Here is a 72,089-nt window from a genome sequence, read left to right as displayed (position 1 = left end):
TCATGAATGTTAAGATAAGTTAAGACTAATGACTATTCTATGGGGTTTATGCTTAACACCGAATGGACAAGTGGCGATTACCCATGTCACGACACCAGACTACCCCCTAGACGTGACACGCCGTACAAGACTCCGAAAAGTCTCATACAAGCCCTTAGCATATCTTTACATAAGAACATAGGGAAAAATGCGAAAAATTTAAAACTTTTCTTTACAATCGAAGTTCTTTATAAAAATAAAAGAGTATATGAAACTATGTCTCAAACCATCTATAACATTAGAATAAAAACTCTTTGAATACAATCTTAGGGACATGACCTTTACATAAATCTAAAACATAAAAGAAAGACATAAAGGACATGTAGTCAAGCCCTCGAATACTATGAGGACTCACCAATCTTCTTCTTCTTGATCAACTAGAGTCCTAGCCACGAGGATAACATCCGATATCTCCAAAGCCTACACTTATAGAAAATGTAGAAATATAGGTTAGCACAAAATGTACCAAGTATGGAAGCCATGCAAGAAAATCCTTAACACATGCATAAAAAAAGGACATTTTGTTTGAAACCATGCTTCATACCACTTTTGAACATCATCTTTGAAATAGTTGGAGAATATAGCTCATAAGACAAACCATGCACAATTCATTATAACATAAATGATATCATCATAATTACAAGCATAGTTTCCAACACCACATAATGCATACTCCAATCTTCACAAGACATTGTTTACATGCATAAGTACATACCAAGATCATATCAACATAATAAAACTATCACAAGAGCAACCCTAAGCTATACTTGTGCAATGCATAGATAGGATCCCATAATCCTATCTACATTAAGTCTCACTTTTAGGCCACCATGATCATGCATAACATAAGTTCATACCAACATATATGCAACCCAAAGTCATACTAGTGCAATGCAAAGGTAAGATCCCATAACCCTACAAAATGCTAGGTATCACATTTAGATCACCAACAACATACATATCTTACCTTTGATTCACCCATAATCAACATGCATAAGTAAGGAGACCTTCATGATCATAACTTGTAACAAGTAAAGTCAACCTTAATATTTATGCATATCATACATACATAATTCATAAGTCTTCATAACATAAGAGAACCTAACCATAACCCCTCTTAAAGTCCATCTGTGCAATGTATAAGTGAAGTCACATACCCCCACTCATACTAAGCAGTACTTCTTAAGAAATCATAATTAAAGTCCATGTTCTTATCATAACTTGTATTCGTATTATATAGGGATAATAGCCTTAACCAACATAGACCATGTGAGCTACATGAAACCCATTGTCTTACTTCCACACCGAAAAGAGACGTCCTACTTGCCTAAGGTAGAACTTACATAATAGCTTTTAGGTGGATCCACTAGCTAAGACCTACGGGGGAAGTAGTTTTGGGATAGGGAGATTGCTTCTAGAAACCCAAACTTGCTAACGTAAAAGGTTTCCATCTCATGATATCACATACATTGGGAAAGCTAGACTTTCTAACATAAAAGCTCCCATCTCATTTCCATATCCTCTCGTTGCTAAGCATAATTCCCTTTAAAAGTCACTTTAAGTCTTTACTTAAGTTTAGCTTCATAAAAGAATGCACTAAGCACTCAAACCATCATACATCATAATAGCTCAAGATTAATTATGGTGAGAATGTCCTTTCAACCTTAGAATCATCAACATGTGAGTAAACCTTTCTCATCATATTCGTAGTGTGCTCATGAGAATGACCTTTCATTCAACACAACAAGACTATCATAGTCATAACATATCGAACATAGTCATATCATATCTTATATAGTCATATCATACATAGTCATGTATAGGGGTATAGGAAAGAATGCCACAATATACACAATAATTAAACACCTCTACCTTTCAAGTGGATCAACATGATCATGAGCATTTCATGCATAAAAGTATGTAAAGGTGCATATGAGAACTAGCATTTCAATTGACACCACAAAAATATTATCATCATAGAAACTTCCTTCTCAAAGTGTTCATAAGCATGTACATAATACCACAATCACACATAATTCACATATATTGCACTCAAGGGTCACATTGAGTCAACACATCTAGCATTCAACATATATAACATAGATACAACCATGACTCAAGTAATCCATTCATTTCATGCATAAACTCTTATGACCATATTATAGGTCATGTGGGTGAAGTCTTTGCACAATAATTCCATATACAACTTCAACCTACATAGTAGCTTCCTTCATTAAGACTAAGCATTCTTAACTTATTCATATTAGTTTTTACCATTTAAGACTTAGGATTCATCTTCATATTATGAGAATTACCCTCAAGCAACACCTCACATGGTAATCATGTAAATCTAACTTTCAAGGTAAACTTAACTATTTGCTTCATTCTTACTCAATTATAGACATATAGCATCAAGTAAACTAAATCTCAATACTACTTCAACCATGATCCATCACATAAGACCTAATCAAGTTAGTTCATGTCTACAAGATTCATTCATATTCAATTCATGTCCAGGTGATCTAATCTAAGGCAATTCACCAAGAAATTAATCAATCTTAGAGGTCCACATCTAAACCCTCAATTTCCCCTTCAAGGCTAAGAATCAAGATCAACCCTAACTTCTATAACTACAATACTAGATAGGGGAATTTCATGATTCAACAACTTAATAAAAATAAACATAATCAATTGACAAGCTTACATGATCAATCAAGTCATACCCTAGTTCACAATTTAGGAAGAATGGTAAATCATGGGTCCAAGGGAGATTTTCATCAAAATCCATCAATACTCCATTAATACAATCATAAATCATCATAATCAATCATAATAAACCTTAATTAAACAATTGAATTCATTTTGGAAGGAGACCCATGATTAGATTGAAAAACCCTAGAATTGGGGGATTTGGAAACATACTTTGAAGGGGATTCTTGGTGATAGCTAACCAAGAATGAAAAGCATCCATAACTTAGGTTGAAATCCACACGAAATTGGAGGAGAAAGGTTGGTTCTTGAACCCTTAGCTTGACCTTGACCTTGTTCTTTAATAGAGGTCTTCTTCTTAGAGAGATAAATATTTGAAAGAAAGGAAGTTGGGATTTGATTTGGGTATTTGGAGATAATGGAGTAAATAGGCATTTTAAGACATAAAACTATTTATATATATGATATAAACCATTTAAAATCAACCCCATTTAATAATAAGTTAAAACGAAATTACTTAAAAATCCCTAACTTGGAAAGCCCCGTCAGGGACCACGCCTACTTGTATGGGTCGTGAGGGGAACCACAGCTCCTGGTGGTGCCCGTGGTCCCTTGAAAAGGGTTCCTCTCCACCTTGATAACCCCCTATATGCTAAGGCATCTTCACGATCACTTCTACGAACCGTGGTCAAAACCACTGGTCGTGAAGTGGCTCGTGGACTTGGGGCAGTAGCTTGGCCTCAAGGCTTTGCCTCCCACTAATCTAAGTCTTCTTCAGGGAAAATTCTACGAACCGTGGTCAAGACCACTGGCCATGAAGTGGCTCGTGGACTTGGGGCAGTGCTTGGCCAAGGTAGGGCAGCCTTGGCTTTTGTCTTAGGCCTTACCCCCTTGACTTGGCACTTGCCCTTGCAACCCTTAACCAAACCTTAGAAGGTCTTCTAAACTACGGGGTCTAACACGTGCCTTGACATTCAACCAATAGACTCCTCAACCTAAGCTCGGGAAACTATTTTTACAACATAAAACCCAATTCAAACTCTAAAACAAACTCGTTAGGCTCTAGTTTCACCTACTAGTTTCCATTAGGCTCTAGCTTGGTCTTACTAGTTTTTTGGGTTGTTACAACCCATGTCCCATAAAATATTTGCTACCATAGGTTTGCCTAGATAGACATTAGATAGTGGATCAACGTAAGCTAGAAGTTCATGATTTTTCCCTTGCCAAGTGAGAACACCTTTTTTTAGTTTGGGGTAGACACCGAATTCCATGTTATATCTCATATGATCTCTATGTTGGTTAAAGGTAAATCTCCCACAATAATGAACTAAGGTTACTTCTACAAGTATCTCACAAGTGTTTTAAATATGTTTATCTTACATTGGCCATGTTCATGATTTATGTTTTCTAACCCTTTTATCTTATGGTTTAACTTCGTCATTGTATGTCATGAAAAAGTCTTTTTAACATTATTTCATAACCTTTATGCATTGCTATCATACTTGGTACATTCCATGTACTAACGTATAGTTTTGCCTATATTGTTTCACTAATGTATCGATGCTTCCATTTCGCATCTCCGTGGTTAGTGATCACTTTAGTAGAGATTGAAGATTAGCGAGCCCTCATGTTCCAAGGACCAAACCCTTTGTTGCTTATTGTTTTTACTTTTCCATATTGTATGTGATGTATGGATTATGTCCCAATTACTCTTGATGTACTAGATGGCTTTGAGACTATGTTAAGATTTTCTGTTACATTTTCTTGCCGAACAATTATGATATAAATTGTCTTTCAAACTCTCTTGATTTTCTATTATCTTGTATGATGTATGGTAAGTGGCTTGTGTAGGGCCTCTCGGGCTCCTATAAGCCATGTCACGTTTAAGGTGTAATTTTGGTCGTGACTGACATATTGCTCAAACTTAACAATCATTTTTGGGGTTCGAGATGGTGTCACTACGCAAAGTTCCCTTTTGCCTGGGATTTAAATGAGTGACAATTTGACCCAGTTGGGTCTCCAGCTGCTTGAGAGAATCTAAGTGTGAAGTCACCATCTGAGATAAAGTGGAGAAGTCATTTTTCAAATCCTTCAACACCTTATCGGAACCTTCAGCCTTGTTGTAGATCCTTACAAGCATGTCTTCTGCCCCGCTTCCTTCTAGCCCAGCTGATTCTTTTGGGCTTGGATGATCATGGGTAGGCACGTATCTATCTTTGTCCATCTCCCTATCTCTCAAATTTCCATCCCGGTAGTCTTTCCAACCATTATCTCTATTCTTGTTCCAACCTTGGTTCCCACCTTGTCGTTGATAATTATTGTGAGAACCCCACCCCCACTTGATTTTCCATGTATTGCACTTCCACATTGTATAATGCCTCAAATTTGGTATCATCCGGGCAGTGACCAGTGTTGGTTCCAACTGCATTCACTGACTTGGTTCTACCTCCCATGACATGTTTGGAAAACATATTGATTTTGGTCATCATTTTGTCCATGTTTTAATCCCTTTCATGGTCTTTCTCGATTTGTTCTTTGCTCAAACCCACTTGTAGAAGGGTCACTTGGTCTTCCCTAGTATGCCATGCTCGGTTAACCTTAGTCATATAATCTAGCAACAAAGAGCTACATCACACGACTACCTCATCAATCCACCATGGACTAGGTGATCAATCACACCTTTATTGACTGAATTAAGGCTGCAATAAAAGTATTGCAACAATAAATTGTTCGAAACGCCATGCGTTGGACATTGCAAGAGTAACATTTTAAACCTTAGCCACGTTAATGCAAAGGCTCACCTCTGATACATTTGAGATTTTGAATTTGGTGACAAAGTTTAACCATCTTCGAGGCTGGAAAGAATCTTTCCAAGAATGCCTCAGTCAGCTCATCCCACGAAGTAACAAAATCACTTGGCAACTCTCCCAACCATTTTTTAGCCTCTCCTATTATAGAGAATGGTAATAACCTAAATCCTATGGATTCTTGGGAGATATTCTTGAATACAAAGGGTCCACACACCTCCTTGAAATTCCTAAGGTGATCATGGGGATCTTCATGAGCTAGACCCCCAAAAACTCCTTTCGTTTGGAGCAATTGTATCATAGTTCTTGTGATGTGAAACATCGTACCCCCGATTGTAGGAGGTATTCAGATTGCTCCCGTGGTTTGAATGACATAAATGGACATGTCATTGAGATCACCCATATTGTCGTTTTAACCTTAGTGACTGTCATTGTCACTTCCATGGTCACTCATCTTGTCAACCTGCAAATCAGTCAACAACAACACCAAACAACAAATCTACTACAAATGGACCAAATTAAAATGTAATTTCTCAATTAGAATTCTTAACCACCACTCCCCGGTAGCGGTGCTATTTTTTATTACGCTCAAATCACCTTCTGAATCTAATTAAAAGAGTGAGCGATCATTGTCTAAAAAAAATCCAACGAAGAGTCGGAGTCGAATCCCACAGGGAATGGTATATCGTAGAGAATTTCTTATCAAAAAATTTGGAATTTAAATTATCTCATTTCTACTAGTTAGAAAAATTGAGTGAATGGTACCACTAACTTAATATAAAGCTTTGGTTATCAATTATCACAATTAAACTAAAATCGGAACAAAATCAAGATATAACAAGCAATCTAGGGGTGCCGGGATCGGAAATTGATGTAACATAGGTGTGGTTGTACTGCTCTATAGTGATGTACATACATGAATAGTCTAAGTCATCTTCAATGACACTAATCTTCTTTCAATATCAAAGAATCTATGCGGAGAATCTCCTTTCAATCTCATCTAATTGCCAATCCTAAACAACCCAATACCTTACTTTATCCTCCCTTTCAAGAATAGAGAAAATAGATCTGACCCATAACCTCTCTTTCAAGAAAGCCATACACATCAAACCTAAATTGCTAGTATTGAACTAATTACCCACTCCAATTAATCTCTTTCAAGCATCAACTGGAGATTGGAAGTAGGAATTAAGTTTGCAACCTTACCCATAATTTAACCACATGGTAATTAGATCAAATTATACATGAACATCAACAACACAGAGCATAGTACAATATCCACTACATTAAATCAACACCCAACCCCATTAGAGCACCCTTACATCTTGAGATTTTAGCCACATATCACTAGAAGTAAAGAAAATATACCTTCCATGAAAGAAGTAATGGATAACTTGAAATCAAGCAATTAAGAGTAAACTCACTTTGGATTTAACTTCAATTTATCAAATTCAAGTCTCAAATTGTAAAATCTCAAGAACTAGAAAAGTGTTCATTCAAAAGTAAAGTGTTCTCTCCTTTCCACTTAGTAGTCCAACTCCCTAGTAGAACTCCCTAAAAATTGTATCCTTTGGGCTATTTATACTTTCCCAAAATTTGGCTCAAAATTCACTTAATAACAAACTCGGTGACACTAGTCGAGATCGCCAAACTTGTTCGGCGAATTTCCCTTCGCTCCTCAATTCACCTTGTAATGCTCTAGGTTTCAAGTCTTTGAACCTTAGTTGGTGGAATCGATCGTGTCAGCCTTTCACTTTCAGAGAATCGCCGAATACCACCTTAGTCCACCTTTCAAGCATTAAATCTTTGCCTTGCACACTGTCACTTTGGGCAATATGTAGTAGGATTAGGGGTGTGCATCGATCGGTTCGATTCATTGGTTTTTGGTTTTTACATATGCTAAACCAATAACAAACCAATAAGATATTCTTTATCGGTTTTTGGTCATTAATGGTTTGGTTTTCTGTTTACCCAATAAGAAAATGCTCATAAAATAAATATATGATTTCTCATTTCTCTAACAATTTGACACGATACAGTGAGCTAAGCAAATCAGTTGTAAATGCTTTGAAATAGTGAAACAAGAAGTATAATGAGAAATTACATCAATAAGAGTAGATGTAGTACGAAGGCTACAATAACATGTTACAACCAAAACATAATATGAAATTTCTGATATGAAGTAGAAGTACTATGACGTGTGAATTGTGTAGACCGTAGTGTAGAGTACTGATATAGTGTCTAGTTATGTTAAATTATTAATATTTCATATTTATGAAGAGTATAGTTGTAACACCCCGACTCTTCAAAACGTCTAAATTAACTCGTATCTTCGTGGAAAGACAAAGAGAGTGAGTAATAAATTAAAAATGATGTGGTATGTCATATTTTAAGTGTTCAAGGGTTGTATCTCAAGTTTTGAAGTTAAGTAAGTGGCGAAATAAAAGTTGGCGGAAGTTATCGTAAGTTCCTTTTTAAGATTTCTTTGAAATTTGGGTCAAATGTCTTGGAGATTTTCTCCCAATATATAAAGAGTTATGGGGTCCACGACCTATCGAATCGAAGGTCTACAAGTCTAGTTTCCAATGCATTAAACTGTTTGTCCATACGACTTCAGAATAGAGAGATATTTATGTTTTCGTGGTACTGCACAAACATGCACGTGAGGTGGGGCCCTAGGTCGGTGGAACTTTACATATCTCTTCTTCTTCGATTTTTTTTCTCATTTTTAGCTAAAAACCAGAGAAAAATAGAGAAACCCATTTCTAGGATCAACTAAGGTACATATTTTCTCGACTTAAGTCCTTGACGAAAGTTGTTCTACGTGTTGGGCTCATCATCGTGGTATAATTTATTTTATCGATTTCGTAGCGGATCACACTTTAGTATTGGGACAGCAAGGGTTTGGATATATTTGAAGGTTTTGAAGCGTATTATGACCTTAAGATCGAGGTAAGATCCTTCTTTCATTGACTCTATCTTTTATAAGCAACAAATAGCAATTTACGACGGAAATACATATATCTTATCATATTGTCATGGTATCTTTTATTTTTGTGTGTTGATTATGGTCCTACCTTGTTGTAGTATCGAGGGATTATTGAGTAAAAGTCGTTAGGCCACGTGAATTTAGCGAAAAAGGTATGTTAAGGCTACTCCCTACTTACGACATGTTTCCTTAAAGCTTAGAAGCAACGTATTTGGGTTGTTATCCTTGATATATTTGTAGGTGTGATTGTTGGCTGCTCGAGTTAATATAATCCTCCCTTGTCAAGATTATTATTCAGTTAGTAGCGTCCCTATGTTGGACACGACTTAGAGGCTATTTGTATAGGTTGCATATAACTAAATTGCTCGCTTTTAGCGGTTGGATTGTTATTATTGTCGTTGGGGTTATTGTGGTTAGCTGCATGAATGTGATCTATGCCTAGAAGGGATATGTTCTGCCTACAGGGCTATATGGATGCCTAACAGGGCTATGAGTTTCCTACAGGGCCATGTTGTTGCCTAAGAGGGCTATGAGTTGTCTATAAGCTACATTGATGCCTAAGAGAGCTATGTGCTGCCTACGGGGTTATATTAATGCCTAAGAGGGCTATGTGACTGCCTATGGGGCTAAAAGACTGCTGATAGGGGTATATAGGTTGATTGGCACCTTCCGGGCTTATGGGGGCCTGAGTAGGTGGTCTTGTGTGTTGTTTGTACCTGCCGAGCTTATGGGGGCTTGATTAGGTTGTTGTTTTATTATTTTTGATAAGTTTAGATTTAGGAGCAAGTCAGTACACTTATCTTATCCTTGATTTATTTATCAGATTATTCCAGTATATCAGGATACCTCATCATAGTCTATTGCCTTTCATACTCTATACATTATTTTGTACTGACTCCCCATTGCCTTGGGGGCACTGCATTCATGCATGCAGGTCCTGACAGACGACTGCGTAGACCTCCTCAGCAGCAGGATTGACTTTTATCCGGTTGGTTAGCCCCTTTCCTCTGGAGCTGCCAGAGTTGGGAGGTTTGTTACCTTTTGTTGTATATATCTTTATGGGTAGGCTGGGGCCCTGTCCTGCTAATCTTTACTACTTTTAGAGGCTTGCAGACTAGTGTGTGGGGTGTATAGCTACGTTATGGCCATACTGGCCTATGTTGTTGGTTTGCTGAAGCTTATGAGATGTTTGATGTATTGTATTGATATATACCTATTTTTAGTTTTGGTATAGATATCATGGTGGCCTCGACGGCCCAATCAGGACTTCTGTGCTAGTTGGCTATTTATTTATATGATCTTCTGGGAGTAGCTGTTTCTTTTATAGATTAGTTGACAGGGGCCTTGCCGGCCGATGACTTAGTTATAAGCCGAGATATACTTGTTTGATTTCTTGATTGCGTGTGGCTGCCATGCGCTAGTAGCAAATGGTTCAGCAGGGTCGGCTCAGGCCTGAGTTCTGGCATTAGGAGCCAGTTGCGCCCCTCGAGTTTGGGGCGTGACAATAGTAGTAACTTACTATCGTCTTAATGGGTCACCAGTTTACCCAATAACCCAATACTAAAAACTGATACTAAACCGATAACCAATATTTGTTTTTATAAAATCATTAAAAACCTGTTAACCTAATAACCCAATAGCAATGACCCAATAACATTTTTTTCGGTTCGGTTTATTGGTCGGTTCGATTTTTGCACACTCCTAAGTAGGATTGTCATTCTAACTCGGTGCAACGCCTTCTCTACTAGAGTTCACCAACCTTGTTTGATAGACACACGTACTATGCACTATCAGTTTGGGAGAGATAGTGCTCAATTGGCGATCTGCCCTTCTTGTTAGGCAATCAACAATGTTCAGTTTGTACCTCTATTTGTATTTTTGGCCATTCTTTTAAATTGTAGTCCTTGCCTTGTCCAATTGTCTTCATAGCCTCAAATCATCAATATTTGATTAGAAAATGTCAAAGTTAGGCATTGAGGACACTAATTATTGAGCTAAATGGACCTTAAATGAGTGCAAATCTACCACTCATCACCTCACCTTGTTGTCGTTGTACCTACAATTTCGTTCACGGGAGCAATGACCTATTTATTAGCCTGGTCTGTGATATCTTGAGTTCACACTTGAAAAGTGGCTCAGAATTCGGCATGAGACACTTTGTCGACTAAAGGATCCACCGGAACTTGAGGAACCTCGGGTTCCACATTCTCACCCACATTTCTTCATAAGTTAGCTCTTCGAGGAGGCATATCCTGAAAAGAATCAAATAAGAGTTAGGAGTAAGACCTTTTTATAGATAAACTCTATGGAATGATTTTAGAATAATGAAAGAAGTGAAGTTTCCTAAACGCTTTGTAGTTTACTATTCATAAATGCGGCGCGGTTCACACCCATTAACAAGACACTACTTGGCGCGGCTTGTCAAATATCCTAGAAACATTTTTAAAACATGATGCTCTAAATACCTTGTTTTTCACGATCCAAAGTATACCCTAGATGTGATAAGGAGAATAAAACCCCGAGAGATCCTAAACAAGCCACTTTATATAAACATGATGTAAAAAATATGATAAATGAAATTGTATGCAATATAAAGCTCAACCCATAAGATGACATAAAAGATACCAACAGAGTACATAAGAGAATATGTGGAATACTACTAAGTCTGACATAAGCCTTTTATTCATAGATGTGACTAGGACAAACTCCTAAGTCACGAATATAATCTGAATACTAAAAAGACATCAAAGCACTAAAATTGTCCATGACTTTGCCCTGGAATCACGAGGACTCACCAATCCAAGTAGTCGATAGCGGAGCAATCCACCTAAGTGCATTTCGGTGGAGGAGTGGCATACCATATATTATGAGACGCTATATGCACAAATATGCATTAGTACTATGAATGTACTGAGTATGGGTAAATGCATAAATAGATAAGCATAATAATATAGTGAACTTAAACATGATAAGCATGACCAAGTAAAACGCAATAAAAATCTTTAAAGAGAAATCATAAGTTATGAACAAGGTCAATGCATATTTAAAAACCATAGGGAAAAGCTTTGATAAAACCTTTTGAAGAAAACATAGTCCATTTGTGAGATATTTACCGTTAACTGACAATAAGACCATGCGAGTTATAACATGGAATCATTTGTAAACCTCACATCGAAAAGAGAGAGTCTTGGCAAAACTTTGTATCATCCATTATTACTAAAGTGGATCCACTAGCTAAATCATTTAAGACAATCCTACAGGGGCATGTAGGACAATGAGATTGTTACTAAAGACTAAACCTCTACTAAAAGTATTGCCTCCATCTCAAAGTCCTTTCGGTGCTAAGTAAATCCCAACTGAAAAGACATAATCATAATCATATCAAAAACTTGGAATAAATTCATAATAGACACTTACCTTTCTAAGTATCTAAATCATGATTCCTTTCAAATGTGAGAAAATCTTTCATAAATCATTGACATTTCATCTTAAAAGCATCCTTTAGTCACAAATCATCAATTTCATAAATCATGCATAAATTCATAATCATAATTCATAAGTTCATAAGCATAGTTCATATTCATAAAATAGGCATACGCATTGGTCCATATGAAATCAATTGGAAAACATGTAATTGAATCAAACCATGCATCATAAGATCAAATAATAACAATTGAATCATAATAAATTGGACCCATGAAGAATCCTAGATAATTGAGTGAAATTGAATTAGAGATTTCTTTTGGAACCCAATGGAGGAAAGGGATCCATCGTTGAACTCCCACAAACCTTAGGTAATCAAAACCCTAAAATCAAGTTCTTCACCTTGGAGTTCTTGAGAGAATTTTGGAAAAGAAACCCTTGTGAGAATTTGTGAGTTTGAGCAAATGGGAGGGAATGAAGGATTTTTTGAAGGGTAAAATCATATATAAGGGTAGTTATAAGGTCAACACGACATAGTTTAGGGGTTAAATGGGTAGAAAAAGACTAAATTGCCCTTAATTAAAAACAGTCAGACAGTGTCTACGGTTGGACCTACGGTTCGTTACTTTCTACGAACCGTCCTGGTCAACCGTAGAACTGTTACTAGGGCTCATTAATTGACCATACTTCCACGAAACCCTTCCTATAGATCGTCAACCTTTCTACGGCCCGTAAGGCCCTCTCTTAGAACCCAAATCAAAGTCCAAAATTTCACTAAGTTTGGATCACTTCTACGGACCCCTTCTATGACCCATGGAAACTTCTATAAGCCCTTGAAACCTTTAGTAAACCTGAGGTCTTAAATCAATTCTCCGAATCCACCCTACGGGGACTTCCTACGGCCCGTAGGACCTCCTACGACTCGTCGTGTTCATCTATAGGCCAACATATAGGACTTGACATTTTTCAGAATTCAACCCAAATCCTACGATAGCTTCCTATGACCCGTAGAACTTCCTAGGGTCCTTAGGATGGCTCGTAGAACCTACAACCAGTGCAAAAAATTTAACCTTTCCTTTCCAATCTAACTTTTCAATTTTCGAGGTGTTACACAATGTGAGTTACAATTTAGTGGGTTAAAACTAGTGTTGTCCTTCACCGCCCCTCTCTCTTTATTTATCATGTAATTTTTGCACCTTTACTTCATATATATTTTGAACCCCCTTGAATCGAAATTATGGATCCGCCATTGTTTGTAATTAAAATGTTATTTTAATAGTAATTACTAAAAAGTATATTTATAACTTGTCATATAGAGTATTAAATACATATATGATGTGATATTTCTTTTATTTAATTACTTTCTATTAATAAAAATAAGTTGTAAGAATTGCCTATCCCATAAATTAAATCGAAACAATAAATAGTGATGAAAGAGATAACTTTTATGAATCAAAGATTCTAATTTAAGTTGCCTTAATTTATCAAATTATAAAGTTGGTAAGACATAAGTTGCGCTATTAGCGTAAGAAATTATTAACAATTAATGCGGCATTAAAATAATAAAAAAAATAATAGTAAAGATAACCCAATTCAGTAAAACTGAAAAAAGAGGGATGCCTTAATAATTGGATAACCTAAGATAATTGAGACAAGAAACATACATGGATTTCCTTTAACAAGACGTAAAGAATGATTATTGGTAAGCTGAAGTTAAGTTTTTGTTCACATTTATAAACAAATTTCGAATTTAAATTATAAGTCCCAAAATTTATTGCCAAATACCAACTTTTAGTTAAACAAGAAATAAATTTATATATGTCATGATTCCAATTTGATACTCCCTATGTCTCAATTTATGTAATTTACTATTATTTTTAATCAGTCAAAAAAGAAATGACACATTTCTATATAAAGGAACAATTTAACTATAAAATGTATATTTTATTCTTGATGAAATGATTTACAGTCATACAAATTTCTAACATTCATTTTGAACCACAAATTTTAAAAATCTTTCTTTCTTTCTTAAACTATGTGCCGAGTCAAATTACCTCACATAAAATGGGACGGAGGGAGTAATTGCAATTTGTGATGCTCAACTAAAAAAAAGTTGCTTCTTTTGCAATCTTTAAATAGTTGGTAAACAACCAATAATTACAACTTGTGGCTATGAAATGTTATTTAATTCTCAGGAATATATTTTCTTTTCTTTTTCCTCCAGAAACATTAATACGTACAACTGAAAACTTATTTGAAAAAGGAAATAAATTGATGGCCTAAATTGATTAAAGGGAGGGAAATATTTTAAAGAAATGAGAAATTGTGTAAGCTTGGGCAACAATAAGTTCAGTTTGTGGGGTCTACAGTATACTTCTACAAATGGAGAATTCATGATGTACGAGTTTAATAAAAGATAACTTAATTTCAAAACTTTTCTTAGTTGGATTGATTTATAATTATATAAATATCCAAGATTCATTTTATTCCATCAATTTAAGTGTTTCTATTTCTTAAATTTTGTGTCAATTTAAATTATCTCACCTAAATTGTGACAAGTACTTCCTTCGTCCATATTTTCTGTTCAATTTACAAATTAAAATAGAATTAAATAATTTTTTCTCGTTTTATCTTTAAAATTAATATGTTTTAGAAGTCTACAAATATCCACTAAAATTCCACAAAGTGAAGAATCTGGGGAAAGTAGAATATACACAGACCTTATCCTTATCTCATAGAGATAGAGAGAATGCTCTCAAAAAACTCTCGGCTCAAGTGAAGCAAAAAGAATAGGCTAACCAATCGATGACCCCCTAAAGTTGGCACTAATTTTCACTTAGACACCTTAACTAAGCTTTGTTCATTTTAGACACCTCATGTTGAGTCCCGCCGTGTCATTTTGACACTTTCTACTGATTAGACACATTGGGTGTGATGCACCCATTTTGAGTGCATGAGGAGTGTTTTTTTTAAAATTTCTTCATATTTTTTTTCTTCTTCACTCTTTATCCCTACCACTTATTCCACCTTCCACCATAAAAAATCATGATGAAAAACCTTCCAAAATATGAAAAAACAAAACAAAAAAATTATCACACTAATTTTAAAAATATTTACAAGAAAAAAATTTAAAAAAATCATCACACTAATTTTGAAAACATTTATTAGAACAAAAAACACATTTTTTTTCAAAAAAATAATATAAGAAGAATGTCATATTTATCATAAACTCACCTCACTATTGATAAAATTGTTCTCAAAATCAAATTTACAACAAAAAAATAAAAAAAGAAAGACTAAAATCTAATGATTTTTTTTAATAAAAAAAATGGAAGAATAACCAAAATATGGTGGAGGGGTTGGGGAGACAAAAAGGACGGAAGTAAGGCCGATGGGGTGGAGGTGGGGTGATGTAAGGTGGGGGTGGGAGTGGTAGAAAATAGGTAATTTGATTTATTTATTTTATTGAAAATTAGTTGTTTTTTAATAATTTATTTTAATATTATTATTTTTACACTAAAATGCCACATGTCAACTTCTAATTAGTCATCATGCCATGTCATTCGCAAGTGTATTACACACACTTTGTAATTTTAGTTGATTGTAAAAAAAGGGGTCAAAATGACACAGCGGAGCCCTACTTGAGGCGTTTAAAATGAATAAAGCCTATTTGAGATGTCTAAGTAAAAATTGGTGCCAACTTTAAGGAGTTGTTGATGATTCCACCAAAAGAATATAAATAAAAGGGAAAAGGGGTGTATATCATGCATACATACATACATGGAACAATGACGATATTTTAAAGTTACTCCATTTTTAATCTTAGTATTGATGAATAAGGCACATAATAGAGTATATTAAAAACATTTTTTTTTTTTTTAATTTATGATTTCTTAAGAGATGATAAATGGAAAAGTAGATGCGTAATATGGGATAAAAGGGGTAACATTTTATTTTCATGTGCACTTATTTCTACTTATTAAATAAAAATAAAAATAATTATTTTTTTCCCCATTTCACTCATCACATAATAGTATTTAATAACAAAGGTAAATTTGACACAAAAGGTAAATTAACTCTTGATTTTCTAAACTGGACAAGTATTATTGGATAACTATTTTTAATATAGTGGACAACTATTATTGGACGGAGGGAGAGTATATGTAGTCTTTACTAAAAATAGATGATCTTTAATACTCTTGTAATCATTTAAAATTTATTTAAATATAAATTTATTAAATGATTCGGATTATATCTCATGAATATATTAGTCCAAATAAATATTATGGATTAATATAATTGAATTAATTATTTAAATTCAATAAATATTAATTTAATTAAAGCCCGCTCCATAAAGCCCATATGCCATGTCACTTAAATCTGATTGACCCCAATCACAACTCCCTTATTCTAAAACTATAAATAGGGGTCTTTATAATTCAGAAAAGAGAACCAAGAATTCGAACACGAAGCTAGAGAAAGCTCGTGGATCAAAAGCCGCAATTTATCTACAAGTTCAAGAATTCGAGAATTCAATAATTCAAGTGTTCAAGTTTAAGATTTGAAGAAGTCAAGATCAAGTTCAAGAACGATCAAGATCAAGACCACTGGATTCAAGATCAAGCTTGAAGCCCTTGAATTCAACTAGAAAGTCAAGATCAAGATAAAGTTCAAGATCAAGTCCAAGTCCAAGTTCAACATAGAGATCAAGACCGAGATAAATCCCAAGTTCAAGATCAAGCTCAAGAGCCCTTGAATTATATTTGAAAAGGCGAATTTAGAGGAATCATAGAGATTGTAACACTCACACTTTTAAATCAATAAAACGATTGTTGCATAGTTTTTTGTTCTTGATTATTGTTTTCTCGACGCGAATTTTACTGTCTACAAATTCTGGCACGCCCAGTGGGACAATCTCTACCTCTCATCTCAACTTTTCAAACATCAAAGAATATCAAATGACTTGCACTATAGAAGAAAGACTAGCAAGCTTGACTAAAGCAATTGAAGGCTTGACGAAGTGTGCTCACGAACAAGATGCTAAACTTTCCAAGCTAACAAATAAGATGGATAACATGATCGAAAGAAGATCAAGTCAAGAACCTTTGAAGCTTTCTAAAATTCAAGACAAAGGAGAGTCTCGCGTAAAACAAACAAAGATCAAAGAGATTCATATCTCAACTGAAGGTTTGATTCTAATTGATCAATTGAAGAACTTTATCATAGAGGCTATCGAAGAAAAATCTGAGTCTTCATCCAAATTTGTCTCCCATGCAACTGAACTTAGGATATATTATAAGCGCCTACGTACCTCAATGAAGATGATCAAGTCACAACGTAGTTTTGTGGTTTACACCAAGGAGCGCGAGGAAGATGAAGAAAGTGTAGGCTCCTTATATCATGTTACCATCCAGAATGAGCACGATTTTTTGCCTCAAATGAAGATTGATGAAGAGTTAGAAGATATTGTCTGGTGTTGTCATAGATCTGTCAATGACAATGACCCTCTAGAAGAGGAAGATGCTGGAGATGCTCCAACAGAACTTGAAGAAGGAGTGAAGACCACAATATATCCCTTAAAGGAAGTTAACCTTGGCACTGATGAAGACCCAAGGCCTACTTACTTGAATGCCTTTATAGAAGTTGATGAAGAAATCGCTTATATGAATATACTCAAGGAATATATGGATGTCTTCGCTTGGAGTTATAAAGAAATGCTTGGCTTGAATCCTAAAGTAGAAGTCCATCAGTTGGCAGTCAAAAATGGTGCTCGTCCTGTTAAGCAAGCCCAATGACGTTTTAGGCCAGACTTGGTTCCATTGTTAGAGAATGAAGTTAACAAACTCATTGAGGCAGGATTCATTCGTGAAGTTAAATATCCTACATGGATTTCAAGTATTGTTCTTGTAAGGAAGAAGAATGACCAAATTCGAGTTTGTGTTGACTTTAGGGATATCAATAATGCATGTCCTAAAGATGAGTTCCCTCTTCCCATTCCTGAGCTAATGATTGATGCCACCACTGGTTTTGAGGCGATGTCATTCATGGACAGTTCTTCTGGCTATAATCAAATTCGTATGACACCAAAGGATGAAGAAATCACTGCATTTCGCACGCCTAAAGGTATTTATTGCTACAAAGTGATGTCTTTTGATTTGAAGAATGCTGGTGCTACATATCAAAGGGCTATGGAAAATATATTTGATGACTTGCTCCATAAAAATATTGAATGTTATGTGGATGACTTGGTGGTAAAGTCGAGAAAGTGGAGTGATCATTTGAAAGACTTAAGAATGGTGTTTGAGCTGCTTCGAAGATATCAACTAAGGATGAATCCATTGAAGTGTGCCTTCGGAGTTACTTCTGGAGAGTTCCTTGGCTTCATTGTGAGACATCGAGGAATTGAAATTGATCAAACCAAAGTTTATGCAATATCGAAGATGTCTGAGCCTCGAAATATTCATGAGTTAAAAAGTTTCCAAGGAAATCTAGCCTACTTGAGGAGGTTCATCTCAAATCTAGCACGACGATGCCAACCATTCAGTCATCTCATGAAGAAAGGTGCTCCTTTTAATTGGGATGAAGCATGTAGCGATGCCTTTAAAAGTATCAAGTCATATCTAGCGAAACCTCTAGTTTTGGCAGCCCCTATACCTGGAAAGCCATTGATACTCTACATTGCGGCACAAGAAAGGTCCATAGGAGCCCTGTTAGCTCAAGAGAATAGTGAAGGCAAAAAAAACTCTCTTTACTACTTGAGTAGAACGATGACACCAAATGAGCTGAACTATTAGCCAATTGAAAAATTGTGCTTGGCGCTAGTCTTCTCAATTCAAAAGATGAAGCATTATTTTCAAGCCCATGTTGTTCGTCTTATTTCTAGAGTAAATCCCATCAAGTTTGTTATGTCGAAACCTGTCCTTAGTGACCGACTAGCAAGATGGTACCTCCAATTCCAACAGTTTGAGATCGTGTACATCCCTCAAAAAGCTGTGAAAGACAATTGGCGGATTTCTTGGCAGACCATCCGATACCGAATGATTGGGAGTTAGCTGATGAGCTTCCTGATGAAGATGCGATGTTAATTGAAGTTCAACCTCCTTGGAAAATATACTTTGATGGAGCTTCACATCGTGGTGGAGCTGGTGCTGGCGTAGTGTTCATCACTTCACAAGAAAATATTCTACCATTCTCCTTTACTTTGAAGCAATGTTGCTCCAATAATGTCGCTGAATACCAAGCATGGATACTTGAACTTGAGATGGTCGTTGACATGAAACAATTAAACTTACAAGTCTTTGGTGACTCTCAGTTGGTGATCAACCAACTCTTGGGAAGTTATGAGGTGAAGAAGCCCGAATTGCGTCCTTATCATGATTATGCCCGAAAGTTGATAGGATGGCTTGGAGATGTAACCCTTCAACATGTGCGTAGAACGGAGAATAAGAAAACTGATGCATTGACGGGTCTAACTTCAGCGCTAACCCTTCCTAATCAGACACAAATGACTATTTGTCAAAAATGGATAGTACCACCACCAAATGAGGAAGAATGTATAGAAAATGAGCTTGATCATCTTGTCGCCGTTTCTGAAGCCGCTAAGGAAGATTGGAGACAACCAATTATTGACTACATGTGTTATGGGATACTTCCAGAAGATCCAAGGAGAAGGACTGACATTCGTCGTCGTGCACCTCGCTTCCTTTACTACAAGGACACATTATATAGAAGATCATTTGAGGGTGTACTATTACGATGTTTGGGAGAGGAAGAAGCAATTCAAGCTTTGTAAGAAGCACACTCGGGATTAAGTGGATCACATCAATCTGGACCAAAACTCTACTTTCACATAAAGAGGATGGGTATTATTGGCCAACCATGGTGAAGGATTGCTTAGATTATGCTCGGAGGTGCGATGCTTGTCAATTTCATGCGAATTTCATACATCAGCAGCCTGAAGTATTGCACCCAACTATTACATCTTGGCCATTTGACGCTTGGGGATTGGATGTTGTGGGACCACTACCAAAATCTTCTGGTGGACACTTGTATATCTTGGCTGCAACAAATTACTTCTCAAAAATAGGCTGAAGTTGTTGTTCTTAAAGAAGTGAAGAAACAGAATGCTGCAAATTTTATCCGAGTGAATATCATCTATCGTTTTGGCATCCCTCGCTACATAATAACAGACAATGACAAGCCATTTGATAACAAGTTAATGAACAAAATTTGTGATCTCTTTGGTTTCAAGCAGCGTAAATCTTCTATGTATCATGCTGCCGCCAATGGTCTCGCTGAAGCATTCAATAAGACTCTATGCAACCTTTTGAAGAAAGTTGTCTCCAAGTCTAAACGGGATTGGCATGAAAGAATGGAAAAAGCTTTGTGGGCATATAGGACAACATACCGCACTCCAACTCAAGCAACACCATATTCACTTGCTTTTGGAATTGAAGCAGTCCTGCCACTCGAGTGTCAAATACCTTCCTTAAGACGTGTTATTCAAGAAAGGATCACTGAGGAAGAAAATGCTCGACTGCATCTTGCTGAGTTAGAAGCACTTGACGAAAAGAGGCTAGAAGCCCAACAAAACCTTGAATGTTATCAAGCTCGTCTATCTCGTGCTTTCAATAAGAAGGTTCGCTTGAGGTGTTTCCAAGTTGGAGACCAAGTTCTCGTGGTAAGAAGACCCAACATTACTTCGCACAAGTCTGGGGGAAAATTTACCTCAAAGTTGGATGGACCATATGTCGTACAAGAAGCATATTCACATGGTGCTTACAAGCTTGTTGATGCAGATGGCGTAAGGATCGGTCCTATTAATGCAAAATTCCTAAAAAGGTACTACCCTTAAAGTAAGATGATGCTCTTTAAGGTACGAGCCTAAATTGCATATCACTCCTGGCCCACAAGAGTATAAACTGTACGACATAACAATAAAAAAATCACTCCCCCAGAACTATGTTGTGACTTGATCATTTTCATTGAGGTACATAGGTGCTTAGAATATATCATAAGTTCAGTTGCATGAGTGTCAAAAAAGTACATGTTCCCACTTAATCTGTCATATGACAGTCAAATCGATAAGTATTTTGTTTTATCTTTTGTCTCATGAAACTTCAAACTTGTACGAAGTATTGATTGGTCAATAGATGGGGCAAACCCTTAAAAATATGATTTTCATTAACAACATGCTTGAAGTTTCTATAAAATTGAAGTCTTCAAATCCTCCTAGTATACAAGTTGAAGTCTTCAAATCCTCCGAGTATGCAAGCTGAAGTCTTCAAATCTTCTAAGTATGCAAGTTGAAGTCTTCAAATCCTCCAAGTGTACAAGTTGAAGTCTTCAAATCCTCCAACTATGCAAGCTGAAGTCTTCAAATCTTCCAAGTACACAAGCTGAAGTCTTCAAATCTTCCAAGTATACAAGCTGAAGTCTTCAAGTCTTCCAAGTATGCAATTTGAAGTCTTCAAATCCTCCAAGTATGCAAGTTGAAGTCTTCAAATCTTCCAAGTATACAAGTTGAAGTCTTTAAATCCTCTAAGTATACAAGTTGAAGTCTTCAAATCCTGTAAGTATGCAAATTAAAGTCTTCAAAGTCCTCCAAGTCTGCAAGTTGAGGTCTTCAAATTCTTTAATTCTGCAAGTTGAAGTCTTCAAATTCTTCAAGTCTGCAAGTTAAAGTCTTCAAGTCTGCAAGTTGAAATCTTTAGGTCTTCAAGTTGAAATTCTTTAAGTCTACAAGTTGAAGTCTTCAAATTCTTCAAGTTTGCAAGTTGAGGTCTTCAAATTCTTTAATTCTGCAAGTTGAAGTCTTCAAATTCTTCAAGTCTGCAAGTTGAAGTCTTCAAGTTGAAATCTTTAAGTCTCCAAGTTGAAATCTTTAAGTCTTCAAATTCTTTAAGTCAGCAAGTTGAAGTCTTCAAATTCTTTAAGTCTGCAAGTTGAAGTCTTCGACTTCTTCAAGTCTGGAAGTTGAGGTCTTCAAATTCTTCAAGTCTGGAAGTTGAGGTCTTCAAATTCTTTAAGTTTGCAAGTTGAAGTCTTCAAATTATTCAAGTCTGAAAATTGAAGTTCTCAAGTCTTGACACCATAAATTACCTTTCTTAGGGTGGAGATATGTATCTATCCGCTTTCGCCTTAAGAATACCATAAATTACCTTTCTTAGGGCGGGGATTTATATCTATCCGCTTTCGCCTTAAGAATACTATAAATTACTTTTCTTAGGGCGGGGATTTATATCTATCCGCTTTCGCCCTAGGAATACCATAACCTTTCTTAGGGTGGGGATTTGTATCTATCCGCTTTCGCCTTAAGAATACCATAAATTACCTTTCTTAGGGCGGGGATTTGTATCTATCCGTTTTCGCCTTAAGAATACCATAAATTATCTTTCTTAGGGCGGAGATTTATATCTATCCGCTTTCACCTTAAAAATACCATAAATTACCTTTTTTAGGGCGGGGATTTATATTTATCCGCTTTCACCTTAAGAATACCATAAATTACCTTTCTTAGTGAGGGGATTTATATCTATCCGCTTTCGTCTTAAGAATACCATAAATTACCTTTCTTAGGGAGGGGATTTGTATCTATTTGCTTTTGCCTTAAGAATACCATAAATTACCTTTCTTAGAGAGGGGATTTAGATCTATCCGCTTTCTCCTTAAGAATACCATAAATTACCTTTCTTAGGGTGGAGATTTATATCTATCCGCTTTTGCCTTAAGAATACCGTAAAATTACCTTTCTTAGGGCGGGGATTTGTATCTATCAACTTTCACCTTAAGAATACCATAAATTACCTTTCTTAGGGCGGGGATGTTTTCCGCTTTCGCCTTAAGAATACAATAAATTACCTTTGTTAGGAAAGGGATGTGTATCTATCCTCTTTCGCCTTAAGAATATCAGTTGTATGACCGAATTTAAAGTTAACTTCGAAAAATCACCTAGAAAGATTCTGAAGGTATTAAATCTTGAATTTCGGATATGTTGTAGACCTTTGTGTCTAAATTCTAAATAATCAAACGTCTTGTGATTTCGTCGTTCCTACATGAAGACACAAGAGTTTTAGTAAAGCCACAAATCTGAAATTTTCAGCATGACAGAATTTAAAGTTAACTTTAAAAAATCATCTAGAAAGATTCAGAAGGTATTAAATTTTGAATTTTGGATATGTTGAAGACCTTTGTGTCTAGATTCGAAATAATCAAGCGGCTTGTGATTTCGTCATTCCTACATCAAGACACGAGAGTCTTAGTAAAGCCGCACAACTCTGAAATTTTCAGCATGACAGAATCTAGAGCTAACTTCAAAAAATCATCTAAAAAGATTGGATATGTTAGAGATCGAGAAGTCTAGTTTCCGAAAAATCAAATCGTTCATGATTTCAATTTTTCTACAATGAGATATGAATTTTCTACGACAGATGTGTCAAGCTAAAAAAAAGTGACGAAAATCAGAAAAAGGGAGGAAAATTACCTTGAATTATTCCCCTTTCGTCGTAGGCTTGTAGCTCACAATCTATAATTGAAGACAAAATTGTGGAGACAATGTGTCTATTTATAGATGTCATGTGACGAGAATAAAATCCTTCTCCTAGTTCAACTACAATTCTTTTTTTGGCTATGACAATAAAGAAGATATATGAATTTGAAGTTGAGTGGGATTACAATTCCTTTGTAGGAGTTGTAATTGAACTCCTAAAAGGAGTAAACTTGTCAATATCAGTATAATTACTTGATAAAATTGGTTTCCTCCGGTTGAAATAATCGGATCACGATGGTAAACAACCTTGTGCCGCAATTGTGCAGACGGTGGAAATTGAAATTGGAAAAAAATCCACCCTTTCCATGTCCTAGTTGAAACAAACATATATTTTGTTTTCCATATCCAAATTGGGTTGGACCAATGGAAAGTGGCAGGGTGGCCACATGACTAATAGTGGACTCCAATTGTGGTTACTCCAATTATTTTGGGGTAGTTCATTAATTAATATAATTATGGTGCACCTTAAAATAAATGACACACGATTATCGTATGGTTTGTACTTCAAGTCCGGTCTCCAAAAAATAAAATGTTCTGACAAGACTTGAAGTAGTGGCATTTGTAATTAATTAAAATTTATTTAAATATAAATTTATTAAATGATTCGGATTATATTAAATTCATGAATATATTAGTTCAAATAAATATTATGGATTAATATAATTGATTTAATTATTTAAATTCAATAAATATTAATTTAATTAAAGCCCGCTCTATAAAGCACATATGCCATGTCACTTAAATCTGATTGGCCGAAGGGAATCCTATTCCAATCACAACTCCCCTATTCTAAAACTATAAATAGGAGTCTTCATAATTCAGAAAAGAGAACCAAGAATTCGAACAAGAAGCTAGAGAAAGTTCGTGGATCAAAAGCCGCAATTTCTCAACAAGTTCGAGAATTCAAGAATTGAAGAATTCAAGTGTTCAAGTTTAAGATTTGAAGAAGTCAAGATCAAGTTCAAGAACGATCAAGATCAAGACCACCGAATTCAAGATCAAGCTTGAAGCCCTTGAATTCAACTAGAAAGCCAAGATCAAGATAAAGATCAAGATAAAGTTCAAGATCAAGTCCAAGTCCAAGTCCAAGTTCAAGATCGAGATCAAGATCGAGATAAAATTCCAAGTTCAAGATCAAGCTCAAGAGCCCTTTAATTATATTTGAAAAGGCGAATTCAGAGGAATCATAGAGATTGTAACACTCGCACTTTGAAATAATAAAACGATTGTTGCATAATTTTCTGTTCTTGATTATTATTTTCTCGACGCAAATTTTATTGTCTACAACTCCCTCCGTCCCATTTTATATGTCATCAATTTCTATAAATAGTTGGTCCATAATACTTGTCATTTCAAAAAATCAATGGATAAATTACCATATTGTTCCTTTGTTACCCTTGTGAGTTATTAGCCTTGAAAATACACATTTGACCAACTTAGAGAAGCTAAGCAAATGATTCATGTTCATTGGTTAAATTAATTAATTAAAATAAATTAATTCATATTCATTGATTGAAAACTTGAGTTCTAAAAAAATTAAATAAGGGTAGAAGGGTAAAGTTACATCATTTCTTAAAGCAAGTGCAAAGTAAAAAAGTGACATATAAAATGGGATGGAGGGAGTACTTGCTATTTCACAAAACCAACACATAAATAACATTGTTCTTCCTATTTTACCCTTGAGAGTTATTAGTCTTTCAAGTATGAATTTGACCAACATAAGAAATCTAAATGATTAATTCATGTTCATTGTGCAATATAATTAATCAAACTAAACTAGTTTACGTTCGTTTATTGAAAACTTGACTTTAAGAGAACATCAAATATGATGCAATAATAAACTTATCTAATTTTTTAAAATATGTGAAATCTAAATTGGAAACAAATACTCCCTCTGTTCCTAATTACTTGTCCACTTTTCCTTTTTTGGTTATCCCTAATTACTTGTTCATTTTGACAAATCAAGAAAGGACAAATTTGTTTACCTATTATACCCTCAATTAATTACTTTGAAAAAGATAGAAATTCTTGAAAATCCTAAGTTTTTTAATTCATCCACTTCATAATTAATAAGGGTAAAATGATAATCTTACTATGTCATTAATTATTTTATTAATAGATGTGTCAATTTAAAAGTGAACAAGTAATTATGAACAGAAGCAGAGAATAGGAACCAAGGGAGTAACATTTTATTTTCCTATGCACTTATTTCCCCTAGAAAGACTAATTCCTACCCTCTCTTTCTTTCATTCGATGCACACATTTTCCTTCCCAACACCACTTTCATTTACATCCTCATCATCTTTCTTTCCATTTCATCAAATCAAATATTGGTATTCTCTCGGTATTAACTTATATGATATTTTTATTTTTGGAGAGTCAAATAATGTAAGTTTGATTGAAAATGTATGTGTGAAATGTATAATTTTTTTGAAATGAAATTTATATATTTGTAAACTGCGTAAAAAGTATTATAAGCCACAATAATTAAAAATATATGATCAAAGATAGTTTTATTTGAATCTCAAAATTTAAAAAGTGTCACATAAATTGAGACGGACAGAATATTTTTTTTAGTAACTATTTTATTTTGCTTCAATTGCATAAAAACTAAGAAAAAAGAGATTCCACGTGGCACCACCATACCAAAGGGTAAAAGAGACCAATAAGTTTTTGTAGCTAAACGGCACACTTAACTTGAAATTTGTATAGATTATTATAGGAAGAAAAAAAGAAGGGAAAAACGTGTGCGCGGGAAAGACTAGAAAACTGTTGTAACTTAGGTTAACTATCTCACCCACTCTATTGCAAAAAAAAAAGCCTTGCGAGTTTAGTCAACCGGGTTTAATGAGAGAGAGAGAGAGAGAGAGAGAGAGAGAGAGAGAGAGAGACACGTCCATATTTTGAAATCAATCAATATAAGAAGATAAAAAAACAGTTTGATTGTTGATCAAAAAACCCTCTTCAACAAGAAATGTGATTTGAAATCACAACATATATAGATGAGAGAGTAATTTCTTTCTATTTTCAGCTCACCAAATCAAAACTGTAAACAAGCTATATTTGTAGCACTAGAAATCACACCAAAACAATCACACTCCATACTTATTATAACTACAACAATATTACTACTACCTATCATCTCAACCTCATGAATACATTCACCTCAATTAACATGACTTCTTCTTCTTCTTCTTCTTCTTCCTCATTTGAACATCTCAGTTTGTTTCTCTTGCCAGAGATACAAATCATGGAAATATTCCTCGCACTTGTTGTTTTCATCGCTATACATTCCTTAAGGCAAGCGAAAAAACAAGGACTACCAAACTGGCCACTCGTAGGGATGTTGCCTTCTTTGATTTTAGGCTTACGTAAAGACATGTATGAGTGGATTTCTGATGTTCTCTGCCGCATGAACGGGACATTTACATTCCGAGGTCCATGGTTTACCAACCTGAATTGTGTGGTCACATCTGATCCCCGGAATCTTGAGTATCTTCTTAAGACAAACTTCTCAAATTTCCCAAAAGGAGACTACTTCCGGAGCACTGTCAGAGACCTTCTTGGAGATGGAATATTCAATGCAGATTATGATAATTGGCATAAACAGAGGAAACCAGCTAGCATTGAATTCCATTCTGCTAAGTTCAGGAACATGACGACAGATTCATTGTTGGAGCTTGTTCATTCTAGGCTCTTACCTGTTTTAGAAGATTCAATCAAGCAATCAAACCCTATCGATCTTCAAGATGTTCTCCTTAGGCTCACATTTGATAACGTCTGCATGATTGCCTTTGGGGTTGATCCAGGGTGTCTCCACCCTCACTTACCCCAAATTCCATTTGCTAAAGCTTTCGAATTAGCAACAGAGGCAACCGTTCTACGGTTTGTCACTCCCACGCTTGTATGGAAAACCATGAGGTGCCTCGGGTTAGGAACAGAGAAGACACTTAAACATTCACTGAAAAAAGTGGATGAATTTGCTGATGAAGTAATCAGAACAAGAAAGAAAGAGATTTCTATAGCAGATAGTAAACAGAGATCAGATCTTTTAACAGTGTTTATGGGGTTAAGAGATGAAGAAGGAAAGCCGTTTTCCAATAAGTTCTTAAGAGATATATGTGTGAATTTCATTCTAGCTGGAAGAGACACATCTTCAGTTGCATTAAGCTGGTTTTTCTGGCTGTTGGATCGTAATCCGGAAGTTGAACAAAGGATTTTAGCTGAAATTTGTAAGATTCTGAATGAAAGGGAGGATGCTATTAATGCAAGTCCATTGATTTTCAAGCCAGCAGAGATCAAGAAAATGGATTATCTACAAGCTGCTCTTTCTGAAGCTCTCAGATTGTACCCTTCTGTCCCAGTTGATCACAAAGAGGTAAAACTTTTCTATTTTCAACATTAAATAACTCATATTATCAGTTCTTAAACTAGATAATTATCGGTTACATTACTTGTACCTCACACATAACTACTTATTTAAAAGATCAATTTTGACACTTAAAATGTACTTGATTTGATATTTTAAGAGTTAATGGCTCTAATCATACAACCAATTTAATTTGCATTATTAAGTTATTATATAGCATTTGATGATGGAATAAATTTGTATTGTTATGTCTAGGTTGTTGAAGACGATGTTTTCCCAGACGGGACAGTGTTGAAGAAGGGAACAAAGGTGGTGTATGCAATCTACACAATGGGAAGAATGGAAGGTATATGGGGTAAAGATTGCAGAGAATACAGACCTGAAAGGTGGTTGAGAGATGGACGGTACATGAGTGAACCAGCATACCGCTTCACTGCCTTCAACGGAGGACCTCGCCTTTGCTTAGGCAAAGATTTTGCTTATTACCAAATGAAATTCACAGCTGCATCCATCCTCTATCGTTACCATGTCAAGGTAGTGGAAGGCCATCCAGTTATGCCCAAAATGGCTCTTACTATGTACCTCAAGTATGGACTACAAGTCAAACTCTCTAGGCGTGACCAATCTCAACTTCCTCTGAACAACAAATACTTTATGTAGCTCTCTAATGTTTGTACGATCCTTTCTCTATTTTTCGTAATTTTTTTTAAAACAAATTTCAGTGATATAAAGATACAAAAATGGGTGCGAGTAGTAATGATACAGGGAAAGCAAAAAAGATTGAAATAGGTACATAAGGTGAGTGATTGGAATAATAGATTCTGTGTTGATTGCTATGATTCTTTAATTTTGATATACTACATTCTTTCTGTTTCATGCTAATTTTTTCAGTATCACATTACTAGAAATCACAAATATCCAAAAAACAATTTACTATAAGTTGTTTGATAACAAAGACTTAGGGTCCATTTGGATATGCAATAAGAAATCATGATTTGAAACCTTTACTTCTAACTTGACTTGATAATATAATTAACTATGCTACATATGTATGCATAGGTTTTCTCTATAGTATGTACATAATCTAATAATCTCTAGTTCATGAACAAAACCTATCCATACATGAGAACATTAATTCCTAATACATGATAGAGTTCATGTACATGAGATTAATCAAGTTTATTTTCAACACCCTCCTTTATACTTAGGTCATCACTCTCAAGCATTCTAATTTTTCTTGACTTGATGAAGATATCCACAACTCGGTCTTGTGACTTCAACTCCTTTCTTGGATCTTCATCTACCTCTTCCCCGTCTATGATGCAAATCACAGTTTTCAATATCTTTCTCCTTCCAATAAAAGTTGTCTGTTCGGACAATTCTTCCTTCAGATTCTTTACCCTTTCTTCAAAGACTTGCAAATAGCTCGGAAGTTCATCGATGATCATGATGTCTAAATCTTTGGACTCTTCAACGACAACAATCCTCGGCTTATGATCGATGCTTTCAACATCCCGAAATTATGACTTTGGTTAAGTTGGAATTAGGAGTGCCAAATGGCTGGATCCGACTAAAATTGAACATGTCAAAATGGGCTGAATTTTTTTTTTTTCAGGAAATGGGCTGAAATTAATAGATGGAAAAACTATACTTATTGGACACAAAAAAAACAAGAGAAAAAACACAAAATAGTCCCTTATTTTTGAGTTTTGAATTTTCCCATGAAACACTGATAGTTCTTCATGTTCACAATATTGGTGCACTTTTAATCCACCACCGAATTTTTGCCGTTTTTATGTATGGAATGTTCAATCATCTTTTAATATATTTAGTAGACATAATAATAACTCCATGTAGAGAAGGTAAGAAGCAGAATTGTTCTGTCCTGAGAAATATTATTGCAAGTAAACTAAGAACACTTTGACATATGATATTGCAAGAAAAAAAAAAGTTTATAAAATCAATGATTAACCTCTCAATTTTAGTTGCAATAATATTTGTACCAACAACACTACTGTGCAAACACACCAAACGTTGTACCATATGTTTGAAAAAAACTAAACAATCATAACCATGAATATAACAAATCACGTGTAAATTTAATAAATAACATATTTAAGAGTGATATTACTAGTTATAACAAAGACTTTCTAGTTTTCAATATATAACATTAGATTTCTAACAAATAATAAATTAATAAAATGAATATAAAACAAAGAATAGATTAAAATAATTTTTAATCAATTAATTAATAATGTATTTTCCGTGTAAACCTTAATTATAGTATTCTATAACTGATAGGATATCAATACCCTATTGTTTTCTCAATTAATTGGTCATTACTTTTATTGTTATCGATCTCTTTATTAATATTATCAATCTCCTATTTTGGTTCTTCCTTCCTCCTTCTTTCTAGTTGTCAATTTTTTTTATAAAAAAAATCCACGTAATAGTGTTTTTGCTGATATCATTTTTTTATTTGAAATTGTTTTTTAAAAAAAATTAAAATAAGCATTTTTATTTTTGGATTATGATATTTTTGTAATTTTTTTAGATGAATAATTTTTTTTAACAATCTGCATGAGGTGGATAATTAGTTTTCATTTGAAAATACTACATCACTTACAATTAGCATCTTATATATACAAGTTTCATAAATAAAAAATTGTTATCAAATTTCATATCTATTTCATACAGTAAAATATTAGGATAATTTCATAGATCTCCCTACAGGTTTTGCTCTATTACGCTAACTTTCCCTGTGATTTATGTAATTACGTTTACCTCCCTTATTTTTGATCTTCTTGTAACCATTCTTTAAATTTATTTAAAATAAACATAAATAAAATAGAATGTGACTAATTTATCCTTTATCTAACGTTAAATTTTTTTAATTTATGAATATCTTTTTTAATTAAGGAAAACTATTAAAAAATTTAAGCACTTTCTAGTCCTCTGAGTTTGGAACTGTGATACATACATAATTGAACCCTCATAATTTTTTTATAACATTATTTTCGTACCCACTAAAGGAGAATGCCTGCAATTATTCTTTTCTTTTCATCTTTTTACATGTTGATGACTTCTTCATTCTAATCCCTCATGAACTCATGTAAATGGATCTTGATCATTTTGGATATTCAATCACTTTGTAATTAAAATTTGATGAACTTCTTTCTCCCAGATTAATTTTGATGTAATTTCATCACTTTAATTAGTATGTGTTCTTGCAAGGAGAATTAAAAATAAAAAAGAAAGCGCAATAACATACTCGAACGCATTTTCTACTAATCAAAATCTTTTTTTAATACGTATTTCATTAAGTCAATTAAATCTCTTACTTTTGAGACCAGAGATTTTGATTATTATTTTTAATCCTGCGAGTTGGCTTTCTCATTGATAATGTTTTGATAAATAAGATACGGATAAGATTAGATAATTAAAAGTAACATTTTAAAAGGGGTAATTTAGTCATATTCTATTTTATCTATACTTATGCTAAATAAATTTTAAGAATGGTTACAAGAAAATCAAAATAAGGAAGGTAAACATAATATCATAAATCACAAGAGAAATTAGCGTAATGGAGCAAAACCTGGAGGGAGGTCTTTGAAATTATCCCTAAAATATTTATACATATTATACTAAACTTACTAATTGATACCAATTTTAATATACTTTTTAAAAATATTAACAATGTGTTGTTCGTTACTAGTGGGTAGTTGGATATCAATTTTATACACTTTTAAAACACCAATAAAGATATAATAATTCCAAATTTGTTGAGGTATCAAATTTCATACCTATTTCATACAGTGAAATATTTATATATTCTATAGTAAACTTAATAATTGATACCAATTTTAATACACTTTTTTAAAATTAATACACAATTTATTGCTCTTTACTAATGGGTAGTTGAGTATCAATTTTTATACACCTTTTAAACACCAATAAAAGATATAATAATTCTAAATTTGTTGGGATATCAAATTTCATACCTATTTCATATTGTAAAATACTTATATACACTATAATAATTTGTACCTATTTTTAAACACTAATAAAATATATAATAATTCACAAACTTATTGGATATCAAATTTCATACCATAAGATATCTATACATATTAAACTAAACTTACTAATTGATACCAATTTGTATGCATTCTAAACAACAATAGAGTATAATATTCCATAAATTTTGTTGAGAGATCAAATTTCATATAGTAAAAATGTTTATACATAGTAAACTATTTTTTACTAATTGATACCAATTTTTACACACTTTCTAAACATCAATAAAAAATATAATAGTCCACAAATTTGTTGGGGTAAAAAATTTCATACCTATTTCATACAGTAAGATACTTATACATACTATACTAAACATAATAATTGATACCACTTTTAATACACTTTGTATACACTAATAAAAGATATCCTAATACACAAATTTGTTGAAATATCAAATTTTCTACCTATTTCATACTGTATACAAACTAAACATAGCTTATTAATCGATGTCAATTTATATACACTTCTAAACATCAATAAAGAACATACTATTTCATAAATTTTGTTGAGGTATCAAATTTCATACTGTAAAATGTTTATACATACTAAACTAAACTACTAATTGAGACCAATTTTTACACATTTTCTAAACATCAATAAAAAGTATAAGAGTCCACGAATTTGTTGGGATATCAAATTTCATACAATGAATTGTTTATACATGTTAAATTAAACTTACTAATTGATTTCAATTTTTATACACTTCCAAAACACTAACATTATTGCAAATTGATATCTAGAGTTAACTAGTTACCATTTTATAAACAAAAAATATAACCAATAGAATCAAAATCCACACACACAGAGCATCATAATCGTTGTATGCGTAATCATTTATGAAGTTTCTCCTTTCACAACATTCTTCGATCTTTTATGTTTGATTTCAATAAAAGCTATGATGGTCACTGCTACAACGAAGAGGAACACATTGATACCAATGCGTTAGAGATGAGATATGTCCATCACTGATTTGATTACTCTACGAACAAATATGATGATGAAGTGGTTATAAACTAGTGCTAAGATAAAGATGAACATGACAAGAAAATGGAGAGTGAAGCTGATGGATTTTTAAAGAAGAGACTTTTGTGTTCATAGATGTTGTTTGCTAGATAAAGAATGTTGAAAGTTGAGCAAGATAACAGTTGAGAGATGGAGATGCGTACGATAGTGATAGAATCGTTTGGGGAAGAAAGTGGAGAGAGATTTGGGAAGATTTTTTTATATTATCCTCAACTAGTGAATATAGTCGCACGATCATCAAAATAGTGAGTATATATATATTTTCATAAATTTAGTCTTTATAAAAAATAAAATTATCTATATATATTTTATTTTTTTAGATTACATTTACAAATATGAATATTTTTATTAAATTTTCATTATTTAATTGATTGATCTCTTTAATAAATCCAGGTGTCATTTTTTTCCGTATACAATTAATTGAAATTAATTAAAATATAGCACAATAATGGGTTAAAAGGAAAATATCAGTGGATAGCGCCTTCGTTTTAAAAAAAAATGATATTCTTCACATACATTTCTTTTTTTACCCTAAAATAAAATCAAAACTTTTGAAAAGTAGAATTTAAAAACTAAAAATCAATACGTTCTAAGAAGAAAGATTGGAATATCAATCTCATCGATCTCATACCAAATCCCATCAATAGAATCACTCACCTTTTTTTTTTACATTTAAACAATCTTGATATTTCTCCGAAATGTTAAATAAATGACTTGCATTTTAACTTCATGTAATGCATAGCAAAAAACACAAACCAATTTATTATCAACATAAGCCAACATCTAACATGGCCTTGATAAATTTAAAAAAACACTACAAAATACCTTACAAAATCTAAAGAAATATTTAAAAAAACATTACAAAATACCTTACAAAATCTAAAGAAATTAACTTAAACTTCAAGTTATAGCATTTACCATAATATGCAGTAAATATAGAAAAATGCGAGAGCAACATAAATTTAGATGAATTTGAAAAGTGAAAAATAATTGCAACCGCATACTTCCAAGTTAATTTTTTTTTAGATGAAATTAAGAAAAGTAGTCAATAAATTGTCATGAAATCTTGAATCACTATAATAAGAAAGTGAAAATTATGTGCAATCAAATTAATTTGTTTTAGAAGAACTTTGGAAAGTATACAATAATATTATATTGTCATGAAATCTTGAATCACTATAATAAAAAAGTGTTGAGTACAACACTTTTTTTGCAAAATTCTCGTGGCCACCAACTCTGTGTGAATGACAATATTAAGATTAGTAACTTCAAAAGAAAAATAAATAATTTTCAATGTGCATAAAGTATGCATATCGTACACTATCCTAAGATAATAAACAACATCACAATGAAACAAAACGTATCATTACTGTCTATTTTTTTTTAATAAAACCTCAATGTGTATTTGATAAGAATAATAGAAAGACAACTCCCATGCTGATAAGAAAATGTTCAATCTGGTAGCGCATCGACGTCTTGAGCTAGTTAATAAAATATTTTAAATTAACAATTTAGAAAGCTTTAACAAGTATAAAAAGTTACCATGAAATATCATACCTTCTTAATTATGACAGATCAACTATAAGGTGTTCGCTTACATGTGCAATTAGCTATCCATTTATGATTGCAACAAAATCTCATAATTTAGGGGTGTACATGGCCGGGTTGGTTCAGGTTTTTCAAATATCAAACCAAACTATTTGTGTCGGATTTTTAAATTTATAAACCAAACCAAACCAAACCAATAAAACTCGGGTTTTTCAACCTCGGGTTTTTTGGTTTTTCGGGTTTTTCCGGTAAAGTATTCATACAAACATATAATTTACTTGTACTTCAAATATTTCTTAAGTCCTACCAAAATACAACTATCTAAGATGTTTCTTAAAAATATAACACAATATGATATGATTAATGACACTAAAATATCCAACAAAAATAATAATAATGAAATCGCGTAAAACAAATATTGCAAATTAACAAGTCATAATGAAAATGATCATAATTTAAAAGTACGAAATCATGCTAAAATTAAGTTTAATAAGTATTAGTTACATGACTAAATATTAAAGAAAATTAAAATTAGATTATGTATTTTAATTGTCTAAACCAATGTAAAACTAAAGAACAAAATATTCAATATTATTGTCATTCTTAATGTTGAATTGATTTCATTTTTGCATTAGTATTAATTTGATTTTGATTTAAGCTTTATTATAATTACCAACATCTGTAGACTATAATTTTTATTGACACATTCATAATTCTAAGTTTCAAACTTTAAATAATATATTAAAAGATAAAAACTATGAAAAAATATAAGAAATATTTAAAAATTATATCAAAGTAAATATTTTTATGTATAAAATAAAATTTTAAAATTATATATATAAATTCGGGTTGGTTTGGTCTCGGGTAGATTTTTTTTAGTTAAAACCAATTCAACCCAAATATAGTCGGGTTTTTTTTTTTCAAAACCAAACCAAAGTCAAACCAAACCGTTTGGTTCGATTTTCAGTTCGATTTTGTACACCCCTATCTCATATAATCAAATTTGATATTCTATAAAGGTGAGATGTAAGAAAATCGTCTACAAATCATACTGTCGTTCAATGCAATCTAAATATATATCATAGAAATATTATTTGCTTCTACATAAAATTTAAGATTTATAACAAAAATAAGTTTAAAAGGAAAAAAAAAAAAGAGATAGATTTGCTAGTCAGGAAACATACCTCAAAGCTTGATGGCAGTTGATCTTTGTTGTTGTTCATTTTCCACAATAATCTGGGAGTGGCATCTCCTCTTTCTTATATTTCTAATTGTTAATTGTTAATTACCAATTAATTTAAATGCTAATTAATGGGGGCAGTAGTTGGGCTAGGGGGATACAAAAGGTCTATCTGTTAATTAGGATTTAGGAGTTACAAAAGTTTTGAAAGTAAACGGATGTCTTTTCCTATTCATAGAGTAAAAGCTTGAAATTAATAGAATCGTTTTTTGTTTCTATTCATTGACTTGATCATGTTACACATTAATTTAAAATAAGATAAAAATAAATGTCAAAAATTTGAAAAAAAAGAAGATAAATATTATTCTTGGCTTTAGAGACATACCACATCAGCAGCTTCATGTTTCTCCTTTATATAAATATATACAGATTCCCTAGAATGTGGTAACAATAATTGTATAATTATCAGTTAATTAAGAAAATTACTCCCTTTTTTTTGCTCCTTTAATCAGTAACTACCATAAAAAAAATACTTTAATTTAATATAAAATTATCCTAATGTGTTCAAACTTGTAATTAAACAGTTATTTTAAATAGGGTTAACCCATCGGTGGCCCCTTAAGGTTGGCACCAAATTTCACTTAGACACCTTAACTGAGTTTTGTTCATTTTAGACACCTTATGTAGAGTTTCGTTGTGTCATTTGGACACTATTTTAACAATCACCCAAAAATATAAAGTGTGTGTTAAACACTCACCGATGACATGTCAAAGTGACAAATTAAATAAAGACACATGTCATATATATAAAAAATAATTCTAAACTAATGACTTTTAAGTAAAAAGAAAAATAACCATTGATTTGATGACATGTGGCATTTCAAACTTCAAATAATAAATATTTTTTAAAAAGAAATTCATCACTTCTAATTTTCATCAAGAAACTCACCCCTATCTTCTTCACCCAACCAACCCAGGCGTCTTCTCCACTCCACCCATCCCAACCCCAACCGCTCCTCCACCCCCACTAGATCGTCCATCCTCTTTACCCCCACCCACCCCAACCTCAACCCCTTTTTCACTCTATCGTCATTTGAAGAGACATTTTCGAAAGAATTTAATAACATTGAAAAAATTAATTTATAAAAGCATAATTTTTTTCTCTTCTTTACTTCTAAAAAGAATCAGTTATAACNTCCTCTTTACCCCCACCTACCCCAACCTCAACCCCTTTTTCACTCTATCGTCATTTCAAGAGATATTTTCGAAAGAATTTAATAACATTGAAAAAATTAATTTATAAAAGCATAATTTTTTTCTCTTCTTTACTTCTAAAAAGAATCAGTTATAACTAACAATGGAAGAATTGTTTTTTTTTATGCATTTCTCGTATGTGCAGAGGATTCAAATATGTGAACAAGAAATAGAGTAATTATTTCGTGGCATTGAAATTTAATTGTTGGATCTAAAGAAAAAGAATGAGAAGAAGATGATGGTTGTGGTAATTTTCAGATCTGTAAAATTAAAAATTGCTTCAATTTTAATAAGATTAATGGCGATAATACTACGGCGGTGGATTGATGGTGTATGGTGGATGAGATAATCACAAAAAAAGAGGGAAGAAGATGAACAGTGTTTTAAAAATAATTTTTTGGTAAAAAGAAAACCTTTCACGTGCTGACTTTGAGTGTATTACACTCACCATGCCATGTCAAAATGACACAACGAGATCCAACATAAGGGGTTTAAAATGAACATCGCCTAGTTGAGGTGTTTAAGTGAAACTTCGTGCCAACTTTTATGACTAGTAATATAAAGTAAAATGTACATTTATGACTAGTAATATAAAGTCTTAAACACATGTGGTGTGATTTTTCCTATAAAATATTCCAGCACGTATACATGATCATTACAAAGTTGATTGGAGAAAGATAACCATAAAAAAAGCTCTCCGTACAGATGCATTGCTGGAACAAACAATAGCCAACAACTCAGTTAACGTTTTGATTTTCTGCTACGACGATGAACATGGAAGAACAGATTTGGTACATGAAGAAGCATAAGGAAGAAGAAAATACGCGCGCAACAACTCATAAAGTAAGTTTTCTAGAAACTCTTAAGGCATCCATAAATGAAAACGATATAAACAAAGCCTAGACAATATCAACTTCCAAGACGAGCAAGAAAATCCCACAACCACCCAAACTTCATTCCAATTTCATCAAGTGACAAACTTAGGTTATACTCCCCCTGGAAGTACTCTCTAATTGGAAAAAGAATCGGCTATATCTACTTTCAAAATCGCCTCCAAGCTCTTTGGCAACTCTCTGAAAAAATAAGCCTCATAGACCTTAGTGAAGACTTCCATTTCATAAAACTAGCAAAACCAGAAAACTATGACAAAATACTTCATCAAGGTCCATGGTTCCTCGGCTAGCAATTTATCTCGGCTAGGAAATGGGAACCAAAATTCAATCCCTCGATGGCTCAAATAAACTTCTCAACAGTTTGGATAAGACTACCGGAACTCCCTACAGAATTTTACAACCTTAACATCCTCCAACAAATAGGCAACCAAATACTAAAAATAGACAGTCACTATGAATACCACTAGAGGACGATACGCGAAGCTCTGTATCCTAGCACCCCTATCCAGAACTCTTCCAAGAGATATCCTAATAGGTACCCATCTGCAAAAAATCCAATATGAACCTTCCACACCTCTATGCACTATATGCGGAAGACTTGGCCACCTAGTACATTCATGCCCAAATAAGCCAAACAATATACCTTCTACATCCAAAAATCCTAACCGAACAGAACCATCCCCTGATAAGACCACTCCTGAATTAAACAAAAATGCAGGATGACAAACTTTAGTTTACCCAAAAAAGAAAAGAGCAAACATTCAAAAGACTGCATATAAGGAAAACAATGTTCAACTCAACATCAGCACTTTTAATTCCATCATAAATGACCAAAAAACAAAAAGCAACTCCTTTGATTCTGTATGTCCATTAGAGCAGCAGGATCAAGACAAAAACAACCAACGAAAAACCAAAAATGACCCCCAAAATCCAACCCCAAATTCTGAAGGGAAAAAAATTGCCACGTCAATAGCAAAAGAAAGCCCCGGCAATGTAAAAAACTTAGTATCCATGTTTTCTTTTAAGGCTCACAAACGTGGAAAAATGCAGCCTCACCACATCCAAAAAAACTGGAATACCGATACAAGATTACTTCCCCACCATACCCTGCCAACTACCAAATCCACTCAACCTTAACAAAATAACAGAAAAAGATTGCCAACAAAATCCCACAATTCAAGGAACTACTAGTACAATTCAACCACAAATACTCCAAGCCATTAAAACAAAACCAAATACCCAAATTCCCCTGGATTTTGAATCAAATCCCCCCCAAATATACCAACTATAATACTAGTAATACAACTAAAAACCAACTATTTTCTAACCACAACTCCCAGTCAAAATTATCTCCAATGGTAAAAAATGACACACGAATTCAAGTTGGAGATAAAGTACAAACAAATCCCACAGTACAACCTAATATAGATTTCAATAATCCGATGCCCCAAAAAGAAACCTTTAAAACCCAATCACTATCAGCCCAAACACTTACAGATTTCACAAAATCTACTAGCAAAGATGTCACAATTCAACAATCACCCTTACCATCACCTCAGACATAGTGTACTCCAAAGTCACAATCAAAGGTTCACCACAGGCAACACCTCCCACCCTCATCAACTGATGAGAAACAACTTCAATCACCAACCAAATCCTCTCCCGAACTTCCAACCCTTGTACCAACCACCCCCTCCACACGACAACTTCCAACCTCCAACCTCCAGAAATGTCAGCTTATATTTCTCGAAACCCAGCTTTCCAGTACCTTACGAATCCTCTAAAGCCATTCGATCACAATTAATCGACTCTGAATGCTCACTTACTAGCAACCTTCCCACGCTCAGTTCAAACATCGCCTTATGCAACGTGGGAGGGTATGCTCGACCTCCCCCTGAACGAAAACAACCCCACCCCACTGCCAACTCTAATAGAGGAGAGGTTGACAAATAGTCTAATAAGACTAGCCTCGACTCAGCTAGAACTAACACAGGAGCTGACTACGCTAGAGTTCTACCACCTACTCCACTTTCCCTCCCCACTGTCCAACCTGAATACCCAACATCTCTATCTTATACACCAGTTGAACAGCTTTGTTCACTCCTCCTTACAACAAATCCTAAACATGCAATCCCCAAACCATCCAGACGAGGAATTCATGGACAGCGAGGAGGACGCGAATATGGAGGACCAAGTAGTCCCAAAAATACCAATGAGTCAACCATCACCCACTATACACCAACATCAACCACCACCACAGAGAGAAGAGGAACCAAACACCCTAGAACCCCTAGCTCAAACTCTCTATCTGAGGAGTCCACTGACACTAGACATGTTACTAAATATTGAAAAGAAATTCTTAATCAATGTCCCACAGGAGGTGACCAAAGCAGATCTAAACATACGCTGCTACAACTCTCAACAACCACTGAAGTATGTGGCTTCAGTTATTCCAATAATCAAGAACAAACAAACTTTGGAAATGGAGAATACAGAAGAAATGCAAGCAACTGTGAACCTGGAAATGGCTCTAACGCCAGGAGGGAGCTCCAACTCGCCAGAATTAATGAAGATTTTTCTTTGGAATTGTAGAGGAGCAAATAATGCTAAATTTATGAATAACATACGTGCTCTTATATATAGCCACAATCCAACTATATTGGCCCTTACTGAAACTAGGATGGAGGATCATGACAAGATACTGCAAGCACTAGACTACACAGATGTTATACAAGTCCCAGCTTTTGGCTATTCTGGAGGGATTGCACTACTCTGGAGGAACTCAGAAATCAATGTGGAGCCATTCATGATAACAGAACAGGAAATACATGTCACTATTAAGGTTAGTTCAAGCTTCCCAAAGTTTTTCTTTTCCGTAATATATGCCAAGAATACCTATGGACTTGGGAAAATACTATGGGAAAATTTGAAAAATATTACTGCTAGAATAAAAGGGCCGTGGTTAGTTTGTGGAGACTTTAATGAAGTCACTAATGCTTCGGAAAAACTAGGAGGTAGACCCATAAATAACACAAAGTGTGCTAAATTCATTAGTTGCCTAGACGATATGGATATGATTGACTTGGGGTTCACGGGCCAAAAATACACATGGTCAAATAAACATAAAAATAACAATACCCTTATAATGGAACGAATTGATCGTTTTCTTAGTAATCATTCCTGGCTAAATCTTTTCCCTGACTCACATGTTCATCACCTTCCCCGTACTCACTTCGACCGTTGTCCTGTTCTTCTTAACTGTCAAAGAAGCTTCCATAACTCAGGGAAAATCTTTAGATTCGAGTCCATGTGGATTAGGCATCCCGACTTTCCAAACATTGTAAAAGAGAATTGGAAAGACATTAATAACTATAACAGTGCTCTGGAAAATTTTCTACGCAACATTACAATATGGAATAAGGAAACTTTCGGCAATATTTTCAAACAAAAAAAGAGTATCCTTAACAAAATACATGGACTACAGAAAATAGATGAAGCTTGTAAAAATTCTTTTCACTGGAATCTGGAAAACAAACTCATAAATGATTTTAACGAAGTTCTAAAAAGAGAAGAGGATTATTGGAAAATAAAGTCTAGAGTCCTATGGTTGAACGAGGGAGATGCAAATACTAAATTCTTTCACACCACCACTACCAATAGAAGACGAAGAAATAGAATCCTAGGACTAAACGACTCTGTAGGAAACTGGACTTTTGAGCCTAACTCCATTCTCAATATCATTAACCAGCACTTCCAAAACATCTACTTAACTGAACTAAATAGAAGTGAATTACATAACCCTGTCGTATGTGGTAATGCCCTCAATCTGGAGGACATTGTCAACATAGGTAGGCCATTAGAAAAAGAAGAAATCAAAAACGTAAGTTACCCTTGTCTCAAAAAAAGAAATAAAAAACGCTATCTTCTCTTTCAAACCCATAAAATCTCCAGGACCTGATGGGCTTCATCCATTGTTTTTCCAAAAGTATTGGAGTGATACAGAGGATGCCGTAATAAATACTTGATGAAAGCTTTTAGTACTCGCACTATTCCTGCGGAAATTAATAAAACTTTTATATGCTTAATTCCAAAAATAAAGAGTCCTGAACAGATCACCCATGATAGACCCATTAGTCTTTGTAACACGATTTATAAAACCATTACAAAAATAATAGTAAAAAGAATCAGGCCTTACCTAGACAACATCATTAGTCCTCAACAACGTAGCTTCATCCCTGGTAGATGAGCCGTAGACAAAGCCATCATTGTTCAAGAAGCAATCCACTCTTTTCAAAAAGCGAAAGGGAAATTTGGTAAAATGCTTTTAAAAATTGATCTAGAGAAAGCTTTCGATAGATTAGAATGGTCGTTTATCAAGCAATCCTTCACAATCCTAAATTTTCCAAGAAATATAACTGATCTCATCATGTCTTGTGTATCGACCTCATCTATCTCTATACTTGTTAATGGGAGACCTACGAATTACTTCCTCCCTACTAGAGGCATTAGGCAAGGAGACCCCTTATCACCTTACATATTCATTATATGCATGGAATCTCTATCTAGACTTATAAACTATGCCATCGAAGAACACCAGCCAGTTAAAATCGGTAGAATAGGTACTCCTATCTCCCATCTTCAATTCGCAGATGACATTATCCTCTTAGCCAAAGCAGATGCTAAAAATGCTACTACCTTTATCCACATTTTCAATACTCTTTCGAATCAATCTGGCCAAAACATAAACTTTAACAAGTCATCTATTATCCTCTCTGCAAATGTTATCCAAGAAGAAAGAAACAATCTATCATCTGCTCTAAATATCAGTCAGAAAGATAAAGTAGGAAAATACCTTGGACTCCCCATCACTAACCATCATCCTAAGAGTTCTGACTACCAATACATCATAGACCATATGAATAATAAGCTTCGTGGCTGGAAATCCCGACTACTAACACTAGCAGGAAGAACTACTCTAGTAAAATCAGTATTAGCATCCATTCCTACATATGCAATGCCATGCAATCTTCTACCCCAATCAACTCGCAAACACATAGATCGAATACAAAGGAACTTCCTATGGGGATCCACACCGGATAAAAGAAAGCTCCATCTGGCAAATTGGGAACTAGTAACGACCCCTATAATCTACGGAGGACTGGGTTTACAAAAAACAGGTGGAAAATTTTTTGCCCTCTTAGCAAGCTTAAATTGGCGATTCCAAAAAAATAGAAATCACCTATGGGTTAAAGTTCTCACCAATAAATACCAAAATAGAAGTCAAATGCACAATATGAAATGTTATCCCTATGATTCCTACATTTGGAAAAGCCTTGTAAGAGTCTTTCCGCTATTCTACAAAGGCATCTCCTGGAACGTTGGGAATGGAAACAATATTTGAATCTGGGAAGATAATTGGATAGAAGCTACATGTTCACTTCGTCAGACAATACAAGGCCCAATAAATAGAAACGAATCAAATCTGTTACTAAATGAGCTCCTCACAGATAACAACTGGAACTATTCATGCCTATCCTTTGTCATTCCTAGCAAAGTTAAACAATCTATAGAAAACACCTACATCCAAACTCACTCACATAAAATAGACACATTCTTTTGGAACAATAGTAACGACGGTCTCTTTAACACTAAAAGCGCCTACGCTATGTATCTCCAAACCATTTTCGAACCTACTCATAATACAAATTACAAAAATATTTGGATTTGGAAGACATACTATTAACAAGATAAAATTCTTTCCTTGGCTTCTTCTCTCATATAAACTACCAACTTTGAGTGCCTTATACAATAGAAATATTACTAGCTCTAAAAACCTCCCCTCTTGTCCTAAGAAGAAAACATTGAGCTTATTTTTTTTGACTGCCCAGATGCTAAATATATATGGGGGAAATATAATATCCCCATTAACTCCAAGGACATTCAAGCTAGCATTAAACAACTGTGCACCTCAACGTCTTTTGTTAACACCAACAATCACCATTTGGTGCCCACCGCTATTCTAGCTCCAATAATTCTTTGGAATATTTGGAAAAATAGAAATAGCAAAGTTTTTAAAAAAATGAATATTAGTAGAGCTCCTAGCACAACATATAATATCTCTTTTCAAGCCACTGAATGTTACCACATTGCTCAAACAACTACAAAAAAATTACCTAGACATATGGTTCCCATATTTTGGCATGAACCCCCTGAAGGTAATTTTAAATTGAACATTGATGGTTCCTTTGAATCTCAAACCACAAATGGCGGAACTGGAGGAGTCATTAGGAATCAACTAGGCACATGGATTGTGGGTTTTGCTTGCAAAATCAAAGTACGAAATGCCCTTCATGCAGAAGTCTTGGCATTGCTACATGGACTGAATATAGCAAAAAATAATAACATTAAACATCTGCTAGTGGAAACTGATTCTCAGGTCGCTGCTACTACAATGGGAAGATCATCCCTGAAGCTCATTCCGAGGGAGGCTAATGCAGTAGCAGACTTGCTAGCTAAATACGGAAGGACAACGAAGGATCCACACATGATCTACAATCAACCTTATATTTTTGCAACATCTCCTTCTCTTGTAACAAATGCTCTCGAAAGAGATGTGAATGAAACTATATCCCATAGACTAGTTCCACTTTTGTATGGATAAACCTTCTTATTAAATAAATAAAATCCTTCCGTTCTTAAGCAAAAAAAAAGTTGATTGGAGCAAAACTCTTACACCCTGCTTGGATCATTGTTATCCATGATTTCATAATGTATTGTATTGTATTGTACTCTATTGTACTGTATTGTATATATAATGTTTGGTTAGACTGTATTGTTTGCTGTTTAATAACATTTTTTTTTTATTTGCACCGGGTGTCCGAGTCTCTTTGAGCCCCGACTAATCCCGGGGGTGTACAGGCCCTCGGCAAGGAGTTTCCCGCAAGTGCACCACGGTTAATTCAGGTTTTACCCAGTCCGATGACCCTCAGAAATTGTTTGCACCTAGTGGGTTTTGAACTTGAGACCTTGAAAGGGAGCAAACCCCAAGGCTCAAGTCAATTGCCAGCAAGCCAATCCCTGAGGGTTCTGTTTAATAACATTTTTATTGTTTGGTTTGACTGTATCGTATTGTATTGTAATTTATAAATTTACTAAAATATCCTTAATTATTCTAGGGTAGGAGATTTGACTAGAATTAAACAATATAAGGTAAAGGGTAAAATAGTATTATGAAATATTATGTAAAGATATAATTGGAAAAAGAAATCAAGTAACAATGGAAACACACTAAATTGGTTGTTCCATAAAATTAGGGTTTTCATTGTTACGTAACAACGGAATTTAATAATACAATACAATACATTTTAAGTAACAATCAAAACAAACATTGTAGGTATAGTAACGATACAATACAATACAATGGGTAACAATGATCCAAACAGAGTGTCGGAGTCCAAATGCAACCAACTGAAATGTTTAAACAAGATAGAAATAACACAACACCCAAGAAGTCGTGAGAGGCACACCAGCGCACTAAATGTTGTTTGGTCATTGGTCCGATAGTAAGANATTTTGCATTGTTCTTATACACTACCAAACGACCCCTAAATGTTGTTTGGTCATTGGTCCGATAGTAAGAACTTCTGAATCTGTAATGTAAAAGGCGAGGCATAAGTCCACAAACCCGCAATTACATACCTCTGTAACTCTTGGAATAAGGTTTGACAAATTAAATAAATACATGCTAAGCAACTTCATGAATACTGATAATAGATGCTAGTATATCTTGAATGTGTAAATACACACACATATATACAAGTATATATACATTTATCTAACTTGTGGGAGGATCACATCTATCAAAATTTGAAACAATGTGCACTGTGAACTCTATAAGACCAGTCCAACCCAAACTCTGATCTGCTAGGTCTCTGTGCGTTTCGTGTGTGCTTCACAAAGGTATGACACCATTGTTGTCAACTAAGAGTTCTAACAAAATCTGAATTTGCCTACTATTATGATTAGCATAATTTAATTACCATCCCAATGTGTATAATATTCTGCGATAATGCCCCACAAAAGAAAGTGAATGTGTTGCACTTTTGATCTAGAACAACTTCATATGCTGTGGAGGACAAACGTAACTGATTGGAGGGGGAGTTAGTTAAAGATAATAGGAAATTACATTTCAGTTTTAGTAGTTTAAATACTAATTTCATTAACTACAGTTTAGTTCTGTAATAGTTTTATTCTGCATTTATAGTCCTCCGACAGAGTTATTATTTAGTACTATGAGTCAGCTAGCATTCAAGAAAGGTCACTATCCTTGGACGGCTATATATTGTACTGAAAGGTTCTCTTTCCTTTCTTATGAATGAAATTATCTAGTGTTATCTTAGCTAGCTTCTTTTCCTGTTTTTCCTTTTCTAGTAAATTCTTATCTTAGTTATCACTATTCCATTGGGATTTTCATTTGCAAAAAGCTCATTTTGCAACATTTGTTATCAGAGCACTCTCCTGAGCTCTGTGAATATTCAACTATGGCTAATGATATGACAGAGATCAAGGCAATGTTTGATAGAATGACATTAGAGATGGCCAACTTCACTATGAGGCAAAACCAGATCGAAGAACAACATGAGAATGCCATAGCTGCACTGCGTGAGTCTATCAACACTGCTACAATAAAGGAAAAGGGAAAAGGGGTAACAAGTAGTGAAGCTCCTGGTGATATTTACACTCCTTCTGGAAACCCCATGGTTTGGGCTACTACTGTCTCTACTGGTAACCCCCCTATGTTTCAATCTCCTATGGGTTATCAATATGGATCTGGGCAGTATCACACACCAACAGGAGGTCATTACCCTCAAACATCAGGGGGTTATGGAGGACCTCAGTTTCCCATGTATCCGGGGCAGATTCCAACAACAGGCCAAGGAGGTGGAGGTTTTGTTCACCCTATCCCTCACTCACCTGTATCCCATGGTAGTGGATCTCTATCTCGACTTACAAAGGTAGATTTTCCTCGATTTGATGGGACCAACTTAAGAACTTGGATGTATAAGGTAGACCAGTTCTTCTCTTATGATGACACCCCTTATGCCCAAAAGGTGAGGGTGGCTGCCTTACATTTTGATGATATTGCTATTGAATGGCAACTCTCTTGTATCAAGAGTAGACCAAACATGCTATATCCCACTTGGGATGAGTATGTGTATGCTTTGGTGGACAGGTTTGGTGGTGATTATAAAGATCCCATGCCGGAGTTTAAGTTGGTGAGGCAAGTAGGTTCGGTGAAAGAATACCAAAGGGAATTTGATAGGATCATGACCAGGCTATCTATACTGCCTGAGCATGCCATCAGTGGATTCATCACAGGGCTGAAACCTGAGATTGGCTTCACTGTCAAGTCTCACAGACCCTTTACCTTACCTCAAGCCTACCAGTTGGCTTGGCTAGGAACACAGAGTCTCAACTACATGCTCAAATGAAATTGACTAAAAGCTTGATGCCCAGTGGGGGAAACCCTTACCAGAAGGGGTATTCTCCAAACAGTGGGAGTAAGGGTACATGGTTCAAAAGGGAACCAACAACAAGTTTCAATAGGGACAGGGGTAGAAGATTATCTCCATCTGAGTTGAATGAAAAGAGACAAAAGGGACTTTGTTTTTTCTGTGATGAAAAGTTTGTGCCAGGACACAAATGTGCATCAAAAACTCAACTACACTTGCTGGAGGTGGATGAGGATGATGAGATCATCATAGATGATATTCCTGAGGATCAAGAACCCCAAGTGGATGAAGAAGGAGAGAAGGAAGTCTGTGAAATATCTCTCCATGCTATTACCGGTGTGACTGGCTACCACACCTTGAGAGTTACAGGATACTGTGATCAAGGCCCACTCAGTATCTTGATTGACCCTGGTAGCACCCATAACTTCATGGAGGAAGAATTGGCCAAGAGGTGGGAACTACCAATCCAGACAGTAAGTCCTCAACTTGTCAATGTTGCAGATGGGGGAATGAGGCAAACAGTTGAAGCCTGCAAAGAGTTCAGCCGGTTGATGGGAGGATCCACTTTCAAGGATGATTTTCTGCTTATTCCATTGGGATCATGTGATGTCATACTAGGGGTTCAATGGCTTAAACCTCTAGGTGATCTCTACTTCAGTTTCCAGAAGTTGATCATGAAGTTTCAATACCAAGGAACGGAATGCATGCTAACTGGCAAGGTGGAAGAGGTCAAGACAGTCAAAAAAATTGGGTAAGATGGTAGAGAATGGTAGTAAGTAATTCATGATCAAAGTAGTACCAAAAGCTACAAGAGCGGAAATTAATGTTGAGGGTCATCCTCAAATTGTGGCTCTCACAGAAGAATTCAATCAACTATTTGATGAACCTAAAAGGCTGCCACACCTACCAGGGGATCCTTTGACCATAGGATTCCTCTACTGGGCAGTAGTAATCCAGTAAATCTTAGGCCGTATAGGTACTCATCCAAGCAAAATGATGTAATTGAAAAACTTGTACAGGAACTGCTGGATCAAGGTATTGTCCAGGCAAGTTTTAGTCCATATGCTTCACCAGTGGTGCTCGTGGGGAAGAAAGATGGGTCATGGAGACTTTGTGTTGATTATCGGGCTCTAAACAAAGCAACAATAAAGGACAAGTTCCCAATTCCAATCATTGAGGAATTGCTTGATGAGTTGGGGGGGTCCAAGATCTACTCTAAGATCGATCTAAGGTCGGGTTACCACCAAATCAGAATGGCCCAGGATGACATCCACAAGACAGCTTTTAGGACTCATTCTGGACACTATGAGTACCTAGTAATGCCATTTGGCCTAACTAATGCTCCATCCAGCTTTCAAAGTCTAATGAATCATGTATTCAAGGCTCATTTGAGGAAGTTTATTCTAGTGTTCTTTGATGATATTTTGGTGTTTAGTAGCAGCTTACAGGAGCATGTGGGACACTTGAGAATCACCTTTGAGCTGTTGCTACAACACAATCTGGTTGCCAGGAAGGGAAAATGCACTTTTGGAGCTAATAGAGTGGAGTATTTAGGCCATTTCATATCTGCAGAGGGGGTAGCTACTGATCCAAAAAAAGTGGAAGCAGTACGACAATGGCCTATTCCTAAAACCATCAAGTCACTAAGAGGGTTCCTCGGTCTAGCTGGCTATTATCGGAGGTTCATCAGGAACTATGGTATAATTAGTAGACCATTGACAGATTTGCTTAAAAAAGAAGGGTTCAAATGGTCAGATAAGGCCACCAATGCTTTTGATTACTTAAAGCAAGCACTAACTACTGCTCCGGTGTTGGCCATGCCAGTTAGTTCATTGATGTTCATTGTGGAAACAGATGCTTGTGACTTGGGTGTTGGGGCAGTCCTAATGCAAGAGGGCCATCCTATAGCTTTCATTAGCAAGGGACTATCTGGTAAGCACTTAAGCCTATCAGTGTATGACAAGGAACTTCTAGCCCTAGCAATGGCTGTGACTAAATGGAATCAGTATTTAATGGGAAGACAATTTGTGGTCAAAACTGATCAGAAGGCCCTCAAATACCTTCTAGATCAAAAGTTACATACTGGATTTCAAATGAAATGGGTGGCTAAACTTATGCAATATGACTTTGAAATAGAGTACAAGAAAGGAAGGGAGAATAAGGCTGCAGATGCTCTCTCAAGAATGCCTATGCCTGAAGCATTAGTAGTTGTTGTTGCTCCTGTGGACTCTTCATTGTTTGAAAGGATAAGGGACAGCTGGTCTAATGATGAAGGACTAGCTAAATTGATTGAGGACCTCAAGGAACAATTAGAGGGTCACAAGGGATACTCTTACATCCACCAGCAATTGAGAAGGCATGGGAAATTAATGGTGGGTAAGGATATCCAACTTAGGAGGGATCTGATTAGCAAGTGGCATGATACACCATCTGGTGGCCACTCTGGCATGGATAACACTTACAGAAGGATGGCTGGATTGATCTACTGGAAAGGCTTAAAGGAGGATGTGGTCAACTATATCAGACAGTGTGAGGTTTGTCAAAGAAACAAAAGTGATTTTGCAGCTTCTCCTGGCTTGTTGCAACCTCTGCAGATTCCCTCTTCAGCTTGGTCCAGTATCAGTATGGACTTCATTGAGGGATTGCCCAAGTCCAAGGGCAAAACTACTATTATGGTGGTAGTAGATAGGCTGACAAAATATGCTCACTTCATAGCCCTAACTCATCCGTATACTGCAGTATCTGTGGCACAAGTGTTTTTGGATCAAGTTTATAGATTACATGGAATGCCCGAAAATGTGGTTAGTGATAGAGACCCTATTTTCATTAGCAGGTTCTGGCAAGACTTGTTTTCAATACAGGGAGCTGTGCTCAGTACATCAACTTCTTACCACCCGCAATCTGATGGTCAAACAGAGGTTGTAAACAGAACATTGGAAACATATTTAAGGTGTTTTTGTGCAGATAGTCAGCAGGATTGGGGGATGTATCTTGCCTTGGCTGAGTGGTGGTATAACTCTACCTTCCATTCAGCAATTCAAACAAGTCCCTATGAAGCTTTGTATGGGCAACCTCCTCCTAATCATTTGCCATATCTACCAGGGGAGGCTGTAGATGAAGAGGTGGACAGGAGCTTGATTACTAGAGAGTTCAAGACTCAATTGTTGAAGTTTCATCTGGCCAGGGCACAACAAAAGATGTCTGATCTAGCTAACAAATGAAGGAGTGATAGACAATTTTCTGAAGGTGATTGGGTATACCTCAAAATTCAGCCATACAGGCAGGTCACTCTATCCAATCAACCTTTCAACAAGTTATCTTTTAAGTATTATGGGCCCTATCAAATAAGTCAGAAGATTGGAAAGGTGGCTTACAGGTTATGCTTGCCTTCTCACGTTGCTTTGCACCCTACATTTCATGTTTCACAGCTTAAGCCTTGCTATGAGATACCTCAAAATTTCAATCATCCACCAGTGGTTGACATTGCTAGCCCTTATTGTGTGGATCCAAGGGTGGTGCTGGGCAGAAGGTTGATCAAGAGAGGGAACAAAGCAGTTGCTCAAGTCTTAGTACACTGGAAGGATATGTAGCCTGAACAAGCTACATGGGAAGACTTTGTTGCCATTAAGAGGAGGTTTCCAACATTTATTCCTTGAGGACAAGGAAGTCCTTTTAAGGAGAGAGAAATGTTGCACTTTTGATCTAGAACAACTTCATATGCTGTGGAGGACAAACGTAACTGATTGGAGGGGGAGTTAGTTAAAGATAATAGGAAATTACATTTCAGTTTTAGTAGTTTAAATACTAATTTCTTTAACTACAGTTTAGTTCTGTAATAGTTTTATTCTGCATTTATAGTCCTTTGACAGAGTTATTATTTAGTACTATGAGTCAGCTAGCATCCAAGAAAGGTCACTATCCTTGGACGACTATATATTGTACTGAAAGGTTCTCTTTCCTTTCTTATGAATGAAATTATCTAGTGTTATCTTAGCTAGCTTCTTTTCCTGTTTTTCCTTTTCTAGTTAATTCTTATCTTAGTTATCACTATTCCATTGGGATTTTCATTTGCAAAAGCTCATTTTGCAACAGAATGTCAATTTAGATCTCTCAAACTTACTCACAAAAGAAAAAGTATTTTCCTAGTCATAGTCAACATATGCAGAATGCATAATATAAGCTAAAAACACATCTAGAACATATTTCAAATAGCTTCACTTGAAACAACATATGTAATTCTGTAACATCTGATGATTTTGAGACGTGGTTTTAGCAAGTAATGTAAGAAACATATTATGCATTATATCATAACCAAAATATTGATCTAAGCATTGCATTAAAGCTAAAACTCTACAATACAAGCAGTACTATACACATGCAAGGTTGTAATACAACAACATACCAAGTGAAATCCCAGAAGTGGGGGTCTAGGGAGGTTAGATTGTACGCAGACCTTACCACTACCTCGTGGAGGTAGAGAGATTGTTTCCGCAAATGTGATAAAATGTGAAGCATGAAACACTTTTAAAATGTGATTAAAAAAAGCATGCATAATTTAATAGAAATCATGCTAGATCTGAAAATACACCTTTACAGATAGGTATCTACTCAACTCCATTTGTCAAACTTGCTAAAAATTTGGACAACTCAGTGACTCCTAGTGATATCTTAACTAACTTAAAGGAAATAGTATGTTGATTGTTTTAATTAATCAGCATGATCCCTAATGGCACTTTCTTCATTAAAACAACTAAATAGATTGCTGAAAGCTTAATAAGGTAACTGTAGTATACAATACTATATCTAACAAGACAAATGTTTTAGCTCTTTTACCACCATATCTCCTAGTATGTTAAAGAATTTGTACCTGTACCATTTCTGCTTCAATCAGAACTATTCTCTATGTTTAATTAGACTCTATCATAGGATATTGGAAGGGTGATGTTTTGGTTATGATATAATGCATAATGACTGGGTTGTTTATGCTGTTTTTAAGACGGCATAACTGTCTGACGAATTGAGGTAAAGTACAATGATTCCAATGTACAAGAACAAGGGTGGTATCCAAAACTATAACAATTATAGGGGTATCAATTTGCTAAGCCACACTATGAAGGTTTGGGAGAGAGTGGTAGAGATGGGGGCGAGGAGACGGGTGTCCATTTCCAAGAATCAATTTAGATTCATGCCGGAGTGATAAAGTACTGAAGCCCTCCATCTTGTGTGGAGACTTGTGGAGAAATATAGGGAAAGGAAGAGGGACTTACATATGGTGTTCATTAACGGTGAAAAGGCCTATGACAAAGTGTCGAGGGATGTCCTATGGAGGTGTTTGGATGCTAGAGGTGTCCCGATGGTTTATATTAGAGAGATAAAGGACATGTATGACAAAGCCAAGACTCGGGTTAGAACGGCGAGAAAAGACTTGGAGCACTTCCCAGTTGAGATGGTCTTCATCAGGGATCAATTCTTAGCCCTTTCCTATTTGTCTTGGTGATGGATGAGTTGACACAGTTCATTCGGGAGAAGCTTCGATGGTGTATGTTATTTGCAAATGACATAATACTAATTGATGAGACTCGGGACAAAGTTAGTGCTAGGTTGGAGGTTTGGAGACAAATTCTAGAGTCCAAATGGATCAGGTTTAAGTATGACCAAAATCGAGTATTTAGAGTGCAAATTTAGTGTTGCGTTAGATAAAGTGGACGTGGAAGTAAGTCTTGCCACATAGTGTGTTTTAAGTATCTTTGGTCCATAATCCATGGCAGTGGGGACACTAACGATGATGTGTGTTGGGGGGGAGGGGACGGATGAAATGGAGGCCTTGCCTCTAGTCTTGTTAAAGAATAACAAAAGTCTCACATTGATGGTTAATGAGATGGGTGAACCCCTTATAAGGCTTGGGCAATCCTTCTCCTTTTGAGCTAGCTTTTGGGGTGTGAGTTAGGTCCAAGACCTAATTTCACACATGGTATCAGAGCCATTAGTTTTTTAGCCCTCTCTCTGAATTTTCAGTAGAAGAAAAGAAAACAGAGAGATTAATCAACTGGTCGCTAAATCAACTATATCCAAAAACTGTCAAGTCTCATCTCTCTCTTTCTCCAATACTTCTTTTTGTAACGGATGGATCATCTCAATCTATCACTTTAACTGGAGCAGATTATAATGACTACATTCAATATCAAACATCAAAGGCAACAATCATCAACTGCTTGCACAATACAACTTGGTAACTCCTTTGCTTATGTCGCAATCTTCGTCTAAGGAACAATGGATTCTTGATTCTGGTGTTTCTGACCATATTTCTGGTAACAAAAACACTTTCTCTACTCTTACTTCCCCTTCTACCCTCTTTGTTGTTACTTTGACGAATGGATCAAAGACAATTGTAAAAGGGAAAGGTATAGCTCACCCTATGCCTTCCATACCTTTAAAATCAGTTCTTTTTGCACCTGAATGTCCATATAATCGTATTTCCATTAGCAAATTAACAAAAAACCTGAAATGCGTTGCTTCTTTGATGATTTTGTTCTTGTGCAGGATCGAAGTATGGGACATGTGAATGGAAAAGGACATGAGTCACAGGGATTGTATCTACTCTCTATCCCAACACCACATGTTGTTTTCACTTCCGATGTTTCTTTTGAATTGCTCCATAGTCAATTGGGTCATCCAAGTCTCTTGAAATTGCAAAAGATGGTCCCCAGTTTATCTAGTTTATCTTTGTTAGAATGCGAGTCGTCTCAACTTGGTAAACACACTCGTACCTCTTTCCCAAAATGCGTCAATAATAGGGCCACCTCTATGTTTGAAATCGTTCATTCAGATATATGGGGTCCAAGTCGTGTTAGTTCTTCCTTAGCCTTTCATTATTTTGTTACTTTTATTGATGACTATTCTCGGTGTACATGGTTATTTTTAATGAAAAATAGATCAAATCTAATCTCTATCTTTCTGAAATTCCATGCTAAGATTAGCAATCAATTTAGTATTTCCATTAAGAAGTTAATCAGTGATAATGCCCTAGAATACTTCTTTGCTTCTCTCTCATCTTTTATGTCATCCCAGAGAATATTGCACTTGTCTTCTTGTGCACATACTCCTCAACAAAATGGAGTTGTTGCGCGAAAGAACATATATCTAATTGAAACAGCTCGAACATTGCTCATTCACAATCATGTCCCTCTACGTTTTTGGGGTGATGTTATTACTGCTTGTTATTTAATCAATCATATGCCTTCATCTATTTTGCAGTACCAGAGTCCTTACTCAGTCCTCTATCTGGACAAAAAATTGGTTCCCCTTCCTCCACATGTGTTTGGTTGCACATGCTTTGTTCATAACCTTGCACCCGGAAAAGATAAACTTCAGCACAAGGCTTTTAAATGTGCCTTTCTTTGGTATTCTCGCCTACAAAAAGGTTACAAATGCTTTGATCCCTCTACCAATAAGTACTTGATCTCTGCAGATGTTACCTTTTTCGAGACTTCTCCGTATTTTTCTCCTAATACGAAAAATCAAAGGCCATAGGAGTCCTTCCCATTCCAACTATTCCAACCCCAGTTCCACCTCCAACTCTTAAGCTCTAATCCCGACAACCTCAACCTCCTGCTGAACTTGCTAATTCAGTTGGTATTTCTAACTCTGATACAGGTACACAAAGCAGTCTTGGTGACTCATTACATGCTCCAACAATGTCTTCTGTTTGGATCGAGCACTTATCAGATGATCTTCCCATTGCTCTTCACAAAGGTACTAGAACTACTACCAATCGAACTCCTGTTTATTCTTATTTAAGTTATCATCACTTGTCACCTTCATATCATGCCTTCGTTACTAGTTTATCATCAGTCAAAGTTCCAAAGACTCTGGCAGAAGCACTAGTTCATCTAGGTTGGTGTCAAGCTATGATTGAGATGACTGCTTGGCATGATAATGGTACTTGGGTGCTTGTTCCTCTACCCCAAGGCAAAACCACAGTTGGTTGTCGTTAGGTATTCACAGTTAAGGTAGTTTTAGATGGAGCTATTGATCGTCTCAAAGCAAGTTGGTTGCTAAGGGATACACTCAGATTTATGGCATTGATTATGGAGATACTTTCTCACCAGTTGCCAAGCTGGCTTTTGTCCGTCTTCTCATCTTTATGGCAGCAATGAATCATTGTCCCCTTTTTCAACTGGACATTAAAAATGCATTCCTACTTGGAGAACTTGCTGAAGAGGTATATATGGAGCAACCACCAGGGTTTGGTTGCTCAGGGGGATTCTAGACTAGTTTGTAAACTTCGTCGATCCCTCTATGGTCTCAAGCAGTCTCCCAGAGCATGGTTTGGTCGTTTTCGAGTTGTTGTCCAATAGTTTGGAATGATCCAAATAGAAAATGATCACTCTGTATTCTATAGGCATTCATCTCATGGCAAACATATCTTTTTAATTGTTTATGTTGATGATATTGTTATCACAAGAGATGGAGATGATCATGAAGGTATTGTTCAACTCAAACAACACCTCTCAAGTCACTTTCAGACCAAGGATTTGGGCAAGTTGAAATACTTTCTGGGAATTGAAGTGGCCCAATCTTGCCATGATATTGTTATTACTCAAAGGAAATATGCCTTAGACATTTTGGAAGATGCTGGTATGTTGGATTGCAAACATGTGGATAGTCTAATGGATCCAAATACTAAGCTTATTCCAGGACAAGGTTTATTGTATGAAGATACGGGACACACCAACACTGTCGGATATTCTGATGTAGATTGGGCAGGATCTCCTTTTGACAGGCGGTTCACTTCAAGTTATTGTGTTTAATGGGAGGCAATCTAATATCTTGGGAAGTACAAAGCAAGTTGTCGTAGCTAGATCAAGCGCAAAGGCAGAATATCGAGCTATGGCACTAGCTACGTGTGAGCTTATATGGTTGAGAGAACTTCTCCAAGAATAGAAAATAGGAGTTGAATCGATGAAGTTGATTTGTCATAACCAAGTTGCACTACATATCGCTTCTAATGCAGTGTTCCATGAAAGATGAAGTACATTGAGAAAGATTGTCACTCCATTCGAGAGAAGATCGAGTCTGGATACATCACCACAAGTTTTGTCAACTCAAAAGATCAACTGGTGGATATTTTTACAAAATCACTCCGAGGATCCAGAATTGACTATTTGTGTCAAACTAGAAGCATGACTTATAGGGTCCAGCTTGAGGGGGAGTGTTAATTATGGTATATTTAGATAGTGTAGATATGAGAATATTTAAATATGGTATGATTAAATAATTGAGATTTGAGAATATTCCCTAATACTCTCCTTTTATTTGTAATTAGTAAACCTGTAACAAGTTGTGGCAGGTTTGATTTTTTTGGAATATAATACAAGACTGTTACCTTCTCAAAAAAAAAAATATTCCCTAATCCTTTTAATTAGGCAGTTAGGAGATTGTGTAATATTTTATTATCTTCTTTCCTTATTTACATTATTTGTAACAACTATTTAATCCCATCAACTTGGGGGAATGATCAATCAATTCAATTCCCCATATTTCTTCTTCTTTTCTTCTTCCAATTTCACATGGTATCAAAGCAAGGCCCATCTCGCCCAATATTGGGGGCCCCAAAAATCAAAGTTGCCCACGCAGCAGATGCTAAGAACTGGGCGTGAGGTGGGGTGTTAAAGAATAACAAAAGTCCCACATTGGTGGTTAATGAGATAGGTAGACTCCTTGTAAGGCTTGGGTAATCCTCCTCCCTTTGAGCTAGCTTGGGAGTGTGAGTTAGGCCCAAACCTAATTTCACAAGTCTTGTGTGATAAAAAGGTACCACCTAATAGCATATGGTATTCATTGACACTGAGAAGGCCTACGGCAAAGTCCCTAAAGAAGTTCTTTGACGATGTTTGGAGTCTAAAGGTGTACCGGTTGAATACATTAGGGGGTAAAGGAAATGTATGATAGAGCCAAGACCCGAGTAAGAATAGTGGGAGGAGACTCATATCACTTTCAAGTTGAGATGGGGTTGCACCAGGGTTCATCGTTAAGCCCGTTTCTATTTGCCTTGGCAATAGATCAATTGACGCAATTTAGGTTAGGTGACATGGTGTATGTTATTTGCAGATGACATTGTTTTGATCGAAGAGATTCACGGTGGAATTATCAGTAGGTTGGAGGTGTGGACACCGTCTCTAGAGTTTAAAGGGTTTACATTGAGCAGTACCAAGACAATATTTGGAGTGTAAATCCAGTGGTCTGAGGTATGAGGTAGGGTATAAGTGATACTTGATACACAAGTTGTCGCCAAGAGAGAAATATTTAAGTATCTACATCCCTGATCCAAGGAAATAGAGAGATCGGTGATGATGTCACACATCGTATTAGTGCGACATGAATAAAGTGGAGGCTTGCATCCGATGTGGTGTGACAAGAAAGTACCACCAAACTTAAAGGTAAATTATATAGAGTGGTGGTTAGACCGCCTTTGTTGTATGGAACGAAGTGTTGGCTAGTCTAGAACTCTCGTGTTCAAAGGATGCAAGTGGCGGAAATGGGGATATTGAGAGGGATGTATGGGCATACTAGGAGCGATAAGATTGGGAATGAGGATATCCGAAACAAAGTGGGAGTGACCTCCACGGTGGACAAGTTGAGGGAAGGGAGACGGAAATTGTTTAGGCATGTGAAAAGAAGATGTGCACATACTCCAGTGAGAAGGTGTGAGAAGTTGTATATAGTGGGGTAAAGTAGAGGTAGGCCAAAAAAGTATTGGGGGAGGTGATTAGACATGATATTACACATTTTCAGCTTACCAAGGATATGACCTTAGATAAGGAGGTAAGGAGGTCGCGAATAAGGGTAGAAGGTTAGTAAGTAGTTAAGAGTTGTACTATTACTAGCTTATTCATGTATTTGGTTTGGTGGTGAATAGAGCACCATGTCGGTTGTTGTATTAATGTAGTCTTTGTCCTATTACTATGTTTAGATGATCTCACTTTGTTGTTGGTGTTATGGTTCCTTGCATATATGCACCACATTTCGTTTGCATGTTTCTCCCCACTATCTTTTTCCGTTTTATTATTGTTGTGATTTGCTTGAGCTGAGGGTCTGTCGAAAACATCTCTACCTAGGAGAGATAGTGATAAGGATTGCATACACGCTACCCTCTCCAGACCTCACTTTGTGGGATTTCACTAGGTATGTTGTTGTTGAGACTCATCCTAGGATGCAAAAGTTCGTCAATTAGTGTTTATTATATAAAGAACAACCACGACAAAGAACTATATTTAGGAACATGCAACATCAATTGGAAAACTGCTACCTCATTTAAGCCCTCCCATCCCACTCTTCATAGAACTCCTTCAGAAAATCCTCCATAAATTTGTGCCTTTTCTCAGCCCTTTCCTTACCAGCCTGTAATGAAGAGATGATTCACATGAAAATTCTTCCTGCACAATTTATAAGGTTCTGAAGGGGTAAAACAAAATATACAGAAACAAACGATAAAAGTTGACCTTTGTCTTCATCAAGTCCTTCAATTTGAGAAGCTTCTCATGAAAATGATTCACAGTAGTCTGCTCTTCTTTGTTCATGTAATTTTCCTTAGACAGATCTGATCGAGGTTCAATTCTTGGGTCATGGAGGACTCTATTCCTGCTTCCACCGAAAGTAAAGCAACGGGCGATTCCTGAAACCGTAATTACCATATGATATCCAAATTAAGAAAGACAGTATCTTTTTAAGGTAGGAAAATAACCAAGCAGTCTGTAATTAGAAAAAATCCAAGTAGCATAATTTCATCTCTTCAGCAGCATCTACCACAGAGAATGAGAGGAGAACATAACATATACAGGTGACCAAGAGGTAACTAAATTGAATCAATCACCTATTGCACCAATCGCATCAAGCCGATCGGCATCTTGCACCACTCCAAACTCTATTGAATAATTCGTATTTGCAAGCCCTCCAACTTCTTCCTTGAAACCTATATCAAAGGGAACATTGTTTTTTATCAATTCATTCAAATCATCAGGAAAGGATAACAATCATCTTGTGTCCAACTCTTCCATAGAATTCAAAGCCCAAGGAATATGACAGATTATAGTACAGAAATGAAAGTGAAACACAACCACCAATCACTCCAAAGGAACTGAGAAAAGCGTGAAAACACAGAGAAAGTTTTACATGACAAAAGTCTATTTCAACCAAGGAGACAGTACATACAGATAAAGAAAGTTAATTATTTTAATAAAACAATATTAACCACACTTCAAAAAATCATCAACGAAAATATTGACACGGACACAACCATTTGAAAAATCCTTTGATCTGGAAATACAGTAACATTGTGGTCGCAATTTTATTTCCAGTAATTAGACAGGCAAAACCTAATATGAAAAATATGTTTTTAAGTCCGTGGCAGACATGGACAGACAAATGAGAGAATTTCAAAGGCTGGAGTGACAGAAAATTCAAGGTATCATTTACCACAGAAAGAGTCATCATATTTTCCTTACAGTTTGCTAATTCATTTTCAAAGAGATACAAGTTATAAAAATATCCAGAATGAAATCAGTTAATATTTTTCTGCTTTATCAAATGGCTTTGCTTTATTTTACAATAGTATGGTAGTGAACTAACAAAGATAATTTTAAAAAGATGGAACAACAACACAACAAATTCACATCTACATCCGAACAAATAATGGAACTACAATAGAAAATCAACTGCATCCACAAACTTACCCATCCCCTTAATTATATTCAATATCTTTATCTTCATCCCTTCCTCTATGCCTTGACCCTGAAGAAATTCCTCAACAATCTTTGCCTCAGATGGATCCCTAGAAGCCAAAAGAAGGCATCAGAAATGAATAATAATGGAAGAACCCAAGGGTATGGACTAGTTGTCAATGACGTGGGTTGAGAACCACGAGGTCTCAAGTTCAAATCCTAGCCAGCGAAAAAATACTAGGTGATTTTCTTCCCACTTGTTCAAGCTTTGGTGGATAGAGTTACCCGGTACCTGTGTTGACGGGAGGTAGTAGCTACCCCATGGAATTAGTTGAGGTGCCCGCAAGCTTGCCCTTACACCATGGTTATCAGAAAAAATGAAATTAAAACACTGGAAAAGTCAATGACTGGGAGTGAACACTGGGGGAAGACGATAAAAAACTGCAATTATGCAATGTATAGGGATGGACCACTAAATTATTTTGCACAAAGAGAAACCACGATGCCAAAGATGATAAGAACAGTGCTACTGTCTTCCCAGCTTACTTATGTCAATACCTGTAACTTGGGTTTATTTTTTAAGGACATATATAGGGTCTATTAGTCGGAGTTTTCAGCAAGCATTCAGATCTCTGCATTGGGGGCTCTCCCCCCAAGGGTACCATCTTAACTTTCCTGTAATCATTGTTCTCATTAATACACGAAAGCTTTCATTCAATTCTCTTGTACACTCTCTGATCTTGTCATTTGCTTTATAGCACTGCACTGACAATCTAGTCTAGTGCACTGAGCGGGCTTTTGATTGGCAGAAAGTAATGACCCGGATGTCGGTTGCTTTGCCGTACATTACCCTTCCAAGACAGTTCAAGAAGGCGTCACCGTAACAGCATGGATGACATTTTGACATCCATACAGAAAATTATCACCTTTTGAGGTAACTTTCATCCAACAAAACCATGAGAACATAGGCTACAGAGAAATCCTTCTTATCATGAAATATGATAGAATCTAACCTTACGTATTTGTAGTCACCTGCAATCAGAAAGCCAAAGAGAATCCGATAAGTTACATAACATATCAGAGGATTAACGACAGAACTTGATTATAAGCAGAGAGATCCCAGCTCGCACGCACCAACAGAATTGCTTATAATATTTCCTTTCAATTCTCTTTTAATTTACAGTCATCAAATAGATCCCATCCCTCCCACACCTCAAGCAGCAAATGTAGAACTCTCATAATCTAAAAGGTTATTCCCTCGTAATCTTATGATTATCAAATAGATAACCCGAGCAATGAGCAAAGTATGACAAAAAGCGTTATAGCAGTATATAACTCAGTGGGTCCAAGTTAAAGCTCTAATATATCAAAATAATAGTGAAAGAGGCATCAATCACCTATGTCATGTAGAAGAGCAGCCAGTTCCACCTGAAATTATAGCAAGAAAAGTTTAACTTTTCGAAATGCCTAAAAGAAGAAAAAGAAAATAGGTATACCCTCCTCAAACATATGTACACATTTTGCTCACACTAATCAACACTCAGACTACATATATGAAAGGTGTATGCACTTGGATCCTTAGAAGTGGGTTTACAATATGTTTTTAACTTTAAGCAAACTACTTCCCAGATGTATCCCATTAGGCAAACTGATCTTGGAGACAAACTAGTTATTAGAAGCAGTATCGTTAGGAATGCCCAAATCATCAACCAGTGGCAAAAACAATCTTGCACTCAGTAACCTCATCAAATCTTTAACACGAGTTTTGGTTTTCAATTAACCCTCAATCTAGTTAGGTAATTATGAGTAGTAAGCTTACGATTAAGATGGAATCAGGAGAAGTAGAAAGGGTTTCTTCGTGAGCAAGTGAAAGGGCAAGGTCTCTAACTCGAAAAGCATGGGCTGCATCATGTGAAGCATCGTTCCCTCTCATTGCTTTCTCTACCAACTCCTCTGCCTTTCTGATTATCTCCTTCTTACCCATCTTCCCCAAAACCTCTGCCTTAATGGACTCCATGCTCACAGTCACAAGAGAAAAATGAGTTTAGGATGTGAACAAGTCTCGAAATTAATTATTTTGTTGTAAATAATTTGTGGATGTGATGTCCTATGGCCCACATGTTACTGTAGAATATTTAGTTTTCCAAGTTACTCTTGACTTAAAAGGTCTACATTATATATATTATATACTTAGATATGGGACCCCGTGCCAGCACGGAGCCCAATATATGTTATTGTTTTTGTTTTAATTTATGTGGTACATATGAAATTTGAAGTTAATCAATTTTTCAGTATGTTTTTATATATTTTAAGTTGCTAATTATTTTTATTTAGAGTATGTTTTACATAAATATATTATAAATCACAATAAATAACAAATTAATATAAAAAAAACTTATAAAAAATTCATTGACTTTTGAAATTTCATGTGTATCACATAAATCAGGACAAAACGAGTAATATAAATGAAAATTACATAAAACGTACTATAACTCACAATAATTAGCACCTTAAAATATCTATATATGTATATTTCTCCCAATTTATGCGGTATAGATGAAATTTTGAAAGTTAACAAAAACTTTTTATATGTTTTCAAATATTTTAAGCTATTAATTATTATGATTTATAATACTTTTTACATAAAAAATTTATTTATATAAAGTATAAAAGAAAAAAATTTTAAAAAGGAAACATAAATGTCAGCAGGAGTCCAATCTATGTTAATTTCTATGTTTTAATTATTGTAATACCAATTGAATTTGGAGAGCCAACTAAATTTTTTTAAAGGATTTTTTTTATAAATTTTAAGTTGTTAATTATTATAATTTATAATATTTTTATTAATTTTAAACCAATATATGTTTTTCTCTGTCTCAATTACATGAGACATATGGAATTTGGAGAGTCAACTAAAATTTTAAAATATGTTAAGTTGTTAATTATTATACCTTATAGTACTATTATGTGATTTTCAAATAAAATATGTAATTTTTTTATTTCAATTTATATGTCATTGATATAATTACATATATTAAGTAATGAAGAATTAATGTCTAAATTATGTGACACCTATGAATTTTGGAGTGTAAATCAAATTAGTTATATGATTTTAAAAAAATAAAGCGGTTAATTATTACAATTTATAATACTTTTTATATATTTTTTAAATGATATATATATATATATATATATATATATATATATATATATTTATATTTATGATATTGATATTAGTATTATAATAAATTAAATTTTATTATTTTTAAATTTATGATCTCAATTGTCAGCCTATGCCACATTATAAAATGTTCCAAAGTAGATATCAGATTTACAAAAATGTCGATGCCAGCTAAAGTAATAAAATAACATCTAAGGGCATGAACCTATATATGTATATATAAAGCTGAATATAGACAATCTGATGTGGCATCTCTCTATGACCAGTATTTCTATTCATCTTTTTTCTCCTTTTTTTGACATTTTATCTTTGTTTTGTATTTCTTATTTGTATTTTAAAAAAAAGTATTTATATCATACCCGATTAATTATGCCCTTTATAACATCCAATACACTAATATAGATTTAAGTAAATGAAAATGGAAGATGAAAAGATAAAAACTATTCATTTTTCATAACTGTTTATAATTATTTAGCCTATAAAAAAAATAAAAATAGTTGACCATTTGTAACAAATAAGAACAAATTTCTTCACTTTGGCTCTTCTTCTTCTGACGATGATGATCAATATATGGTATCAACTTTTGTCGCTAAGATGTCCATCAAATTTCTAGGTCATGTGACTTTTTTAACAAAAGAGAAAGAGAGAATATCTCATGATTCTTGTGAAGACATTGATGTAAAGAAAGAGATTATGTAACAAAAAGTTCTTTTCAAAATAAAAGACTTTTTGAAAAAATGTTTATTCCTCCTACAAGGAGAGAAAATTCATTGTGGTTGACAAATTTATAAGAAGGCTGATTAGTGTTTCAAAGGGTAAGAAAAATTATTTGGAGAAAAAATCATTCTATTTATGGAATTCGTATCAAATTAGGAGGAGAACAAGCAAAAATTTATTTTGTGATTTGAAAAGAGAGAAAATTAGATATTATTTCTTTCAACCTCATTATTCTTCTAATTTCTTTCTTCTTTTATTTTGTCTTGATTTTTTGTATCTTTAATTAAAGTTTTTTTTTCTTATTTATCTTTAATTAAAGTTTATATATATTTTCTTAAAAAAGAATTTAAAAAGATGATCATATTTAGTTCCTTTCCTCATCAATGCTATTAATCTCATAATTAGTGTTATTTATATTATTTTCTTAATTACTTTTTTTTCTTTCATTTAATTATTTATTTGAAGAAATTAGTTATTATAACTTTATAAGAATTACACATGTATTTTTACATAATTGATTTGTTATTTTTAAAATTTTTGGATCATTCTTCATCTTAAAGTTTCTATCTATATGTAATAATAAAGCTAAAATAGAAAATGTGGGGTGACACCTTCTTAGCAATAGATACTTATTTATTCTGATCAATGTTTCTGACATTTTTTGTTATTTTTTCCTTAAAATAATTGTTGCCTCGATTTTTAGTTTTAGTTTTATTTTTTTAGCATTTTCTAATTTTAAAAGACTGAAAAATTTATATTGAAAATTTACAAAATATAAAAAATGATTTATTTAACTCCTATCATCATCAATATTATTATTAATTTGTTTTACTTCTTTTCTTAATCTTCATTTCATCATTAATGTAATTTATATCATTTTCTTAGATATATATATATATATATATATATATATATATATTTGTGACATTTCTTAGAAGTTAGGATTACTATTTCTATAATTTTTAAAATTTTTGAATTCTTTTGTCATACTAAATACAACATGTTTTATTATAATTACATTTAATATATTAATCAATATGTTGTACGAATGAAAAGAAAATTATCATTTCACAAAAACAAAGGTTAAAATATAATTTATTATGATTAAGGAAAGATAAAATTATTATTCCAATATCCATAACCATATATAATACATTAAAAATTAATTGAAAAGCTGTAAATGGAAAAGGAATCACCATTTAAGGAATCATTATTTTTAAATTTTTGGATCATTTCTTCTTCTAAAAGTTTCTATCCATACGTAACAATAAAGTTAAAATAGAAAATGTAGTGACACCATTCTTACTAATAGATAGTTATTTATTTTTATCAATTTTTTTTGACAATTTTGGTTATATTTTTCTTTAAAATAATTATTGCCTCGATTTTTTTTTAACATTTATTTTTAATTTTAAAAGATTGGAAATTTTATGTTAAAAATTTTAATAATAGAAAAAATGATTTATTTAACTTTTATCATCATCAATACTACTAATTTTTTTGACGTTTTTTCTTAATCTTCATCTCATCATTAATGTTATTTATATAATTTTCTTAAATCACTTATTTTTTCTTTTTTAACTCTTTTATATATATAAAGTTGGATATGTAAATGATGATGTGACATTTCTTAGAAGCTAAGATTACTATTTATCTAATTTCTCCAATTTTTGAGTTCTTTTGTCATACTAAATACAATATGTTTTATTATAATTACATTCAATATAGTAAACAATATGTTCTAGGAATTAAAACAAAATTATCATTTCAGAAAAATAAATGTTAAATTATAATTTTATTATGATTAAGGAAAGATAAAGATATTATTTCAATATCCCATAACCACATTCAATACATTAGAAATTAATTGGATATAACTGTAAATGGAAAATGAATCACCATTTAAGGAAAATAAATGTTTGCAATACCATAATAATTAAGGAGAGAGTAAGATATTATTTTAATATCCTAATTCGGAACTTTTAATCTACTACTCAATTAAAAAGAAAATGCATTTAATAACATTAAAAAGTTATTAGTTTAATATTTTTTCTCATTGTACTAATTCAATTCAATCAAACTTAATTTTAAAGATAAAATAACAGCTTCATTTTAATTGTTATCAATATATTTCAAAAAATTATCGTGAAAAGGCTTTTCTTGCACCTTATTTTAATTTTCATATACTATTATTATTTTTTCTGTCATTTTTCAATGATTTTTTATTTCGATTTAAAATTTAATGTTTATTCTTAAAACTCTGATGGTACAAATTAAGGTGGAGTAGAATATAATAAATGATGATTCTTCTACTAAATAAGAAGATATAACGAAATTGAAAGGGTGAAGTTTTTTTTTTTTAAAATGGATAGGAAATTCTATTAAGGTATCATTACGTCATTATTCAATATATTTTTAATATAAATTTCATTTGTTGATGCATTTGTTTAGTACTCCCTCTGTCCCTAATTACTTGTTTACTTTTCCTTTTATAGTTGTCTCTAATTACTTGTCCATTTTGACAAATCAAGAAAGAATATTTTTTTACCTATTATACCCTCAATTAAATGACTAATTACTTTGAAAATTGCAGAACTTTTCATCTACTTCATAATTAATAGGGGTAAAATGATAAACTCACTATGTCATTAATTGATTTCTTAATAAATGTGTAAATTTAAAAGTGGACAAGTAATTAGGGACAGAGGGAGTATTACAGTGTTATTTGACATTATGAGATATTTCTTAGACATTTAAGGAGAATGGTAGACCGAAATATATATTATATATTAAAGGATGAACTTCATGCAATGGAAGAATTTGTTATTAGCAAATATATTTTAACTTATTTGATAAAAAATATATTCTTCCTCATTTAATAGATGTAAAATTTGTGAAGCTTTATTTTTTTTCACAATCTTCATATTATTAAGACAAATAATAATATTACGATTAAACAACAAAGTAAATATAAAATTAATCAAAAATATTTAATTTAAATGATCGCGCGAAGTGCGGCCAAGTTCTCTAATTTAAAACAAAAAAGTAAAATTTAAATGGGTCTACTATAGAATTCCTAGAAATCCAACTTGAAAAATTATGTTAAAAATGGAAAATAAAAAGTGAAATAAATTTAATTGAGAGTTATCCTTCGTCTGTCCCATTTTATGTGAGACTTTTTATTTTTTGAGAATCAAATAGTTTAAGTTTAACCATAAATTTGCGTATGATATCTTAATTTTTTTAAATTTTTTTGGAGAAATTAGATAAATAGTAATCTTAGCTTCTAAGAAATGTGACATCATCATTTACATATCCAACTTTTATATATATAAAAGAGTTAAAAAAGAAAAAATAAGTGATTTAAGAAAATTATATAAATAACATTAATGATGAGATGAAGATTAAGAAAAAACGTCAAATAAATTAGTAGTATTGATGATGATAAAAGTTAAATAAATCATTTTTTCTATTATTATTTAAATTTTTAACATAAAATTTCCAATCTTTTAAAATTAAAAATAAATGTTAAAAATAAAAATAAAAATCGAGACTTTTATATATAAAAAAAAGAGTTAAAAAAGAAAAAATAAGTGATTTAAGAAAATTATATAAATAACATTAATGATGAGATGAAGATTAAGAAAAAAATGTCAAATAAATTAGTAGTATTGATGATGATAAAAGTTAAATAAATTTATTTTTTCTATTATTTAAATTTTTAACATAAAATTTCCAATCTTTTAAAATTAAAAATAAATTTTTAAAATAAAAATCGAGGCAATAATTATTTTAAAGAAAAATATAACCAAAATTGTCAGAAAAACACGTGTACAAAAAGCAGTACACATTCCAATGTGTAGAAAAAGTAGAAGTAGATGAAGTTATTTTAGTTCATCTTTTTGGTGGGCCTCAATGTACAATTTCTATAGCTTTTAGTTCAACTCTTTAGTGCAGTGTTGGTCCTCCCAAACTCCCATTTTAAAATAGGAGTAATAAATATATATATGAAATAAGACACCAAAAAATATTGAGAAAAGGTTACTATTACTTTCTCCTCTCCTCTCCTCTTCCTTTTTCTTTGTTCTTAGGCAAAAGGGTTGATATACCCCTCAACTTTGTCATTTGGAGCTGATATATTTTTCGTTATGAAAGTGGCTCATATATACCCTTATCGTTATACAAACGGCTCACATAGACCCCTACCGTTACAAAATGAGCTCACATATACTCTTCATTTAACGGAAGTGAAAAAATCAATTTTAAATTTATATTTTTGACTTTTAATTTTTTTTTTAAATCATTTAGAGGTATATATGATTCTTCTAGCAAAGTTCAAGGTATATTTCAATTTTTTTCATACATAAATTATTTTTTGACTTCTTTGATTTTCATTAATTGAGTTTCTTATTCTTATTTTATTTTTTTCTTTCATTACTTAGTGTAAAGAAAAAAATTTTAAACTATTTTTTTGTGGCTATATTATAATTTAAAACAATTATTTTTATCTATATTGTAATTTAATTTTTGTATTTGAAGAAAAAAAATTGATCGTCTATAATAAGTTTTACAAGAATATTAGTGAAACACAAATAAATTTGACCATCAAAATAATAAATCTAAATTAGTCATTGAAACAAAAAAAAAGTCAAAAAAATAGGTTTGAGGAGGATTAAATATACCCATATGGGATTATAGTTATAATAAAAAATTAAACTAAAATTAATTTTTTTCTTTCCGTTAGAGGGAAAGGGTATATGTGATTCATTTATATATAAGTAGGGGTATATATGAGCCACTTTCATAACGAGAGGTATATCAGCTCTAAATGACAAAGTTGAGGGATAAATCAGACCCTTTTCCCTTGTTCTTATTACTTTTGTTTTCCTCTTCTTCTTTCTAGGTTTTTCCATTTAATTTTAGTATTCTATCATTAGTATTCTATCATGTCTCTAATAATTTTTCTATCCTATGTAAATCTCAAAATATTAGAAGTCCAAATAAGTTATCAGAAATCTAAGACATGAGACTTTTATCAATATTCCCATATCAAAACTACATGCAGGTAAACACATTCAATTACACTACTGGTAGCCATTGTTGATATGAACAAACAAGAAATTGGGTATACAAATCAATCTATTCTTAATGGTGGTTGTTTTCTTCTTGCTATCAAATTGATCGATCTATGCCCACAAAATCTCTTAATGGGAGAAGTATAAATTTGTGATTTTCTTTTGCATATGCTTAAAGTATATTACAATTTATTTCTTATAATATATTTTATCCATACTATGAAGTCTTCCTTATCTGATTATTTGAGTTTTCGATCTTTATAATTAGCTATAAGAATAGAAAGGTATTCATCTCACATAACCTTTTGTTAACTATTACTCATAATATTATTTATATGAAATATTACTTTCCAGTGATACGAAAAATTACTCCATATTAATTTTCAACAAAACAATTGACTTGTTAAGTGTCGGACCAACAGTCATCAGAACTCAATACATATTAGAAATTTGAATTGTGCATATGTCTTGAAACGGTAAATAAAAGGATTATTTTTATTTTATATAAGCTACTCATAATTAGTCAGGATAATAAATTTCTTTAACAATTAGTTGTTTGTCATTTCTCATCTTGACCTTTAAATTGTCATATTATACATGACTAATGTACATGAATTTTACTACAATTTTTTTTGCTAAAATAAATAAATAAATAAATAAACAAATAAAAAAAAGGGAAGGAAATTTAACACATATATTTTTTTATTAATACATAATTTAATTGGATTATATTGGCTACTTATTCAAAATTATGTATAGTGTGTTTATCAATTACATAATTGATATTTGTAGGCCTAGTAAAATAAATTTATACTCATGATTAAATAGGTTTTGTTAATGTCTTTTCTTATTATTTCTAATCCATTTGCCATTTAATTGTGAAGTTGTAATATTTTTAAAGATTCAAGGTGAATTTTGTTGTATTTTGCTTCTTCTGTCATTGATTGAGAGTAAGACGGTGGATTCAAGTTTCATCGCATCAAAAGGGTAAGACATCGATTAAAGTCTCGATGCACCATGATGATAAGATTTTGAGTTCAAGTCCCTTCGTATTTTGGCCTAACACGCCTTTGTATGGATAAGATATTGGGTTAAAGTCGCAATGCAATATATTAATATATAGTGATGATTGAGCAAATCGATATGCTCTTGCTAAAAATTGTGAAGTCCGTCCCATTTAATATGCTCCATTCTTAAAAGAGAATGTGATAGCAATACAATGAAAGTCTGAAAGATGACAAGACTATTTTATGGTTGGACATATGAATATGCACGTGAATGGATAAAATAATAATAGTCATCGTTGTGATAATTATAAAAGAAAGGACATTATGAGTTCTCAAAATAGGTCCTTCAAAGAGTGAAGGTAGTTTTAGTCATCACATTTGGTATGAAAGGTATTGGGCACGCGATTACAGTGCAAACTAATTTGATTTTATAAATCCTTCATCAAAATAAAGAAATATAAAGTGAAGGTGCACTTGACCTTTCAAAAGTGATGTCGAGGTATGTCATATGAATATGATAAATTTCAAGCATGACAATGAACTTATAATGAAAAAACAATAATAATCATGAAGCATGTATATATGATTATAGTCAATTCCTTGAAGAGAATGTGACTTGTGGTAAGTATCATGAAATGTGGATCATTCTTGAAAGTGCATGTGTCAAAAGATGATGAAAATTATAAATAAAGACTCATGTATGATTTAATAAATACCACAACTCACCCCTATGGGAGGTTAGAGAGAAATAAAGAAATTATATGTTGGTATAAATGGCCATTGGTCAAGCACTTTTAGTACATCACTAATATTGTGGTACGTTTTATGATGAACTATCGAAATGACAAAAGAAGGAAATAATTCTTGACCACAGAACTTTGTCATTGATTATGTATCTCTGTGTGTCAAAAAAAAAATTGCCAGATATTAAACAAAAGGGAGGAGATACTAATGACAAAAGTAAATCAAGAAACAAGTTTGGCTTATAATGATTTTGATCATGACAATAATGATATAAATTTCTCCTGGAAAGAGATGTTTACCACACAAACAATGTTATGAAATATGTGGTAGTATCCAAAGTTAATTGTGAGCTTTGGTGAGCTAATGTGCTACTACCCAAAGAAATAAAATTGCTCATGATATTGAAATTGTAGTATCAAAAGAAACTTTTTAAGTTTTAAAAAAAATAGTCAAAGGAAAAAAATATTCAGACTACAAAATATGGAAAGATTTAAGATCTTCATATTACTACAATCAAAATGGGTTATAAATATTTACGTGAAAAATTACCCATATTTGCATATTGTTTGTGGTAACTAAATATGAGCATGATGATTAATCACATGCAAAACAAACTACAAGCTTATTGAAATAAATATTAGTTGGCATGATCGGTTGATGACCATCCCGGTTCAAATATGATACGAAAATAAATGAGAATTCATGTGGTTATATATATGTATTGAAGAAATAATAAAGTCTTCAAGAATTCTATTGTGTTGTTTGTTCTCATGATAAAATTATCATTGCACCAGCTAAGTTTGAGATTATATCTCCTAGAATTTTGAATGTATAAAAAGGTGAATATGGGCCCGTTCACCTGTCATGTAGATCATTTACTACTATATGATTTTAATAGATGCATCTATGTTTATGGTCACATATGATTTATTATCAACTTGCAATTTCATTTTTGCAAAGGTTGTTTGCTAGAATTGTTAAATCAAGAGCACATTTCAAATTATAAAATTATATTGATGATGTTGATTTATATCCAAGTGGTTTAAGCAGAAATTATATGCCTCTAATCATTGGTTATGAGAACAAAACTCCCAAAAGAAATTTGGTATAAGATGTGTTATTTAAAGTGTAGCAACACTTGTACGTATCAAGCCAACAAGGTTCCCCTATCACAATTGGTTCAGGGTCAGGTACCAAATAATTCTCTTCTAATTTTTTTTAAATGTGCGGTATATTATTCCATTGCTCCATCATTACGCAATGCACAAAGATGAG

General features: G+C 33.8%; 3 protein-coding genes across 3 annotated transcripts; 2 read left to right on the top strand and 1 right to left on the bottom strand.

Annotated features, from left to right (window-relative positions):
• The first annotated feature begins 26,657 nt into the window (after positions 1-26,657).
• Positions 26,658-28,760, top strand: LOC125846722 (cytochrome P450 86B1-like). The gene is made up of 2 exons (XM_049526304.1): positions 26,658-27,893; positions 28,140-28,760. The coding sequence occupies exons 1-2, from the start codon at positions 26,667-26,669 to the stop codon at positions 28,542-28,544; spliced, it is 1,632 nt and encodes a 543-aa protein (XP_049382261.1). The 5' UTR covers positions 26,658-26,666; the 3' UTR covers positions 28,545-28,760.
• Positions 28,761-38,903: 10,143 nt separating this feature from the next.
• On the top strand, positions 38,904-44,713 carry LOC125846718 (uncharacterized). The gene is made up of 2 exons (XM_049526297.1): positions 38,904-40,701; positions 44,296-44,713. Exons 1-2 carry the CDS (start codon positions 39,739-39,741, stop codon positions 44,518-44,520), a joined length of 1,188 nt encoding a protein of 395 aa, XP_049382254.1. The 5' UTR covers positions 38,904-39,738; the 3' UTR covers positions 44,521-44,713.
• A 431-nt stretch (positions 44,714-45,144) lies between these two features.
• On the bottom strand, positions 45,145-62,152 carry LOC125846730 (uncharacterized). Its single transcript, XM_049526316.1, has 9 exons — positions 61,910-62,152; positions 61,488-61,518; positions 61,104-61,122; positions 60,103-60,200; positions 59,244-59,342; positions 58,873-59,045; positions 58,680-58,771; positions 45,499-45,508; positions 45,145-45,427 (listed from the first exon to the last, which is right to left on the bottom strand). Exons 1-7 carry the CDS (start codon positions 62,105-62,107, stop codon positions 58,685-58,687), a joined length of 705 nt encoding a protein of 234 aa, XP_049382273.1. The 5' UTR covers positions 62,108-62,152; the 3' UTR covers positions 45,145-45,427; positions 45,499-45,508; positions 58,680-58,684.
• Between the last annotated feature and the right edge of the window lie 9,937 nt (positions 62,153-72,089).

Source organism: Solanum stenotomum, chromosome 12 (assembly GCF_019186545.1).
Source record: "Solanum stenotomum isolate F172 chromosome 12, ASM1918654v1, whole genome shotgun sequence".
NCBI classification, from domain to species: domain Eukaryota; kingdom Viridiplantae; phylum Streptophyta; class Magnoliopsida; order Solanales; family Solanaceae; genus Solanum; species Solanum stenotomum.
Note: the sequence above shows the minus strand (reverse complement) of the source record. Positions and strands in the feature narration are given on the sequence as shown.

Bases quoted from the DNA above. Each gene is read 5' to 3' on its own strand.
- LOC125846722 (XM_049526304.1), top strand. From the start codon at position 26,667: ATGAATACATTCACCTCAATTAACATGACTTCTTCTTCTTCTTCTTCT. The intron at 27,894-28,139 runs GTAAAACTTTTC...TGTTATGTCTAG, and splicing joins TCCCAGTTGATCACAAAGAG to GTTGTTGAAGACGATGTTTT.
- LOC125846730 (XM_049526316.1), bottom strand. From the start codon at position 62,107: ATGGAGTCCATTAAGGCAGAGGTTTTGGGGAAGATGGGTAAGAAGGAG. The intron at 59,343-60,102 runs GTAAGTTTGTGG...CCTTTGATATAG, and splicing joins GAATATAATTAAGGGGATGG to GTTTCAAGGAAGAAGTTGGA. The intron at 58,772-58,872 runs GTCAACTTTTAT...TCTTCATTACAG, and splicing joins AGGACTTGATGAAGACAAAG to GCTGGTAAGGAAAGGGCTGA.
- LOC125846718 (XM_049526297.1), top strand. From the start codon at position 39,739: ATGCTCGACCTCCCCCTGAACGAAAACAACCCCACCCCACTGCCAACT. The intron at 40,702-44,295 runs GTTAGTTCAAGC...ACTGATTCTCAG, and splicing joins AAATACATGTCACTATTAAG to GTCGCTGCTACTACAATGGG.